At 38.9% G+C, this 72,089-nt stretch overlaps 2 protein-coding genes, 1 long non-coding RNA gene and 1 pseudogene across 3 annotated transcripts; 2 read left to right on the plus strand and 2 right to left on the minus strand.

Moving 5' to 3' along the window:
* Positions 1–27,606: 27,606 nt before the first annotated feature.
* LOC122029134 lies at positions 27,607–28,221 on the minus strand. The gene has a single exon (XM_042588084.1). It carries the CDS (start codon positions 28,219–28,221, stop codon positions 27,607–27,609), a length of 615 nt encoding a protein of 204 aa, XP_042444018.1.
* Positions 28,222–29,415: 1,194 nt separating this feature from the next.
* On the plus strand, positions 29,416–29,487 carry LOC122030722 (annotated as a pseudogene).
* Positions 29,488–33,621: 4,134 nt separating this feature from the next.
* On the plus strand, positions 33,622–39,930 carry LOC122030133 (U-box domain-containing protein 10-like). The gene is made up of 4 exons (XM_042589288.1): positions 33,622–34,199; positions 37,851–37,967; positions 38,089–38,511; positions 38,608–39,930. The coding sequence occupies exons 1-4, from the start codon at positions 33,843–33,845 to the stop codon at positions 39,682–39,684; spliced, it is 1,974 nt and encodes a 657-aa protein (XP_042445222.1). The 5' UTR covers positions 33,622–33,842; the 3' UTR covers positions 39,685–39,930.
* An 11,862-nt stretch (positions 39,931–51,792) lies between these two features.
* Positions 51,793–52,327, minus strand: LOC122030589. Its single transcript, XR_006125481.1, has 2 exons — positions 52,119–52,327; positions 51,793–51,873 (listed from the first exon to the last, which is right to left on the minus strand). It is a non-coding gene; the product is annotated as an uncharacterized LOC122030589 (long non-coding RNA).
* Between the last annotated feature and the right edge of the window lie 19,762 nt (positions 52,328–72,089).

Raw genomic sequence — 72,089 nt, forward strand, 5'->3', positions numbered from 1 at the left:
TCAGTGCATGAGCATACATTATATCATTCCAATCTAAAGCACTAATCATCCAATCTATGTCCTCCCTAATTCCTAGCACATCCATAGTAGTGGGATCCATATATTTAGTGTATAAGATTTTCCTGGCGATAAGAATATCGTATCTAGATTTTTGCTCATGATTTCTAAAAATAATATTGAACTCATTTTCGTCACCTTCGTCGCGTGCCACTCGCTTTCCTTTGCATTTTGAAGCAATAGTCTTCCCTTTGCCTTTGTCGCCTCCCGGTGCGTCTCCTCCACTAGATCCACCGCTTCCTCGACGAAGCCTCTTCAAGATCTACGACATGGTGTACGGCTTTGAGGTGTTCCTTGTGGAGGTGGATCTTGAGAATGGAAATAGTGAGGAGAAGGAAGGGAAAATGGGGAAGTTGCTTCTCTCTTTTTGGACTTGTGGCTTGAGGAGGTTTTAGATCTAAGTGTAGATCACTACTACAAAATGAGCCTAAGATATCACTTTGAGAGTAACACTTTAGAAAATGTTGTCATATGTCATATTTTAGAAAAAAACATGCAACACTTTCAAATAAGTGTTGCATTATAATTAAAATGCAACACATTTTTTAGAAGTGTTGCACTTGCATTAGAAAAGGCAATACGTTTTAGAAGAGTTGTAATATAAATACATAAGTTATAATTAAACCCTAAGTTTAATTTCTCCCCTCTCCCAATTTCTTTCCCTTTCCCTGATTCCTCTTCCTCTTTCCTGTTAGCTAGAGCCCTAGAGCCAATCATTTGATGATTGTATTATGGACTTGTTGTATCATATTCTATATAAATAAAGGCATTTGGTTTTTGGTTATTATACTTACTTGTATTGGTGCCAAATAAACTAAGTATAATAACGTCCTTGAGTAGAAGGTTCTTACTTATATCAATCGGTTAGCTGAACCGATAGTGAGATGATATAGGGAACACTACTCTTAATCATTCCTAGTCGAGTATTAACATTCAGGGACAATGTTAATGCAATAAGACTAGCATGTAGGTCAACTCGATGACTTGATCTCACAAGTCATGGATATAGAGATATCAAGTTGACACATGGGTATGCATTAGAGAATGTACACTGAATGACCCGCCATGAGAAAGTATCATGGATCGTTATATGAGTGTCATATACTTTCTCATGTGGCTATTAGTATGACTACTTGTCCTTGGACCTGAAGTCACCATGGATCCCTACATAAGGAGTTATGTACTTTGGTTTCGTCAAACGTCACCCGTAATTGGGTGGACTATAAAGGCAATTACTGGGTATGTAACGAATTATGCAGAGGGATGTGAGTGATGTAGATGGGATCTATCCCTCCTATATGACGGGAAAGACATCGGTATTCTTGATAGAGTGAGACCACGAAGTGCATGACCATGCCCAAATGAGTCAATATGAGATATTGAGCTCATTTATTTTAGTGAGTCTACTTGGAGTTCAAGATTTAGATTGATCAGAGGATGACACGGTCTATGCCTCACATTGATCAATCTAGATGTCTAGGATAGAAGGACACTTGTCATATATTGTGAGGAGTCACAATTAGTAGTCACAAGGTGATGTTGGATCTCAACATTCTTGTAACTTGGGTAGCAATGATGTATTGCTAGATGCCGCTCATTGCTTATGTTTTCTAAAGGAGTTTAGAAACATTGCCAACGTTACAAGAACCTATTGGATCACACACAAAGAACAAGTGGATGGAGATTAGGTTCATATGATGAACCAATTGGATTATGTTCATATGATGCACCAAAGATTAGATTCGGATTAATTCAAATTAGACTTATTGAGTTAGACTCAATTAGATTCAATTGTTGAATGAGTCTAATTTAAATTTGATTCATTGAGTCAATTTATATTAATGAATTGAGATTCATTAAATTAAAAAAATTGACTTGAATCAAAGGTTGGATTTAACTCAACAAGGAAGAAAATTGGTCAATTTTGACTTGACCAAATGGAAGTTGAAACATCAAGTTTGACTTGATGTATTACCACATCATGAAGGTTGACTCATCCTACATGGCATCACTAATCTTGCCACATCATCTCCACCTCATTATGGTGTGCCACCTCATGGAGTAACACATCCCATTCACTTAATGTGGCTGGCCACATTAAATGAGGGGGTTACAAGATATGGTCGGCCACACTAATGCTTGTGGAGGTTTTGTTTTGTGGTATTGATGTGTGTTCATTGTTGCATCTTCTTCCTTGGGTTCTTCCTCCTCCTTTGCTACTGTTGCCGTGGGTTTCAAGCAAGGAAGAAGAAAGGTGAGTGAATCTAATCCAAGAAGAAAGGTTAGTGAAAGTCACATAGAGTTTTTAGAGGAGTGTGTTCTCTTCTTTTCCTTTCTTCATCTTCCAATCCTATCCGAGAGCATCAAGAAGTGCTAGCACACTTGTGGTGTTCTCTTCTCCATCCTTGAGTGTTAGAGAACACATATTGTTCGTGTGGATACTTCTTCTTGAGATCCGGCGTACCTTGGACTTGCGGGATTGCGAAGGGCTTCACTTCAAAGGTATACCCTTTTTCCCTTGTAGATCTAAGTGTAGATTTAGGTAAACTCGTACTCGTAGTTTTTTGAAAAAAAAATTTTCTTTGCACAGATCCGTTGGCTAGGGAGTTTCGGGGTTTCCGGGACGCGAAAAAGCGGTTTTCGCGGCCCGAAAACCCCAACATTTCCCTGATTCATCACTGCCGCCTCCCTCTCGCATCACCCTCTCGTCGCCGGCCGAGTGAGAACCACCGCCGCCCCATCTCTTCCACTTCTGTAAAATACCGAAAAAATGGCGAATAAAGATAAGTGAATTTTTCGGAATTTCTGGAAATTTTTCTGGAATTTTTCGGAGCTCGTGCTGACGAGTTAACGGGGATAAAAACGGGGCCAGAAAGGTCTGTTTAGGCTACCCCATTTTAAGGAGGAAAAGTTTTATTTCCTTTACTATTTTTCCTTTTTTCTTATTTAATTTTTTTTTTCTCCCAGTTACTGTGTCGTTCCTTTTCCTCCTTGCCGAGCGACGGCGCCAATCGCCTCCGTTGCCACAGCCGACGCCGGTGGAAGAGAGCAACGCCAATCGCCTTTTTCCCCTGCCGTTGTTTCATCGCCGCAGACGTCTCAGCACCGCCGAGGTCGAGCCCTAAATTGGGGAAGGTCAGGAACGTGCCGACGCTTCTCTTCAACGCCGGCCATCTTTCCCCTTCTTCGCGAGACACCGCCGGCTACAGGAGTCTACCGCCGGCCTCTCCTCTTCCTCTCCCGAGCACCGGTCTCCGGCTAGTATCCCGTGCCTTAGCCGAGCAACATCACCGCCGACGCTCTCCTTTCCCTCTGTGCTGCCAGAGCCGACCATCACGGCCGATCTTCATGCCCTAGCACTGTCACTGGTTACCCTCTGAGGAGTGCCCTAGCGCCGGCTTACCTTTACTCCAGTGATCGTCGACCGAGCAAGGGTATTCGGTTGGTTCCGGCTACCATTGTGTTGGCAGCTTGTTGTTGACTCTGCCCGATCCATGGCTTCCTAGCTGTTGAAGAAGAAGAGGAGGTAAGAACAGGTTATTGTTGGTATTCAGCTTTGATGTCAATTGATGTGGAATAGGGATTTCAAGGAGTGACTTGTTTTGGAATCTTTGTAGGTGTTGTTAGCCATTGCAGCTCTAGCTGTGCTGTTCGTGGACGATCCTTGGCTTCGGCCAACCTTCCGATCTTAAGTCATCCTTTGATGGTGAGCTATCAGCAACCCACTTAAATTCGGGTAAGTTTTGAGGTTGATTCATGATGCTTAGTAGTTGATGGTAGTGAACTTGATTAGATAAGTGGATCATTAGTTTATGTGTTCTTGGATTAAATTGATGTGAAGGAAAGGGTTGGATCATATTAGAGGGATTAATAGTTGATATGTTGATCATAGATCCTTAGTTTTGTTGAATACCCTGTATTTGTAGGATTTGAGTTGGATGCGATCTCTTGGACTTGTTGAGGACGGTTGATACGACCTACGTATGAAGGCGGGTACCTCTTGACTTATCTTTTATGATATTGTCATTGGATATGCATAGTATTTTATAACTACTAGCCATGAACATGTTTGCCTTTGGTATGTCACTGTTTGATATCCATAGCATGTTAGATTTGTCGCCTGTGAAATATTCGTACTTATATCTCGTGATTTGTTACCATGAGTATCTTGTTGCCATGAGTACTTTATTACCATGAGTATCTTAGTTTCTAGAGTGACATACCATGCTTTACCGAGGTTAGGACTAGGCTCTGGATTTTTGTTTCTGGCATGTGTATCCAAATTATCTGATACTTAGGTTTTTATGCCACGCCTGGATTGTGTATTTCTATTAGTATATCATATATGATTCGTGTACCTAGACCTTGTGGCTTTGATCTGTGCATATTGTTGGTACATATGCTATGAAAGGGGGATAGGTTTAGGATCTGGGATGGTATACCATAGAGGACCTGTATACCCTAAATCCGTAGATTTGACCTACTGATACTGTGGTACCCATATTATGTATATATGGATTTTTCTATGTTGATCAGGATATTCCATACTTATTATGTTCAGAACATAGGTTTTTGATATTCTATCTGACCTGTGTACTCTAGATCTTGGTATGTGACCATCGATTTTATAGTACTCATTTTGTATATATGGATATGGTTATGTTGATCAGTTTTGCTATGCTTAGTGTCATGCATCATGATTGCATGCTGTGCGATTATCGGCTCCACTATGGTTGAGCCTATCGCCAGTTACATGTACTGCACACACCACCACTCATGGATTAGTGGTTTATCAGGCAGGTGTGTGTTTGGCTCCGTTGGTCGGTGACTCAGCGTGGTAGTCGCCAGGCGCTTGCTCTGTTTAGCTCCGGCATTTAGTGTAGCAGATGGTGGACTCTGGCTCCGTTGGTCGGTGACTCAGCGTGATAGCCAGATTTCCTTCCCGCCATCGTGTACCAGGAGATGAGAGCATTGAGATCCCCATTTATGATTTGGGGTCGGAGACAGCATTCCGTCCACTCGGTCACTGTTCAGGAGCAGTGATGTTAGAGTTCACGGTCATCACATGCATTGATTGCATTTATTTGCTTGTGTTTGCTGCACTTATATGCTGCATTTTGGTGGATGCATTTGTTTGACATGCATACAGGAGACATACTGCGTATCGGTTTGATGACCCTTTAGTTCAGGATAGGAGTTCCTGGTGAGTACAGCTTCCTTGGTTACTTTTCAGTTTTGTATATTTCCTATATATTATTCGGAAGCTGTATTCCATGTTTTTTGCTGTTAGATATATCTTACTAGGCATGTCTATTGGTATTCGCTGAGTTGTTGATACCAGGTTGTTTATGGTGTCGCTTGGAGTATCCTGTTTGCTGGTCCCCACGTCACCTCAGAAGATCTGTCTCCGCATTTTGTTTACTTTTATTTTGGTATATGAACTTGTGTATTTAGCTTGTGTTCCGGTTTTGTTTCTGGAGTGTATTTTTGTATTGGTTGATGGTTGTGTAAGCCTAGCCGGCTAGCAGTCAGTGTCTTGGTTTTCATTTGGTTTTATGTTATTTTCCGTTATGCTTTGGATTTTGTACAGCCGAGTGGGCTGCTACATATATAACTGTGTGGTTGTTTACTTATTTATTTGTTAGTATTCCGGCCGTGTTGGCCTAGGTATATGTGGCCCTGAGGGCTTTGTATAAATGTTTCAGATTGTCACCCGTACATGGGAGGTGCTGCCAAAATTTCTTCGGACAGGGACTTTCCCGGGGCGTGACAATTTAGTGGTATCAGAGCAGGTATACGATACTTGCTTTGTGTTCTGGATTTTCAAGATTTATCTGATACCAATTTATTTGGTATCAGAGCACGGTATACGGGTTTTATGTTCCGTGTTTTGGATTTCGTGTTTTAGTCTTCTTGATGTGACTTTTCGGGTTTTGGGACCTGGCAGCGGCAGGACATCTCCAAGCTATAGGAGGTATGTTGGTATACTGTTATCATACCTTTTTGTTAGTATATGCACCGTTGACTATTACAGTTTATGACATGTATTAGCACTCTTTACTAGTACCTGTCTAGTTGAGATAGCATATATTTTATGTATTAGGTAAAACCCTGATGATGATCGACCTTGATAGAGATTAAGGGTTACAGTTTCTGGTGATTTATCATATCATACATCAGTAGTTTTTAGCTTCTATTATTACTAGTTGGTTAGCAAATTGAGGCACATACCAGCCTCTGCTATTATTAGCTGGGTAGTGGATAGTATCTATATCTTTATGTTGACCTAGCCAGTAGTATACCATGTTATCTTAGTTAATTTCATCAGTAAATATTGGTTTACTCTTGTTAGATTGGTCAGTAGACGTCTGATTTACACTTGTTGATTTGGGTAGTCGTATATTGATATACCTTAGTTGCTTGTGGAGGATTAAGGTATTCTTGATTAGTTAGTAGATGACTGATTTAGTTTTGTTAGTTTGATCAGTAGAGGACAATCATACTCTATTTTTAGAGGTTCGAATCTTTTGATTATTCGTGCTTAGTTGGATATTATGAGCACATTGGAGTACATGACTGATACTGACGTGGGAAAAGACTGAATTAGCCGTATATCATTGTTGGTTTGGTCAGTCTTTAGAGGATTGATTTATCCTATTCCGTGGGTACTTTAAATTTAGACTGTAAGTACCTTGTAGGATAACTTAGAAGGTGGCGTAGGGTTTGTGTGGTAGATTGGATTTAAAATATGTTGATTATGCATATTTATGTGATGTGTAGATATGATTATTATGTGTTGTAGGAGTCCTGTGGTAGACTGGCCGATTGCATCATTGAGCTTATGCTGATTGTATTATGGAAGGTATCATGTTAATTAAACCGGTGTTATGGTAGATGCAGATGTGTTCGATGTAATATTCGAGGTATCTTATTGATTATATTTGATTTGAGGATGCACTTGTGTCTATTAGGCTTTGTTGGAAGTATTACGTTGATTATACTCTTGGCATAGGTGTATATATGCCATGTGAGGTTGTTTAAGGTGTATTGTCGATTATACCTATGTTGATATATGCACACAGGTTCGGTAGGTATTGTTGGAGGTATCACACTGATTTATACCTGTGCTATGAGTGTGTTTGGTATGTACTAATTGGATGATTATGTCGATCATACCTATATTGTGTGTGCACGTATGCCAAGTGTATTGTTGGTAGCATCATGATGATTCTGCCTATGTTGAATGTAGAATGTTAAGTGTCTACATTATGTTATTGGTTGTATTACTCTGTCAACTAATTCTCCTATTAGTGGGTGACCGATCCACTAGGATGATGATAGAGTTGAATATGGATTTGATTTGCTTACTGGGTGTTATACCCTAGGCTACCTACAGTGATCTGTCGTAGAGAGATATCGTGCAGTCTCTAGCTGGATAGTTAGGTGCCTTGGGCACTTATGTATTGGTTGTGATGGAGCGTTGCTCCCACACATGTTATAGATTGTTTGTGGTGGAGCGTTGCTCCCACATATTTTGGATTGTTTGTAGCGGAGCATTGCTCCCATATTTATTACAGATATCTATTTCAGATTATTTGTGGTTGAACGTTGCTCCCACATATGGAGGATTTCTTGTGGTAGAGCGTTGCTTCCATATATGTGGTATTTTGTGTGATGGAGCGTTGCTCTCACACTAGAGGATCTATTCTTAGGTGATTTATGTTGTTGGTGATTAGATTTCCGATTTATTATCAGAGATCTTGTGGTTAGGAATGTCTGTGATACAGATATTATGTGTCTCGGTTTTATTATTAGGGCTTGCGGAGCCTTAGATGTTTTCAGAGACTTGATAATTTTGGTATTCCCAGAATGTTTGGATCGGTGTCCATTGTCTTTGTTGACGATGTTGTGATCTGTTTCGGATCCGCGGTGAGTCACACACACTATTTCGCATAGTTCTAGAGATGTTTTGACGGAAACGTCCATATGTGAAGATCAGTAGTGCGTATTTTGGTTGTCTTCTGTGAGGAGTTTGAGACGCACGGTCACCAGTAGGGTTATACCGTGGATCCACAGGAGATATAGGTGGTTACCAGTTGGGAGTTGTCATAGCCTGTACATGAGACTCGCAACTTCCTTTTTGCCGAGCTAGTTATTACCGGAGGCTCGTTGGGGGTTTTCCACGTGTTGTTATGCCACTTACACGCCTGACCAGGAAAGGCGTGAAGTTCTTGGACTGAGGATTGCGAGACCAGCTTCCAGAAGCTGAAGCGGAGACTAGTGTACGCTCCGATTTTTGGTTTTACCTTCTGAAGATGACGGATTCGTGCTCTATACCGACGCATCTCTACAGGGTTTGGGCGCTGTTTTGATGCAGCACGATAGAGTAGTCTCCTATGCTTCTCGTCGGTTGAAGGAGCATGAGAAGAACTACCCTGTACATGATCTGAAGTTAGCTGCCATCATCTTTGCTTTGAAGATTTGGCGACATTATTTGTATGGTATTACATTTGAGATTCTCACTGACCATAAGAGTTTCAAATATCTGTTCACTTAAAAAGAAACTTAATCTCCGACTGAGGAGAAGGATGGAATTCCTGAAAGATTATGATTTGTACCATTACCTACCATTCGGGGAAAGCTAATGTGGTTGCCGACGCACTCAGCAGGAAGTCCTGATGGACTTTAGCTTGCCACCGAGTTTCAGTTACAGACTTGGTTCAGGGTTTCTCCGAGTTAGACCTTGAGGAGCAGGGACAGACAGAGCAGGGTATTCTAGTTACCATGGTTGCTCAGTCGTCGATCAGGACGAGGATCCGGGAGCCCAGGCTGGTGATCAGCATTTGCAGTTCGTTTGCAGTCAGATAGCTTCCGGACAGCAGACCGAGTTCACATGAGACGAGGAGGGTGTTATATACTTCCGAGGCAGATTATGCGTACCTCAGTCTCATCCGGTCTTACGGGAGCTACTTCAGGTGGCTCATCGCTCTCGATTTGCGATCCACCCAGGCGGGACCCGCATGTATCGAGATTTGAGACATTCCTACTTGTGGAACGGTATGAAGAAAGACATCGCGGAATTTGTAGCGAGATGTATTGTCAGTCAGCAGGTGAAGTCCGAGCATCAGAGACCTGCCGGTTTACTTCAGCGGATTCCTATTCCCGAGTGGAAATGAGAACACATTACCATGGACTTTGTGGTAGGTTTGCCGAGGACACAATGAAGCCATGACGCAATTTGGGTAATCATTGATCGATTAACCAAATCCGCGCACTCGTTAGCGATCCGGAAGACTGATTTCCTAGATCGATTGGTAGATCTGTTTTGCCGGGAGATTATCAGATTACATGGTGTCCCTTTGACTATTATTTCGGATAGAGACCCTCGGTTCATGTCTCGATTCTGACAGAGTCTGCAGCAGGCCTTGGGCACGCAGCTCTGTTTCAGTACAGCTTTCCATCCGCAGACAGCTGGACAGCCAAGGCAGACCATTCAGACTCTAGCGGACTTGCTGAGGTCATGTATATTGGATTTTTGGAGGCAGTTGGGAGGATCATTTGCCATTGGTAGAGTTCGCCTACAACAACGGTTTGCATTCGGCTATCCAGATGGCACCGTTTGAGGCGTTGTATGGTAGACCTTGTCGGACACCCATCCTTTGGGATGAGGTTGGAGAGGCCCAGTTGTTGGGAGCTCATAGGGTTTAGCAGGATGCAGAGTTGGTCCATACTATCAGACGGAGGATGTCAGAGGCGCAAGATCGCCAGAAGAGTTATGCTGATCGGAGATATAGACCACTAGAGTTCTCTATTGGCGACCATGTATTTCTGCGAGTTTCACCCACGAAAGGAGTGAAGAGATTTGGCTTCAGGGGTAAGCTAGCTCCGTGATATATTGGACCTTTCCAGATCATGGAGAGGATTGGAGCGGTAGCTTACAAGCTAGCACTACCAACGTATTTCACGTATCTATGCTGTGGAGATATGTACCAGACCCGACACATGTGTTGATAGATGTCTCAGTTTCCGTTCAGCCTGTTGTCACCTATGAGTAGATTCCGGTACGGATTTTAGACCGAAAAGGGGCGTTAGTTGTGGAACAAGACTATCCGACTTGATAGTCGGATGGCAGCATCATGCGGACGGGGAGGCTACTTGGGAGCTCGAGGATATTATCCGAGCTCGTTACCCACATTTTCACTTGAGGTGTGTGAGTTATGGTTCCGTTCAGCATTTATATTGTTTAGCTTTTGCTAGTACTTGCTGATAGTAGATAACGAAATTTGGGGACCAAATTTTTGTTAGTGGGGGAGAATGTAAAATACCGAAAAAATGGTGAATAAAGATAAGTGAATTTTTCGGAATTTCTAGAAATTTTTTCGAAATTTTTCGGAGCTCGTGCGGACGAGTTAACGGGGATAAAAACGGGACCAGAAAGGTCTGTTTAGGCTACCCCATTTTAACGAGGAAAAGTTTTATTTCTTTTACTATTTTTCCTTTTTTCTTATTTAATTTCTTTTTTCTCCCAGTTACTGTGCCGTTCCTTTTCTTTCCTCCCCGTGCACGCGCAGAGCCGATTCTCCTTCTTCTTTTCCTCCTTGCCGAGCGACGGCGCCGATCGCCTCCGTTGCCACAGCCGACACCGGTGGAAGAGAGCAACGCCGATCGCCTTGGGGAAGGTCAGGAACGTGCCGACGCTTCTCTTCGACGCCGGCCATCTTTCCCCTTCTTCGCGAGACACCGCCGGCTACAGGAGTCTACCGCCGGCCTCTCCTCTTCCACTCCCGAGCACCGGTCTCCGGCTAGTATCCCGTGCCTTAGCCGAGCAACATCACCGCCAACGCTCTCCTTTCCCTCTGTGCTGCCAGAGCCGGCTTACCTTTACTCCAGTGATCGTCGACCGAGCAAGGGTATTCGGTTGGTTCCGGCTACCATTGTGTTGGCAGCTTGTTGTTGACTCTGCCCGATCCATGGCTTCCTAGCTGTTGAAGAAGAAGAGGAGGTGAGAACAGGTTATTGTTGGTATTCAGCTTTGATGTCAATTGATGTGGAATAGGGATTTCAAGGAGTGACTTGTTTTGGAATCTTTGTAGGTGTTGTTAGCCATTGCAGCTCTAGCTGTGCTATTCGTGGACGATCCTTGGCTTCGGCCAACCTTCCGATCTTAAGTCATCCTTTGATGGTGAGCTATCAGCAACCCACTTGAATTCGGGTAAGTTTTGAGGTTGATTCATGATGCTTAGTAGTTGATGGTAGTGAACTTGATTCGATAAGTGGATCATTAGTTTATGTGTTCTTGGATTAAATTGATGTGAAGGAAAGGGTTGGATCAGATTAGAGGGATTAATAGTTGATATGTTGATCATTGATCCTTAGTTTTGTTGAATACCCTGTATTTGTAGGATTTGAGTTGGATGCGATCTCTTGGACTTGTTGAGGACGGTTGATACGACCTGCGTATGAAGGCGGGTACCTCTTGACTTATCTTTTATGATATTGTCATTGGATATGCATAGTATTTTATAACTACAAGCAATGAACATGTTTGCCTTTGGTATGTCACTGTTTGATATCCATAGCATGTTAGATTTGTCGCCTGTGAAATATTCGTACTTATATCTCGTGATTTGTTACCATGAGTATCTTGTTGCCATGAGTACTTTATTACCATGAGTATCTTAGTTTCTAGAGTGACATACCATGCTTTACCGAGGTTAGGACTAGGCTCTGGATTTTTGTTTCTGGCATGTGTATCCAAATTATCTGATACTTAGGTTTTTATGCCACACCTGGATTGTGTATTTCTATTAGTATATCATATATGATTCGTGTACCTAGACCTTGTGGCTTTGATCTGTGCATATTGTTGGTACATATGCTATGAAAGGGGGATAGGTTTAGGATCTGGGTTGGTATACCATAGAGGACCTGTATACCCTAGATCCGTGGATTTGACCTACTGATACTGTGGTACCCATATTATGTATATATGGATTTTTCTATGCTGATCAGGATATTCCATACTTATTATGTTCAGAACATAGGTTTTTGATATTCTATCTGACCTGTGTACTCTAGATCTTGGTATGTGACCATTGATTTTACAGTACTCATTTTGTATATATGGATATGGTTATGTTGATCAGTTTTGCTATGCTTAGTGTCATGCATCATGATTGCATGCTGTGCGATTGTCGGCTCCACTATGGTTGAGCCCATCGCCAGTTACATGTACTGCACACACCACCACTCATGGATTAGTGGTTTATCAGGCAGGTGTGTGGCGGTTCTGCTGTTTGGCTCCGTTGGTCAGGTGACTCAGCGTGGTAGCCGGCAGAGATACCTCCCCGTCATCGTGTACCGGGAGATGAGAGCATTGAGCTCCCCCATTTATGATTTGGGGTCAGAGGACAGGAGTACTCCGACAGCATTCCGTCCACTCGGTCACTGTTCAAGAGCAATGATGTTAGAGTGCACGGTCATCACATGCATTGATTGCATTTATTTGCTTGTGTTTGCTGCACTTATATGCTGCATTTTGGTGGATGCATTTGTTTGACATGCATATAGGAGACATACTGCGTATCGGTTTGATGACCCTTTAGTTCAGGATAGGAGTTCCTGGTGAGTACAGCTTCCTTGGTTACTTTTCAGTTTTGTATATTTCCTATATATTATTTGGAAGCTGTATTCCATGTTTATTGCTGTTAGATATATCTTACTAGGCATGTCTATTGGTATTCGCTGAGTTGTTGAACTCACCCCTGTGGACACTATCTTTTTCAGGTACCAGTTTGTTTATGGTGTCGCTTGGAGTATCCTGTCTGCTGGTCCCCACGTCACCTCAGAAGATCTGTCTCCGCATTTTGTTTACTTTTATTTTGGTATATGAACTTGTGTATTTAGCTTGTGTTCCGGTTTTATTTCTGGAGTGTATTTTTGTATTGGTTGATGGTTGTGTAAGCCTAGCCGGCTAGCAGTCAGTGTCTTGGTTTACATTTGGTTTTCTGTTATTTTCCGTTATGCTTTGGATTTCGGCCGTGGTGGCCGAGGTATATGTGGCCCTGAGGGCTTTGTATAAATGCTTCAGATTGTCACCTGTACAGGGGAGGTGCTGCCGAAATTTCTTCGGACAGGGACTTTCCCGGGGCGTGACAACTTCACTCCGAACCCTAGCCTCCCAATCCACCGGAGCCGACCACTCTCTCTCGCGGATCTACTGCACCTCTCGTCCGAGCGTCTCTGCCATCTCAACCACCACGGGCACAAAACATTGTCGTGCTCAGTTCTATGTCACCACCGTGAGCAGATCTCGACGCTCACCATCCCCCGAGCCCTTGTCGTTGCCACTGTTCCAGCCGAGTAGATGCCCCTTCTCCTGTTTGTACGACTACCACACTAGTCCATGTCCCGCCACCTACAACCGTAATCCTCTCCGTAGCCACCCCAGCCATTCCACAGTTGCTGCCAGCTCCGTTGATACTCCTACCAGCTATAGGGTTTTCCGCCTGAACACTAGAGCTATCATCAGAGAAGGAATTGCTGTTTTACCGTCGGTGAAGGTAAATTTGGGATTAGATCAAATTTGCTCAGTTTGTTAACATGAATCTGAACATTCATTTGGTTCATTGTTGGATCAATTAGGTATTTATTAGCATTAGTTTTCTTCAAAATGGTTTTGTTTGTTTTTCTCTCTTTTGATGGCTTCAGTGAGCTGTTTTTAATTGATTTTTTTTTTCATTCTGGTGGATTTCAACTTGTTTTGGAATATTAGGGTTTTTGTTCTTTTCTTAGTGTTATTAAAGTTGTCAATTATTTTTTACTCATAAAATGTTAAGTTTAATCCTTCTCTTGGAGATGCGTGGCTGAGTTTGTGCAATTGTATTGGAAGAAGGGTGATTTATTTGCTGCAAAGAATTACTTCATGCTTGCTTTAAGCAAGGTAATTTTCTTGTTTCACTCGCTTAGATCTTTATTCATTGTACTGATAGGATGCTAAGATGTTCTAATATGAGATTGTGATGTTGTTGTGTTGTGGCCCAGGATCCCAATAAAAGAATACTCTATCAACTATCCATGCTTGAAAGAAAAATGGCTCAAGGCAAGCACTTACATTTTTCTGGTTCTTAAGCTTCTTTTGCCATTTTAGGTTGGTGGATTTTATATTAGGAAGGAGAGCTGATTGCTATGATGAGAATTGATGAAACAATTGATCATGCTATTATTGGAATATTTTTCTAGTAATTTCATTATCGAATGTATGAGTAGCTTTATCTAAAGATGCATTTTATTAAAGAAATTCATTCATGGACTTAGAAATGTTTAAGTTTTACAAGATTCTAATGGTCCATTGGGTGCCTTAGGAATACAAAAGAAATTAAAAGGCAATTTGCATTTTAGATTAATACTAATCAAGTTGTAATTTTGAACCTTAGATGCTTAAAATGAAAGGTGGAAGATGCCTTGAAGCCTAGAACACCTATTGAACAAGTGTATCACTTGGTAATTCATTTCTTATGTCTCTATTGATGATATCAAGTTCTTTAAACTCTTGGGAAATTCTCTTTCTTTTTCTTATGAGTATTGAACATCAGGGATCTAAAATCGTAATATTTAGTTCATGTTAGCTAGAGCCCTAGAGCCAATCATTTGATGATTGTATGTTGGACTTGTTGTATCATATTCTATATAAATAAAGGTATTTGGTTTTTGGTTATTATACTTACTTGTATTCGTACCAAATAAACTAAGTTTAATAACGTCCTTGAGTAAAAGGTTCTTACCTATATCAATCGATTGGTTGAATCGATAGTGAGATGATATAGGGAACACTACTCTTAATCATTCCTAGTCGAGTATTAACATTCAGGGACAATGTTAATGCAATAAGACTAGCATGTAGGTCAACTCGATGACTTGATCTCACAAGTCATGGATATGGAGATATCAAGTTGACACATGGGTATGCATTGGAGATTGTATACTGAATGACCCGCCATGAGAAAATATCATGGATCATTATATGAGTGTCATATACTTTCTCATGTGGCTATTAGTATGACTACTAGTCCTTTGACCTGAATTCACAATGGTTCCCTACATAAGGAGTTATGTACTTTGATTTCGTCAAACGTCACCCGTAATTGGGTGGACTATAAAGGCGATTACTGGGTATGTAACAAATTATGCGGAGGGATGTGAGTGATGTAGATGGGATCTATCCCTCCTATATGATGGGAGAGACATCGGTATTCTTGATAGAGTGAGACCACAAAGTGCATGACCATGCCCAAATGAGTCAATATGAGATATTGAGCTCATTTGTTTTAGTGATGCTACTTGGAGTTCAAGATTTAGATTGATCAGAGAATGACACGGTCTATGCCTCACATTGATCAATCTAGATGTCTAGGATAGAAGGACACTTGTCATATATTGTGAGGAGTCACAATTAGTAGTCACAAGGTGATGTTGGATCTCAACATTCTTGTAACTTGGGTAGTAATGATGTATTGCTAGATACCGCTCATTACTTATGGTCCTAAATGGGTTTAGGGGCTTTGCCAACGTTACAAGAACCTATTGGGTCACACATAAAGAACAAGTGGATGGAGATTAGGTTCATATGATAAACCAAGAGGTTTAGATTCATGTGATGAATCAAATTGGATTAAGAGTAATCCTAATTGGGCTAATTGAGTTGGACTCAAGTTGATTCATGTGTTCAATGAGTCTAATTTAGATTATGACTCATTGAATCAATTTAATTAAATGAATTAGATTCATTATATTAAATTGGCTTGAATTAAATGGTTGGATTAGATCAACCATGAGAGAGATTAAGTCAAGTTTGACTTGACTTGAGAGGAAGAGGAAGAGTCAAGTTTGACTTGACTATTTGCCACATCATTAGTGATTTGGCATTAGGAGGACTAATGATGATGTTCCACATCATTAAAGTGTGTCACCTCATGGGGGTTACAAATCTATTTTCTTTAATGGCCACATTTAATGAGAATGGGGGTTACCTTTTTGGTTTTGAATGAGAATGAATTTTTCATTCACTCACATTCACATCGTCTTCTTCCTCAAGCTCTTTTTTTGCTCCTTCTCTTCTCTTGGTCGTGGGTTTCAAGCAAGCGAGAAGAAAAGAGAGTGAGTCTAATCCAAGAAGAAAGGTTAGTGAAAGTCACATAGAGATTTTTTAGAGGAGTGTGTTCTCTTCTTTTCCTTTCTTCTTCTTCCAATCCCATCCGAGAGCATCAAGAAGTGATAGCACACTTGTGGTGTTCTCTTCTCCATCCTTGTGTGTTAGAGAACACATCTTGTTCGTGTGGATACTTCTAGAGGATTGTCTACGTTGACAATCTTGAGATCCGACACTTCCTTGGACGAGCGGGATTCGAAAAGGGCACGCATCAAGGGTAATTTTCTAAACATATAGATCTAAGAGTAGATCTAGTTAGTAAACTCGTACATGTAAAATTTTGTTCTATACTCTTCGCACGGATCCGTTGGCTAGGAAGTTTCGGGGTTTCCGCGGCCCGAAAAACCCAACAGTGGTATCAGAGCCACGTGCGAAGACATGTACGAATTTATTTTGTATTTTTATGAAAAATATAGTTTCTGTGAATTTCTGTAATTTCATGAATTTTATAGTTTGAAAGGGTATTTTTCTCGTAGAAGCGGAGCACAAGTGTTTAGACACTTGTAGGCTTTGACTACAGAGAAGATTTTTCCGTAACGGCAATATTTCGACTCAAAACCTTTTGGGACAGCGGGCTAAGGCGCTGGAGGATCGCTTAGGAGCAACTCGCGATGGTTATATCGCGGATAGGGGTACTACCCCTAAGCCCGCAAGGGGATTTGCTCCGTGATTACGCCCGAAATCGCTAATCGGGACCGCCGGGAAAAATTTACTCATAAAATTGTAAAAATTATGAAAAATTACAGAAAATTATGAAAAAAAATATATAATTTAGAATTATATATTATTTTTGTGATAGTCATGGCCCAAAAAGACCCAATATGATTGGATTTATGTTGTAATTTATAATACGACCTGCGTGTCGTCATGTGTTTGTGTGTGCTGTATTTGATACGCGACCTGCGCGTCGTGCCTCCCTATTTATATTCTGGTTGTAAATTAGATTTAGACTCGAATGTAACTCGAGTTTCAAAATTGTAATGTAAATTTTGAAGCGGTGGAAGGTCCACTCAAGACGGAGTTACGAGGAAGGCGCGAGCAACACAAGGTGGTCAAAAGGAAGGCGCTTGAGAAGCTGTTGACCTTAGGTTGACCATCCGATCTTCTCATTGGCTTGAGAAGATTGTAGTAGGGTCATGACATAATCACAAAATTATTTAATTAATTGCTTATGTGTGTATGTGATGCATGCTAGTAAAATAGTAACTAATTAGTGCCTAACGATTAGATTAGATCTAAATCGTGCACAAGATGCACCCTTACGATTAGATTAGATCTACATCGTGTACAAGATGTACCCTATCGATTAGATTAGATCTATATCGAGTATATGATACAACATCGACATTTAGATTAGATCTAAATCACGACAACTCAAAATGCCTACCGTGTCATGATACCTACTACTACCTCGATCACATGTCGTTGTTGAATCTGCCAAAGCAGAGCAACACATATTATCTTGGTAGGGTACGGAGGGATAATCTTGGTCCCGCCTATCAACGCATGGGTGAGTACAACTCAATTAGATTGAGTAACTAGTTAACTCAATTGGATTGAGTACAACTATAGACATTCTTCCAACGGTTGAAAAGATAGGACATAGATCTCATTTATATTAATTCTTGGGCGTATTAGCAAAAGCTAACTCAAGTTTTAATATAACTGCCGATAATGATCCTATAAACAAGAGTTGCATAGAGATGTAATTGGTAAATCGTTACCTACCGATAATACTAAATCTTGGGCGTATTAGTCAAAGCTAACTCAAGGGTTAGTATGATGTGGAACTTGTCCCACATGAATTATAGAATTCAGTGGGAGCATCATTTAGTTAAAGACCTAATTAAATGATTTAAAAAGAATATGATATTTATTTTCTGCATTTTTCTGTTGTAGAATTGCCATGACGTCAAACACGAACATCTTCTCTCTGTGTTCTGTCCTTAAGAAGGACAAGCTCAACAGAGCAAATTTCCTGGACTGGTACAGGAATCTGAGAATAGTTCTCACTCAGGAACGTAAACTGTACGTTCTGGAGCAGCCCATTCCGGAGGCACCTCCTACCACTACCACGCGAGCTGACAAAGATGCTTATAAGAAACATCAAGATGACGCATTAGATGTGTCCTGTCTTATGCTCGCGACCATGAACTCTGAGCTTCAGAAGCAACATGAGTTGATGAGTGCTTATGATATGGTTGAACATCTTTGTCACCTATATCAAGGACAAGCAAGGCATTGGAAGAGGAACTTCAAAGAATACTTGGAAGATCTTAAGAAGAAGAGAAATAAGATTTTTACTTCAGGTATACATGTTATAGAAGTCAACCTCTCTATTTCTTCATCGTGGATATTAGATACCGGATGTGCTTCGCACATTTGTACTAATGTACAAGCGCTGAGAAATGGCAGGGCATTGACGAAGGGTGAGATAGAACTACGAGTAGGCAATGGAGCACGGGTTGCTGTTGTTGCTGTAGGAACTTATCATCTATCTCTGCCCTCTGGGCTTGTACAAGAATTAGATGATTGTTGTTATGTGCCTACATTAACTAAGAACATTATATCAATTTCTTGTTTGGACAAGAAAGGTTTCTCGTTTACAATAAAGAACAAATGTTGTTCCGTCTATTTAAACAATATGTTTTATTGTAGTGCACCTCTGATAAACGGACTCTATATTCTAGATCTTGAAAGCCCTATTTATAACATAAATACCAAGAGGTTCAAGTCAAATGACCTGAACTAAACCTATCTCTGGCACTGTCGCTTAAGTCATATAAATGACAAGCGCTTATCCCAGCTCTATAAGGATGGTTTGCTGGACTCATTTGATTTTGAATCTTATGAGACGTGCGAGTCATGCCTACTAGGTAAGATAACCAAGACACCCTTTAGTGGGCACAGCGAAAGAGCGACTGATTTGTTAGGACTTATACATAGTGATGTATGTGGCCTTTCCAATGTCGCGGCTAGAGGCGGTTATAGGTACTTCATCACATTTACTGATGACTTCAGTAGATATGGTTATGTGTACTTGATGACACATAAGTCTGAATCCTTTGAAAAGTTCAAAGAATTCAAGAATGAAGTACAGAACCAGCGTATTAAGATACTTCGATCAGATCGAGGTGGAGAATACCTTAGCCATGAGTTTCATGACTATCTAGCTGAGTGTGGGATTCTATCCCAACTCACTCCTCCTGGAACACCACAGTGGAATGGTGTATCCGAAAGGAGGAATCGTATCTTATTAGATATGGTACGGTCTATGATGAGTCACACAGATCTTCCGATATTCCTTTGGGGCTATGCTCTAGACAAGGCAGCTTTTATACTCAATCGAGTTCCATCCAAGGCCGTGATAAAGACACCATATAGGATATGGACTGGGAGAGATGTCCAAGTATCTTTCATGAGGATTTGGGGATGTGAGGCCTACATTAGATGTCAAGTCTCAAATAAATTATGACCCAAATCCGACAAGTGCTACTTTATAGGATATCCCAAGGAAACTAAGGGATGTTACTTCTACAATCTCAGTCAGCACAAGATAGTTGTGGCAAAGACTGGAGTCTTTCTAGAAAGGGACTTTGTTTCTAGAAAGACTAGTGGGAGTACATTCGATCTTGAAGATCAATAGCACTGAAGCCTCGATGGAAGTTGAACTGGAACCATAAAGTGTTGTGGATGATGTTGTTCCACAAGGAGTTGAGGAACAACAACCAGTTCTACGTCGTCAGCCTGAGAGATATTCATTTCTCTTGTCGACCATGATGACGTTGTGCTCATAGAGGATGAGCCTACCACCAGATTCCGAGAAATGGCTAGAAGCCATGAGATCCGAAATGGATTCCATGTACACCAACCAAGTATGGACTTTGGTTGATCCACGTAAAACCCATAGGGTGTAAGTGGGTCTTTAAGCGAAGCATGGACTTATCTATAAGGGTCGCATGGTAGCTAAAGGTTTCAAGCATTTATAGTATTGACTATAATGAAACATTTTCTCCAGATGGCGATGTTTAAGTCCATTCGGATCATGCTTGCTATTGCACCTTACGAGATCTGGATGGACGTCAAAACCGCGTTTCGAATGGAAACCTACTAGGATGTGTACATGACACGAGGGTTTTGTAGATCCACATCATACTAGCAGAGACTGCATAGGTCCATTTATGGATTAAAGCAAGCTTCTGGAATCTCGATTCGATGATGTAATCAAATGGTTTAGTTTCATCAAGAATGAAGATGAGCCTTGTGTCTACAAGAAGGTTGTAGATTGTCTTTCTCATATTGTATGTGGATGACATCCGCTCATTGGGAAAGACATCCCTTTGCTACATTCTGTCAAGCTTGGGATTTGTTTCTCAATAAAGGACTTAGGTGAGGCATCCGCATTTTATGGATACTGATCTATAGAGATAGATCTAAGAGATTGCTTGGCCTAAGTCGAGTACATATATTGACAAGGTACTCCTTCGATGGAGAACTCCAAGAAGGGATTTCCGATGTCACATGGCGTGAGTCTTTCAAGACTCAGGGCCCTCTTCTAGAGAGGAGAGAGACCGCATGGATCAGATCCCTTATGCTTCAGCGATCTATCATATACGCCATGCTATGTACTCGACCGATGTCTCGTATGCTTTGAGCAAGACGAGCATATACCAGATCCGGTGAAAGTCATCGGATAGCGGTCAAGAATATTCTTAAGTACTTAAGAAGGACTAAAGAATATTTCTTGATATATGGAGGCGATGATGAGCTACTGTAAAGGGTTACAGTGATGCTAGCTTCCAGACCGACCAGGATCGTAGTCAGGGTTCGTGTTTTGCATAAATGGTGGTGCTGTGAGCTGGAAGAGTTCGAAGCAGACATCAGAGGCAGCAAAGGAGGCAGTTTGGATTCGCAAGTTTGTCACTGAACTTGGGGTGGTTCCTAGCATTGCTGACCCTATTGAGCTCTATGGTGACAACAATGGAGCTATAGCACAGGCGAAGGAACCTCGCTCACACCAGCGGACCAAACACATACTACGGCGCTTCCATCTCATTCGAGAGATCATCGAGAGAGGAGATGTGAAGATTTGCAGAGTACCTACAGAGGCAAACATCGCAGATCCCTTGACCAAGACTTTGGCACAGAGGAAGCATGATGGTCACACTAGGTCATTGGGGCTTAGAGCCTACACTGATTGACACTAGTGCTAGTGGGAGATTGTTAGCTAGAGCTCTAGAGCCACTCATTTGATTATTGTATTTTGGACTTGTTGTATCATATTCTATATAAATAAAGGCATTTGGTTTTTGGTTATTATACTTACTTGTATTGGTGCCAAATAAATTAAATATAATAACGTCCTTGAGTAGAAGGTTCTTACCTATATCAATCGATTGGTTGAATTGATAGTGAGATGATATAGGGAACACTACTCTTAATCATTCCTAGTCGAGTATTAACATTCAGGGACAATGTTAATGTAATAAGACTAGCATGTAGGTCAACTCGATGACTTGATCTCACAAGTCAAGGATATGGAGATATCAAGTTGACACATGGGTATGCATTGGAGATTGTATACTGAATGACCCGCCATGAGAAAGTATCATGGATCGTTATATGAGTGTCATATACTTTCTCATGTGGCTTTTAGTATGACTACTAGTCCTTAGACCTGAAGTCACCATGGTTCCCTACATAAGGAGTTATGTACTTTGGTTTCGTCAAACGTCACCCGTAACTGGGTGGACTATAAAGGCGATTACTAGGTATGTAACAAATTATGCGGAGGGATGTGAGTGATGCAGATGAGATCTATCCCTCCAATATGACAGGAGAGACATCGGTATTCTTGATAGAGTGAGACCACGAAGTGCATGGTCATGCCCAAATGAGTCAATATGAGATATTGAGCTCATTTGTTTTAGTGAGTCTACTTGGAGTTCAAGATTTAGATTGATCAGAGGATGACACAGTCTATGCCTCACATTGATCAACCTAGATGTCTAGGATAGAAGGACACTTGTCATATATTGTGAGGAGTTACAATTAGTAGTCACAAGGTGATGTTGGATCTCAACATTCTTCTAACTTGGGTAGTAATGATGTATTGCTAGATACCACTCATTACTTATGGTCCTAAATGGGTTTAGGGGCATTGCCAACATTACAAGAACCTATTGGGTCACACACAAAGAACAAGTGGATGGAGATTAGGTTCATATGATGAACCAAGAGGATTAGATTCATATGATGAATCAAATTGGATTAAGGGTAATCCTAATTAGGCTAATTGAGTTGGACTCAAGCTGATTCATGTGTTCAATGAGTCTAATTTAGATTATGACTCATTGAATCAATTTAATTAAATGAATTAGATTCATTATATTAAATTGGCTTGAATTAAATGGTTGGATTAGATCAACCATGAGAGAGATTAAGTCAAGTTTGACTTGACTTGAGAGGAAGAGGAAGAGTCAAGTTTGACTTGACTATTTGCCACATCATTAGTGATTTGGCATTAGGAGGACTAATGATGATGTGCCACATCATCAAAGTGTGCGACCTCATGGGGGTTACAAATCTATTCTCTTTAATGGCCACATTTAATGAGAATGGGGGTTACCTTTTTGGTTTTGAATGAGAATGAATTTTTCATTCACTCACATTCACATCATCTTCTTCCTCAAGCTCTTTTTTTGCTCCTTCTCTTCTCTTGGTCGTGGGTTTCAAGCAAGGGAGAAGAAAGGAGAGTGAGTCTAATCCAAGAAGAAAGGTTAGTGAAAGTCACATAGAGATTTTTTAGAGGAGTGTGTTCTCTTCTTTTCCTTTTTTCTTCTTCCAATCCCATCTGAGAGCATCAAGGAGTGCTAGCACACTTGTGGTGTTCTCTTCTCCATCCTTGTGTGTTAGAGAACACATCTTGTTCGTGTGGATACTTCTAGAGGATTGTCTACGTTAACAATCTTGAAATCCGACACTTCCTTGGACGAGCGGGATTCGAAAAGGGCACGCATCAAGGGTAATTTTCTAAACATATAGATCTAAGAGTAGATCTAGTTAGTAAACTCATACATGTACAATTTTGTTCTATACTCTTCTCACGGATCCGTTGGTTAGGGAGTTACGGGGTTTCCGCGACGTGAAAAAGCGGTTTTCGAGGCCCGAAAAATCCAACAGTTCATACTTGCTTTTATATGTTACTGATGATTGACATTTTATGTTGAGAAAGGTTGAGTATGAAACACCAATGGAAATGGTTTTGGTAATGACTATTGAACCTGTATTTGGTGGGTAGAAGTTTATACCAGAAACAATGGATAAGGTTATTGCACCGACTATTCTATCTTAAATTTGTGATATTCCTTACCTTTTTTGTCCTTTTAAATTCTATTCATTTGTATCTCTCAATTTCCATTTTAGGTACACGCATTGAGGGAAAATTTCCAAACCTTGATGTAGAGGTGAGTAAGGTCTCCCTTTTCTTGTGCATTAGTGTAGTTCTCTTAGTATATTTATTAAATATCTTATTATCTTGGGAAACTCTGCCCCTTCCATCATCCCAACTTGGGGAAAGTGGGCATCTGTTCGATGATTCTTTTGTAACAGAAACCCATTGGAATCATTTTCATCCCTGTATTAGTTTTATGTCTTTCATACAACAACCTTAAGGCTCCAGGAAAGTTTGATTGTCTCTGGAAAATTAATCTAGTATGTTGCTGCCATATATTTGCAAATGTAGATAGTTCTTAAAGATTTGTAGAAGCAGATGTAGTTTATTTCCTTGGTTCTGGTGGCTTATTTACCATTAGAAAAGAAGGAAAAATATTATTGAGTATGCTATGCTTCTTGTTTCCAATTCTTGGGCATTTAAGATGTTTAGTTCCTTCATCTAATATTACAAGTAGAGGGAAGGCATTATGATGAATCATATGATGACATCGCGAAAAATATAGTAATTGAATTACTCGACTTTCTCTTTATATACATGTATATGTACTCACTGTTGGGATTGTTTTGCCATTAATTATTAATGTAAAAATCTATTGTTGATAATATTGTAGGAAGCTATGAAGAACTTTAAGCCTCCAGCTACGGAAAGTGGTGATGCAGATCCTTTTCTTACTATTATGGGCAAGGATTATGATGGGCGTCGTAGACTTTATGGAAGAGGAGTTACTAGCAAGATGTTGAAGAAGATCAGTGGTGCACAGACTTCGTCATATATGGTGTCTGAGGAGGTTTTTGAGTCTCTAAGAAGTACTGCTGAGATTGAACAAAGATATCATAGAGATAAGGCAGAATTAGAGCACTTGCAAAAATAAATTGAAGCTAATAATGAAAGGCAAAGGTTGGAACTGGAAGAGATGCGAAAGGACATTGACCTTCAATGGGACAAAATTGTTGAAGATATAGTCCAGAAGGTTCTTGCAAAACTACCTCCGGAAATTGCAAGAAAATATTTTTCCTAAGGTATGTTATAGTTTTATATGTATTTTCTTAAGATATGGTTACTTTTCGTCCATCTTGTGGATTGCCTATTCCTCTTCAAATCTTTCATTTACATGCCATGTTTGCCTGATAAGACACAGGCAGGTAGAAACTGATTGTTGTACTTGTAACTTCTCTGATGTTAGAAAATCCTGCGTTACTATATATTTAGAAATACATGAAAATTGATAGATTTTGGTCTGGAAGAATTGGCTGTGATTGTTTAGCATCATAATTTTCTATCTTCCAAATTATGTTGAAGGTGACATTCATGATCTCTAATATGCTTTTAGAGCTTGGAATTTGTTTATTTCAAGTATGCTCACAGTCATGGTCACGTTAAGGAACTTATGCATAGTTAACTTCAAGGAATTTATGTTAATTTACATGGTTGTAAAGGCAATTATCTTTCCTTATGAAATGCTGGAAACTCATTTCATGGCAATTCATGAATTACCAAGTCACTTACCATTTCTTGCAAAACTCTAGTGTATTTTATACCTCCGAAAATTGAAAGTAACCATTTTCTTGCAAAACTACCTTCGGAAATTGCAAGAAAATATTTTTCCTAAATTACTTACCTTTTTTTATTATAGGGCATAATTTGTTTGAAGCCATGATGCTTTTTTTCTTCCTGCATTAGTAAATTGATGAGTGATATACTTTATTATCTTATTCTATCTTAGCTACCATGCCCATCGGCTAATGTATTATCTTTGGTTCATGACGTTCTTATTATTGAATTGGTATTTTGTCATCATTGCAAGTTGCAACACATGAAATCTTCCATTGCAATTTACACAGATTTGTCAAGAAATGTAGGAAAAAGAAGATTCTTCCATGGTTTGTTTGTCAGGTTACGTTTTTCATGGTTCTCTCTTTTTGTTGCTTAATCTTCTATGTTTTTGAGACAAGCAAAGAGTTTGTGTTGTGATTCCACTGTTGAAACTTTAGTAGCATAGGCATACTCCTCCCTTGCTTGTGCTTGCAAATTTATATGGATTTGGTAATAATTAACTTGGCAGTACTTTTGGAGATTGCTACTTTTACATAAGGATGATAAATTTCTAATAATTTGTAGGAATGGTAACCTCAAAATTTGGAAAGTGACATACCTTGACAACTTTTGAAGTACTGAAAGAACTTTTTTTCTTGGTTGAGCTCCATTTAAGTTCTCCCTTTCCTTGTTCAGTTAAAAGGCTTTTCCTCTTCTTATATTCTTGAGTTGTTGATTTTTTTTTAAAAAAAAATTGTTGATAGCCTGTTATTGGTTTTAGTATGTGCAATACTAATGTCCGGTTTAATATTGAAACTGCACAAGTATGTTTATCTTTATTGGCAGAATTGAATTGTTTCTTTATATATTCTTTATGTTGTGTAGTGCGCTTTACTGATTAATGTGTGTTGTTGTTTTTTATTTTCATGACTGGCAGGATATCATTATATCTTTTTTTGTGAGCACGTTCAATGCATGGACAAATGACTTTTGGGGGATTAATGAAGTCAACCACATATTACCATCTGTTGGCTTTTTGTAAATGAACATATATAGTTGCCTTTTTTGGGGAATTCATGAAGCTAGGTATTAATTGATGACTTATGTATATTTTTAGATGCTAGTTGTTGGGTTTTTGTAAAATTCTTAATCAAAATATAGTGTGGTATAACTTTTGCAATACAATGATCATATTTTGAATAATATATTTGTACAAATGTGTTTGATTGGATAGTAAAATTACAATATCAATAATATATTGGTGAAAAAACAAGTGTTACTATTAATGGGTAAAAGTGCTACATTTTAAAAATAAAACACAAATCTAAATGTTGCATATGTATCAATAAGTGATGCGTATAAGAGGTGAAAATTTTAACAAAAAGTGATGCATTTGCTGAAGAAAGTGTTGTATTATTGGGTTAAAATAATTGTAAAAAGTGTTGCAATTGCTTAAGAGTAACAAAGAAAAAGTGTTGTCGTTGGAAGAAAAAAGTGTTGCATATAGACAAGCATTGCCTTTGATATATATCCCGACGGTTTAAGAAAGTGTTGCATAAAATGACAAAAGCGTTGCATTATATCTAACATGACAGGACTTGATAAGATAGAATGAAAAACATTACCTTAAGTATAATGCAACATTTATATGGTTAAAAACAACACTTTAGTGGTGATATCTTAGCCTCAATTTGTAGTAGTAATCTAGGCAAAAGTGAGCTCTAGAGGTGGGAAATCGGGGGGTGGTGAGGTGTAGTAGAGAGGAGAAGATTTTTGGGAGAGGGGGAGATGAAATAGGGTTTCTTGGAAGAGGGGGTGGCGTGCACGGGTTGAGCCACGACCGTGTCTTATAGACACGGACGGGTGAAACGGGACGTTGCATGGGCGTGCAAGGGTGCACGACCTCCTTCTTTCCTCCTCTTCTCTATATGAGCCGCACGGGCGTGCCAGTTGGCACGGCCAGGATCTTTCTCCTCTCTGGCAGGGCTGCATGATCGTGCCAATTGGCGCGGCCAGTGCCTCTCCCTTCTCTACACAAGTCACACGGCCATGCAGAGTTGCACGACCCATGGCTTTAGTCTCCACGTAGGCTCCACATGGCTCAAAGTGGTTCGTTCTTCGTCATTTCGACTCCTCCATCGCCTCCACACCCATGAAAAGCGCTCATGACCAGCTCGTGGAGGCTATACACATCCTGAAAATGAAATACCCAAAATAAAATACTAGACTAAAACTCACTAGAGAAATAGGACAACAAAAAGGAATGACGAACTGGGAAAAAGAACGAAAAAAAACACTTGGGTTACCTCCCAAGAAGTGTTTGTTTTAGGTCCTTAGCTCGACCCTGTTTCCGTTAATGCGGACTAAACCCGTGGAAGGATGGCTCCCCACCTAGGGTTAATGCTCTAGCCTGTGCCTTCAGTTTCACTTGTGCAGGACAAATGTATTTCATGTTGTTTGCTGGAGGAGAATTCTCATGGGAATTGCACTCCTCAACTTTGTGCATGTTGATCTTGATAGAATGTCCCTGAGGGGAGGAGTTACAGATGGAGGAATCTGATAAATCGAACTCGATCTTTTTTTTACCGATCTCTAAGGATAGCTTGTGACCTTTTACATCGATGATGGCTCCGGCTGTGGCAAGGAATGTTCTTCCAAGGATGATTGTTATCTTAGGGTCTTCCTCCATGTCTAAAATAATGAAATCTGTGGGAACTATACACCCACCCACTTCAACTCGCACGTCTTCCACTACTCCCATCGGATATCTACATGAATGGTCCGCTAATTGAAGTGTCATAGTGGTCAATTTTATGTTCTGGAGGCCCAGCTTCTTGCACAAGGAGTACGGAAGCAAGCTGACACTAGCCCCCAAGTCGTAGAAGGCTCTTGGTATGAGTTCAGGACCAATTTTGCACGGTATGGAGAAATTTCCTGGGTCCTGAAGCTTCGGTGGAGGATTCGCCATAAGGAGGGCGCTGCAATTCTCTATTAGTGCTACAGTCTCGAAGTCGCCCTTCTACCTTCTGCTAGATAATATTCCCTTCAAAAACTTCACGAACTTCGGTATTTGGTGCAGTGCACTATCAGTGGTACTCCTATGCAGATTTCTTTGATCTTCTTTAGAAACTAGTTGAACTCTTCGTCTTTCTGGGATGTTATAAGCTTCTGAGGAAAAGGGATCGCTTGATTTTGTGGGGCAGCTTGAAAAGTTTCTTCAACCTTCTTAGTAGCCTCTTCTCCATCCCTGTTTTGAGTCTGATTGGGTAGCAGGAGAGAGGACTCTTTCTCCACATCAAGCTCCTTCTGAGTGGTGATTTGAGGATCTCCCATAGTACGTCCGCTCCTCAGTTCAATGCGATTGCAATGTTCTACTGGATTTAAATCTGGTTTCCCTGGGAATGTGCCCTGTGCTCTCGAGACAGACTGAGCTATCTGAGCTATCTGGATGTCTTGCATTTTTTGATGTTTTATAGAGTTTTCCAACCTCTAAGTCAGTTTTTTGATCCCGTTTCTCATCTCCTTTTGCTCTGAGAGAACTTCCTCAAGAATCTTTTCAATCCTGGACAGTTTTGAGGGTTGTTGTTGTTGATAGGTCTATTACCCAGATTGATGGCTTTGTTGTCCAGGCTGATAATTCTGATGTGTTGGTCCTTGATCCTAATTATTTTAGTATGAGAAATTGGGGTGATTCCCCCATCCATGGTTGTATGTATTGGAGTACGGATTATTTTACCTCTAATTGTAGCTGGTTATTGCATTACACTGCTCAAGTTGGTTCATCTGTGCTTGTATTGGTCCAAAAGGGCAAGTGTCTTGAGAATGATCCGTACCTCCACAAGTGTCCCAAACACATGCTATTGCATTAGTTGTGTGGCCTCCCATTGCATCAAATTTCTTGGTCAGAGCGTCTAGCTTCGCAGACATCAGTGTAACTGCATCTATGTCGAATTTCCCTGACGCTTTAACTGGATTCCCTGTAAAAGAGCCGCAGGATCTTTCAGATGCCCATTGATGGTGGTTCTGCGCCACATTTTCTATGATCTCTTCGGTTTCATCGAGACTTTTGTTCATCATTGCTCCTCCTACTGCAGAATCAAGAGATACCTTCATGTGGTAATTTATCCCATTGTAGAAGGTGTGTAGGACCAACCATTTTTCAAGGCCATGATGGGGGCACTGTCTCAGCATATTCTTGAATCTGTCCTAAGTTTCAAATAATGATTCTGAGTCTATTTGTTTGAAGTTGGCGATCAGGTTCCTCATGTGAGCAGTTTTGCTGGGTGGGTAGAACTTATCCAGAAACTTCTGCTCAGACTGCTCCCAGGATGATATGCTGTTTGCTGGAAGTGAGTTCAGCCATTGCTTGGCTCTATCCTTCAAAGAAAACCCGAAGAGAAGTAGTCTGACTGATTATGGAGGAACCCCATTTACATTCATAGTGTCACAGATCTTATAGAACAACTCTAGGTGGTGGTTTGGGTCCTCATGTGGTCCTCCTCCGAATTGATTTTGCTGGACCAAATGGATTACTGCGGGCTTGATTTCAAAGTTGTTGGCTTCAATTGGTGGTCGGGTGATACTAGATTGAACCCCTCGCGCATACGGTGTCGCGTAATCTTTCAGCAATTTGTCGGCCATTTCTGAGGATTCTTCCGCTGCTTGGAATGCCTTCTGTAGATTTCTTCTCCTCCGAAATGTCTTGTCAATCTTTGGATCAAAGGGTAGTAGCTTTTCTGAAAGGTTAGCTCTACGCATGCAATAATAAGATATGACATATGATAGCGGAATAGAAAATAACAAAAGAGAAAAAATGAATGCAAAAACTAAGAAAGGAAGAGAAAGGGAAAGCCTAGTCTAATCCCATATGATTTTACTAATGTTATCAACGCAGTCCCCAGCAACGACACCAAAAACTTGTTACGCAACTGCAAGTGCACGATTTTGTCGTCAGTAATAAAAATATCGATCCCACAGGGACTGGTTATAAGCACTAGAAATCGATCACTAAGGGTTAGCTAGACCATCAATGGTTGTGAATAATCTAGGAAAGAAAGGTCGGGGAGAAAAGTCGAGAGCTGGTAAGTCGAAGTGTCTTGGTTATGAGGAGCTCTAGGAGGTCAGTTTCATTGTGGTGGTATTGATGTGTCACGCTCTATCCTACACTCGCTGTCCTTTATCATGCAATTACCGGAAGCTAAAGCGGCTATCCTAAGTACCGGAGTAAAAAAAGACCCTAAGAAGTCTTGTCACAGTTTACCCTGTCACTAGGGCACCTCGGTAAATCTTGAGGACACGACTCTAACCGGTAAGTTAGGGATAGCGGTTAATGATTAAGTTTGGTCTCTTGCTTCCTTGAGGAGAATTTGTCTCTCCCTTCAAGGAAGTACCCTAAACGTCCGTGAACGGGTTACCCCTGTCACTAGAGCCCCTCGGGTGTACGATCTAGGAATAATCCCTCTACGAGGTTAACAAGTTCTACGCAATCAAGTAATTGAAACAAAGCATAAAAGATCATCCAACAAGTGCAAGTACAATATGAGTTTCACATCAAACCGAACCACAATTACTCCCTAATCCTAGAACAAAGGATCTACTTCATAAGTGTCAGAGAAATACCCAAAGGCATAGCGTATACAAACATACAACTTTTAGATACGGAGAAAGAAGGAGAGAATATGCTTATCCTATGTCGATGAGTGGCCTTCGGGTCCAATCCTCTGCTTCCCTTATATAGGCTAGGGTTGGCTGGGCCACACGACCGTGCAGGGATTGCACGGTCGTTTTCATTTCATCCTCTGATGGCGTTGCACGGCCATGCAGGGTTGCACGGTCGTGTGGTGTCTAGCCTCGGTCCCTATTGCACGGTCATGCAAGGGTGCACGGCCGGGCACTTCCTGGTCTCGGTCTTAGGGTGGCAGGACCGTGCAGGGTTGCACGACCGTGTGTTGAACTGCCTCGGTCTCGGTTGCATGGCCGTGCAGGGGATTGCATGGCCATCCACTGCTCCCCCTCTATCTGATCACACGGTCGTGCCAAGAGTGCACGACCGTGTTCTTCGACTTGTTTCGGTGCGTTGGTAATCGTCGTTTGTGCTCCGAAAGTTGTTCCTGTCAACACAAAACCAAACAAAGAGTAGATATCCGAACAAAAGAATATATATAATGAATAGAAGATGAAAGAGGCAATTATGCAACGAGTATATATAAATAAATTACGTGAACGTGCGCTAAAGTGTGCGTAAATGATCATAATATATGCACACATCACCTTCAACCCTCTTTAAAAGGGCTACTCGACCAAGGCTTCAATGCAACTTATTCACAACTCTTCTACAAGCCTTTGCGTGATCATTCGACAATCCAACTGCTCTAACTTTGTCCTGCTGCTCTGCTACGACGCTTCTGTGCTCGACTACTGCTAAGAAGTTGTCTAACACCAAGCTCGATTCGACAATCTATAAGTGTTGGGCAACAAAGTTTTCTTTGTGTATTTAATCACTGCATAAAGGAAAGTGTAGCTTGTTACCTTCTCCTATCTTTACTATTGTACTCGATTCTCTCTTTCGGTAGTTTCAGAAGAAGATTATAGTAGATTACCTATCGATATGGTCCGACGGATCATGAGTCTTGGAGTAGGAGTCGCTGAAGGCTCCGAACTAAGTAACCGACTGAGTTTTCTATTTCGCCGTCATACTTAGTGTTTTTGCTATGTACTTGTTTTCAAAACTGAAAAATAGAATTTTTAAAATCATGTGATTTATCCCCTCTCCCCCCCCCCCTCTCACGTGCTCAGCAATCCTATACTCTATTATCTCTAATTTTGACCACACCCTTCGTTAAATCCACTTGCAGCACCATGCGTCGCTGTCATCAAATCCCTCCTCTCTCCTTCCTCATCTTCAAGCCCTAAAGCAAAGAAACGCAAGGATGTCGTTGTTCGCCAGCGCAATCTCAATCTTATCCTCTATGAACACTACCGTTGTTGATCCCAGCAGCAACGTCGTCACTCTCAACGTTGCTGACTAGATCTTCTAGACCACCACATAAACAAGGGCAGATCCTCTAGACCGCTTTTTGCGGTCCAGGGGATGGCTCCTAAACATGTATTGGTGGAATATATGGTCCCCACTTATAAAATAGGTGGGGACCATTCATCTCCACTAATGCATTATTAGAGACCATCCTTGGTTCGCAAAAAGTGGTCCAGAGGATCCAGGCTCCGCATAGACCCTCTCGTTGGCTCTGGTTCACTCCTCTCCTCGTTTGCCTCCTCGGCCTAAGGTAGCATTGCTTCTTCCATCCCTTTCATTGACCATGACCCAGAGCTCTTCGCCTGCCGCATCTCCCTCCTCTACATGGTCGCCTTCCCTCTTATTATATAAGGTTGCTCACTTTCGACCCCCATGCGCATGGTTGAGGGCAATGTAGGACAAGGATGGATAGAAGAGTTCTGTCCATTTTTGAATGGATAAAATTTTAATCACAAATAGATCAACGGATGAATTTATAAATCTATCCGTCTGTTATTTTAGATAAAATAAATAATATAAAAGAAATAAAATTAATCCACTTACACGAAGGAAACAGTCGAAATGTTTAGTTTCTGAATCTATCCTCCGAAATAAATAGGATAAATCCTACACATTGATAATTTATATAAAAGTATTTTAGATAAAAAAATTGTAGATGAAGTACTTATTTTAATATATATTTTTTTAAAAAAAACATTCTTTAATGATGTAGATAATTAAACAGCAATCCTTTTAAATTTCTACCATCATAGTTTGTTTTTAATGAAATCATGATGAAATAAGCTAAACATTCCCCTAATTCCTCACCCTTGGCCTTCCTGATTGATTATTAATAAGTTGATTTTTCTATTCAACTTTGGTATTGCCAGCCACAACCAACCAGGTGAAGCGGTCCAGTGGGTGGGCAAGCTGTACCCAACTGATTCTTTCTCCTAAAAGCCAAGAAAAACAAAAATAAAAAATAAATAAAAACTCCAAAAGTAAACCGCTCCCTCACGTTAGTCCCCCTCAAATATACCCACATAATCGATGCGGGTGCTCAATCAAACAAAGTGTTCGAACAACTTGCTATCGGGAAAAATATAAATGATCCGTCACCCACATCTTTAACCGATGGGAATGGGGGGTATGTTGGAGGGTAATTTGTCTACGGGATTTCAGGATTAGACGCGACTCTGTTTCTTCTGGTCGTAGGTGGCGTCCCCGTCGTACATGTTGCCCTATTTTAATTCGCCTTCCAACTGTGCGCCAACCATGTTTTGGACGACTACCGCTGCTTTGCTTTTAATTGTCGATAAAATTTTCAACCTGTTAAAAATTGATCATTCCACTTTTTAAATGTTTGTTAAGACTTACAACCTTCGATTATTTGTTTTTTTTCCCCGTTTGCGTCAGTTTTGTCGCTTTGTTTAATCGTCTTCGCGCTGTGTCCGCTCTCTCCCGCGAATCTCTCCGCCTCTTCCCATCTATTTTATCGATATGCCGTTGGAATCTGCGCCTCACTTCCCCCGTTTTGCGCCCCACAGCCGCAGAGGGATCCGGCTGCCGCCGACTCAATGGCCTCACCACTGGGCCTGGGCGCCACGGCGGAGGCAATGCTGGTCCTCGTCAGGGAAATAGCCACCATGGGTGCCGACCTCGCCTCCGCCGCTTCTCCTGGCTCCCTTGGCGCCGACTGCCTCCGACTCTCCCGGAAGATCTCGCTTCTCTGCCACTTCTTCGAGGAGATCCGGGACTTTGCCGTCCGATCCGGCGACGCAGCCCAGCTGCCGCCCGCTTCCTATGAGGCCTCTTCCTCAGCGCCGCGGCAGCTGGACTCATTTTCGTGCTTGGCTGATCTCTTAATGGCCCTCGAGGCGGCTAAAAGGTGTCTTCTGATCTGGCAGCGAGCGAAGCATGACAGTGCCTCCTTTGTTAGTCCTTCCTACCTCTATTGATTCTTTTAGTAAGCCAATATTAACATGTAGGTTAATCTGTGAAGTAATGGATAAACTTAATGTGTCCGGCTTTGATATATCATCACTACAACCATACTCTTTTTTCTATGTTATTGTGATTTAGTAGGAAATTTACATAAAATCCCACTGAATTAGAGGATGCATAGCTTGCTTAACGAGAACGTTTTTTTTATAAAGTTGATCATCACAGGGTACGTACATTATTGTAAGCATCAGTCTTCTAATATCTATCTATCATCAATTGCAACATAATGACACAAACTTTCATATTTTTCCTTCTTGATAACACCAATCTTACAATATTCTGACCACTTTCATCAACAAATGCAGTTTTGTCTTATGAGGCAAACTGTGCATCAATTGATAAAGAATTAGAGGGAAGCATTTTGTCCTCCAAAGATCAAATTACTTCATGAATTGCTCTCAAATATCAAGAGATATATCAAAGTTGACCCAAATTGTGTTGTATATGAAATAATTGACAAATTCACATAATTATTTTTCTTAATCGCTCAAGCATTTGATGACACAACCACCTACCATGCTAGAAACACAAGCACACATTTCTCTAGGTTAGGGTGATTGATGTAACAACCACAACTTCAAATAATATGCCAAAATCCCATGTTTTTTGATTAGAAAGCGCCACAAGTTTCTAGTTGAATATTTTATCTGTCTATTGCCCACACTCATTCATATTGGAGCTGAGAGACTTGCTTGATGCACTATGCAGTTTGATGCACAACACAGTATTTTAGGGATGAAACTCCTTAATGGGCTTGTTGGGGTGCAAGGGAATCATACCATTGGTGGGATATGCTCCTGAATCCCAAACAACTTCAACTTTAATTGACTCAAGCATATCTATGTTTACCTACCAGGTGTTCATGCATCCTGATTTGGTGCCAAGTCATTCCTATAAGATGCTAGTCTGACTGTCCTGGTGCTGTGCTGAACCTAACAGGCTTACCATCCTATGAGATGATTATCTGACCTTATTTGATGCTAACTGAACTGAGATGGTGCTATGATGACACTTTCCATCAAATCAAATGTTCAGTTGACTGAATTGGTGTTGTTTCAAATTTCCATTTTCTCTATGGAATCAAATTGGCGTTCTCTATAGAAGTTTCAGACAGATCTCATATATAGCATATGACTTGTTAATTTCAGTATCTGATATGTGTCAACCCTAGGTTCCTTAGTCTATAAAAAGAGAGATAAAATCATGTTGTGATTAATTGTAGAAAAGCTATGTTGTTATGTAAATTTTCTGTTCATAATAAGAAGTATTTCAATAGAAAAGCTTGCCAAACCCAACAAAAATTCAGTGTTCCTCACTTATTCATTCTTATTATCTTTATTGCTTTTTTCTTTAATTTTTTTTTCCTTCTTCGTGTTCTCTACATTTCTCACTTCCATATCATTGTGTTTCCAACAAGCAATTATAAAGAAGTATCACATGCCATGCACTTGCCTCCGTTCCTTTCTCCACACGTCCCCATGCAATTATACTCACCTTTTCATTCTGTAACAGAATCTATATATTTTAAATCTCAGAGTGGCATTCTCCTCTTATATTTCCTGAATATTTCTGTCTGGATTTTTTTCAGAAAATTATTTCAAATTGCAGTATTCTCTCTGTAGTATTATTATGGAATGTCAAGGTTTATTCATCCAGCTGATTGGACAGCAAGTTTCATTTACTGATCTTCGGATTCTCATGAATAGGAATTCTTGCATCAACCTTCTTGAATATTGTCAGTAATTAACACCCTCTATTATTACAATTTTATAGAATCATACATAGATCATTAACTTTGAGATTTCCTTTGTGTATTTCTTTTATGTTACACAGAGAACTATACTTAAAATATACAGATGAACTTTAGCAAAGATAAAAAATTATGTTATCTACCTATTTTTATATGTATCTTTGATGTGATTACGTTTTCTCTAAACTTTATCTAGTATCATGTGTTCTTAGTAAGTGTTGGTCCTACCAAAAGACAACCATTGGGATCGTATAAGGTAGATGCTCAAAATTTTCACTTTTTAATCTCCCTGCGCACTGCTAGAATTATTTGAAATAAAAGATGTTTTTGAAAAGGTATTCAAAACATGGAGAAGAACGAAGAAAGAAAGAGAGCTCCAGGAGCTCTTAAGATTTTCATGGGGAACTTTCTTTATATTTAGAATTTGGAGGGGATTGAGACGCTTAAATATGAATTCTTATATAAATTTATGTTTAGTAAAAGGTGGATTTAGTGGAGATATCGTATGCTTTGCATTTGATAGAATCTAGTGCAAAGCATAAGACAGTTCTAGGTCACGTACAACTCACATGAGTTGTGTGATGCACCAAAGTGTATGGCACAACTGTGTGATCATATTCTTGTGTGCATGCACGTCTAGCATGACATGTCACCCACATGTTGCACACCAGCATATGTGCCAAATAATATTTACCTGTTGCATGTGAGATGATGGTGCTTTGTTAATGTACTTTTCACTTCACATATATAGACCTTTGCAAGTCATGTGAAGGTATGTTTTTATTTTATTGCCACATAGAAAGCCAAACTCTGCCTCATGAACCAAGCTTGGATATATGTAACCCAAGAGGCACAATAAGGGTTGAACTCATTTGCATAGGTCTAGGAGTGGGTTGGTGATAATCACTTTAGATGCAAGTGCAAGTTCACAGCAAGCTGTAAGTCTCCTCTCCCCCTCTAAGAAACACCCCTTTTCGTCCCTCTAGAAGAAGCTCAAATCACCAGATTTACATAATTTAGTGGGTGGATTCCATCAACCTTTTCTTTGAGTGAGATGGACCATGGACTCTTAGTAATGCAAGTCATAGAAGAGTGAGTGTTCTCGTTTTATCCTAGAGGAAATTTGTTAGACCACTATGCCACACCATTCTTGGGGGTGAATTGAGCCTTAAAGTCAACAAATTGTTTATTACTACATGCTTCAAAATTGTTTATTGCTATAAGTCAACAAATTATCACTCCAATCTGTCAGCCACCAAATTTATTACAGTTTCTATTGGTGCATGAAAATACGGAATCACTGGCGCTAAAAGATTGTGTTAGAATCTTTTGACTATTGTCATAGGAGCTATAAATCCATTAAAATTGTGTTAATTTCTTGTCATTTTCTTGTATGTATTCATTTTTCTATTGACTCGGAGTTTGAAGTCCTTCATTCCGCACACAAGATAGTGTTGGAATTGCTCTTACTATAGAAGATGAAGATTCCACTATGGGGCTTTACATTTAGGGTGATTCATATTCCAAAAGCACTAATTCCAATCTACAAAGGGTGGTTTGAGGCAATAAATTCTGACCTCTACCTTATTATGATTGATCCTACCAAATGTTTTTTATAATATTGATACCAATAAGAAATGATAGATATTCCTCAACCTAAAATATTTTCTTTGTAGTTCGAATAACAACTTAAGTTTCCGGTAGACTTGTTGACTGCTTATGAACTTCTGTGCTATATTTTTCTTTCACATTGTTCCATTTTTAACATAGTGAAATCTGTCAACTGTTTGCAGTCATTAATTTAATGGAAACCTTTGGTGTATTACTATAGGATGCGAAAGAAAATAATATCACTATCCAATTCCAGTATGTAACATGGCAGCTTGAGAAAGTTATTGGAAACTTATCGTATGAATACTTTCAAATTTCAGAAGAAGTCCAAGAACAGGTAATATGCAATGAATTCTTCTTTCCAGTCAATATTTGTTTAGGGAACATGGGAATCAGATTCAGTGTAATGTGTTATACTAGGTAATCTCTTATCTCTATGGTGAAATATTTCTTTGTAGGTTGAGTTAATTTGTGTCCAGCTAAGGAGAGCAACTGAGAAAATAGGAGCTTCAAATTTAAGAGTATTTTTGGAGATTTATGATATGTTATCACAAACCCATTGCAAGGAACTCAAACAGAAGAGGACTAGCAGCTTGCCAGTATTTCATATTGAAAATATGGTGAATGGTGATCAGAATTTTGAAGATATAGCTGAGTTAATCAAACAACTTAATGGAATGCCTAACCATCAGATGGACAAAGAACTGCCAAATATACCTGACTCTCCATCATATGCTTTTAATGGTGATAATCAAATCAGCTTAACCTCACTTGACATAGAGGAAACTAAGAAACCTCAGTCTTTGCTGATTCCTGAAGATTTCAGATGCCCAATATCCCTGGAATTAATGAAGGATCCTGTTATTGTTTCCACAGGACAGGTAATTAAGAAAATAAAATTATAGGTTGAAGTTTTAGGTTATACTAGATTATATAGGGTTGTTTAGATGTTTAATTTCTTCTGTTCAAACTTGCAGACCTATGAACGGATCTATATCCAAAAATGGATTGACTGTGGTCACAAAACATGTCCAAAGACTCAGCAAAAGCTTCAAAACCTTACATTAACACCAAACTATGTTTTGAGAAGTCTAATTATGCAGTGGTGTGAAACACACAAGGTTGAGCAGCCATGCAAAACTGTGAGTGGATGGATAAGGAAGAGTGATGGCACTTTCCATGAATTTACAGGGGACAGAGCTGCTATCGGGCTTCTGGTGCATAATCTCTCAAGTAGGACATTAGAGGATCAAAAATCAGCTGCTGCTGAACTAAGATCCCTTGCAAAAAGGAGTACAGACAACCGAATTCTAATAGCAGAAGCAGGAGCTATTCCAGTGCTTGTTAAACTTTTATCAGTTAATGACCATAAAATCCAAGAGCATTCAGTGACGGCGCTACTTAACCTTTCTATTTATGATCACAACAAAGAATTAATAGTGATGGCTGGTGCTATTGTTCCAATTTTTCAAGTTCTTAAATGTGGAAGCATGGAAGCAAGAGAAAATGCCGCAGCAGCCATTTTTAGCTTATCACTCATTAATGAAAACAAAATTACTATTGGAAGTATACCTGGAGCTTTTGATGCACTGATTGAGTTGCTCTACAGTGGAAGCAACAGGGGAAAGAAGGATGCTGCAACAGCTTTGTTTAACTTGTGTATTTATCAAGGAAACAAAGCTCGAGCTGTTCGCGCTGGAATCTTGTCACCCTTGCTTAAGATGCTCCAGGATCCATTGAGCAATAGCATGGTAGACGAAGCATTGACAATATTGTCTGTTCTTGTCAGTCATCAAGAATGTAAAGTGGCTATAGCCAAGGCAAACATTATTCCTCTTCTCATTGACCTTATAAGGACTGGCCTGCCTCGCAACAAGGAGAATGCAGCAGCTATATTACTAGCACTTTGCAAGAAAGATAATGAAAATTTGTCATATATAGGGAGGTTAGGTGCCGTTATACCTTTGACTGAACTAGCAAAGAATGGTACTGACCGGGCAAAGCGCAAGGCTACTTCTCTACTGGAGCATCTTAGTAAGCTGCAGGTGCTTTAGTTGACATTCCTTTTCTTAAAATAATGTATGCTGGGATGATACTGAGTTATGTGCAAAACTTGTAGATGTCAAATTTTATATGCATCACTTGTCAATTGATTTATTCTTTGCATAGTGTGCAAGAGTTTCTTCAGTAGTGTGATCAATCTCCAAATTAATGTGTAAAACAGAAAGTTGGTGTGGTTGCTATCTGTATTGATTTTGGATGCCTCTGTATATTCATTATCAATCTTTCACTTTATTGTACTAGTTACTCCATTTTAGGACTGTTAATTTATCTCTTTATGTGACAACTAAATAGAAGGTTGATTAAAAGATTTTTAGACATTGATAGATCATAGTTTAAGTGACATGGAGTAGGGTAATGAGATTATATATATATATATATATATATACTCACTCATTTATGGGTAATCCTTGGGCACCTGCTGAGTGGTAAATTGATTTAGTAGTTTTTTTAGGATTTAGGATTTTGTCCAAATATGGTTTTCAATTCTCACGTAAAAGGAGGTGAGAATTATATATATATATATAAAATTAAGAGTAGGTACTCATAGGTTGCTCATAGATGAGTAAGTAGGGTAATAAGACTTTCTCTCTGTATATAACTTTCAAAGGTGTAGCCGTAATTCTTAAACTTATTTGATCTTTTTTGCAAAAGTGCAATTAGAAAAAGGTAACGTCGATTGATCAAAGGTTTAAAGTTATGGAATTCTCAATGGGTGGATGTAACTTTTAGATTTCCTAAAGACACTTAATTTTCAATTTATCCCTCTCGCCAATAGCCGATCAAATTTCACTTTTTCTAAAGCATCTGAACCTTATTATCCAAGCCACCCAAACGTCATGTTGAGCTTCGTGCTTATCTTACGTCTTCCTGTTTTTCATGCGTCTATTTCCTCACAAAACATATTTCGGCAGGATTTCAATAGAGTAAAAAGGTGAAGAAACTTTTTGAAGATGGGTTGTTCTCTAAAGAAGATTGATTAAGGTTTCAACATAGCAGCTCATTCGACAATTTCTCATTTATTCTCTTCAAGATTTTCTCATATATGTATTATATAGGCTACAATATTTGTTTATTTGTAACAAGATTTTCTCTACTATGTAAAAATACAGTCTGCAATATCGAGTATTTGTTTTAGGATTTTTTTTTGTTGTCCATTGCTGTGTAGCTCTAGTTTTTGAAAAGAACAATTTGACGATGTGAATACAATCACCTGAATGTTAATGATTTGTTTTTTGATATGAGATGTTTATGTGTTGTGCAAATGAAAAAATATATATTTAGAGGTGTCTTCAATGTACACTTACTACTTGATATTGAACTTTTAAACCTAGAAGATGTATAGTAGTTCTAACCCATAACACAGTGGTGCTGAACATTATATTCCAGGTCAAAAATTCTAAAAAAAAATAAATTAAACTTAAAGTTAAAAATTAAATTAAACCTAAACTTAAAATTAAAATTAAATTAAACTTAAAATTAAAATTAAATTAAACGTAAACATAAAATAAAAAATTAAATTAAACTTAAAATTAAAAAAAATAAACTAAACTTTAAAATTAAATTAATCTTAAAATTAAAAATTAATTTAAACTTAAACTTAAAAATTAAATTAAATTTAAACTTAAAATTAATTAAAATTAAACATAAACTTAAATTAAACTTAAACTTAAATATTAAATTAAGCTTAAACAAAATTAACTTAAATTAAACTTAAACTTAAACTTAAATTAAATTAAATTTAAAATTAAAAATCAAATTAAACTTAAAACTTAAATTTAAAATTAACTTAATTAAAAATTAACTTAACTAAAACTTAACTTAATTTAAATTAAAAATTAAATTAACTAAAACTTAAGTTAATCTCCCATGCCACCGGATCCATGCGAAGTTTATAAAACAAAATTTCATGTACGAGTTTACTAAAGCCTAGATCTACACTAGGAGAAGGATTTTACCCTCGATGCGATGCCCTTCACAATCCCGCTCGTCCAACGATTCGCCGGATCTCGAGATCGTTAAGTGTACGATCCTCTAGAAGTATCCATACGAACAAACTAGGTGGAGAAGACCAAACAAAGGTGCGCTAGCACCTTAGATGGTGTTCGGCCAAGGAAGGAGAGCGAGAAGAAAATTGAGAGCAAGAGGAAGAAGATGGAATGAATGCCTTGAATGAAAATCAAATTTTCATTCCATACAATAAGTGGTTGGCCACCTCTTGGAGTTGTAACCTCCATTCTCTTTAATGTGGCCATTAAAGAGGAGATTTGTAACCTCCATGAGGTGGCACAAACATGTGCTAAACATGATGATGTGACACATCATCATTAATCCTCCTAATGTCAACTCACAAATGAGGTGGCAAATAGTCAAGTCAAACTTGACTTTTCATCTTCCTCTTAAGTCAAGTCAAACTTGACCAAATCTTTCTCATGGTTGATCTAATCTAACCATTTGATTCAAACCAACTTAATATAATGAATCTAATTCATTTAATTAAATTGATTCAATGAGTCATAATCTAAATTAGACTCATTGAACACATGAATCAACTTGAGTCCAACTCAATTAGTTCAATTAGGATTACTCTTAATCCAATTTGATTCATCACATAAATCTAATCCTCTTAGTTCATCATATGAACCTAATCTCTATCTAATTGTCTTTTGTGTGTGACCCTATAGGTTCTTATAACGTTGGCAATGCTCCTAAACCAATTTAGAAGCATAAGTAATGAGCGGTATCTAGCAACACATCATTACTACCCAAGTTATAAGAATGTTGAGATCCAACATTACCTTGTGACTACTAATTGTGACTCCTCACAATATGTGACATTGTCCTTCTATCCTAGACATCTAGATTGATCAATATGAGGCATAGACCGTGTCATCCTCTAATCAATCTAAATCTTGAACTCCAAGTAGACTCACTCAATCAAATGAGCTCAATATCTCATATTGACTCATTTGGGCATGACCATGCACTTCGTGGTCTCACTCTATTAAGAATACCGATGTCGCTCCCGTCATATAGGAGGGATAGATCCCATCTACATCACTCACATCTCTCTGCATAATTCGTTACATACCCAGTAATCACCTTTATAGTCCACCCAGTTACGGGTGACGTTTGACGAAACCAAAGTACATAACTCCTTATGTAGGGAATCATGGTGACTTCAGGTCCAAGGACTAGTAGTTATACTAATAGCCACATGAGAAAGTATATGATACTCATATAACAATCCATGATACTTTCTCATGGCGGGTCATTCAGTATACATTTTCCAATACATACCCATGTGTCAACTTAATATCTCTATATCCATGACTTGTGAGATCAAGTCATCGAGTTGACCTACATGCTAGTCTTATTGCATTAACATTGTCCCTGAATGTTAATACTCGACTAGAAATGATTAAGAGTAGTGTTCTCTATATCATCTCACTATCGATTCAACTAATCGATTGATATAGGTAAGAACCTTCTACTCAAGGACGCTATTATACTTAGTTATTTGGCACCAATCCAAGTAAGTATAATAATCAAAATAAATGCCTTTATTAATATACAAGAATATGATACAATGAGTCCATATAACAATCATCAAATGATTGGCTCTAGGGTTTTAACTAACAGGATAGTGGTTGCTCCAAATGTAAAATACCATAACAAAATAATAATAAAATAATAGAGTTTAATGGACGAATAACTTTAACGGAATTTTTTAAAAATTTTAGAAATTTTTTAGAAATTTTTCGGATCTCATATGACGAGTTTAAGGGGACAAATTTATAGGCTTGGGGAAAGCCTGTTTGGAATACCACTCAAGTGGGAGTTAATTGAGAAATTAACTTAGGTTTTAATTAAATAAACCTAAGTTATATATTTATAAAACCAAATTATTTTCACCCGAATCACCCGTGCCCTAAGCCTCTCGACGCCTCTCCCTTCTCCCCTCTCGCGTGACGCCGAGCCACCGCCGCCCCAACTCGTCGCCGACCCCTTCCTCTTCCCCAAGCTCTTCTGCTTCCCCAACCCAACGCCGCCCTCCTGACGCCTCGTTTCCTCTCCTTCCTCGCATACAAAACCAAGGAAAGCCCCGAGCCGCTTCCCTTCTCCTCTGCTTACCAAAGCTTGATCCACCGCCGACCGGGAGTCGTAGCTTTTCTTCTTCCCTCACATCTCCTCCTCCGTCCGAGCCATCCCACACAGGGGCATCATCGGTCAAGATTTTATCTCCTCTACCCCTACCTTAATCTCCCAATCTTGTGACAGGTAAACACTGATGTTATGCCCTAGATCTCGATCCACTGTCGACCGAGATATCTCTTTTCCACTGCTATAGATTCCTGACCGATATCCCCAATCGCTCACTGGGAGCAAAGCCGCATCTGGTTCCGATTCGGTGGCAATCATTTGCGCTGCTGCCATAGAAGCCACAAGGTTCCAGCAGCAATTGATTTCCAGCCACTACATCCATGTTAGCCGGAAGTCTGCATAGCTAGAACCTTGGTCATCACAGATAGTTAGGGAGGAGGAGGTAAGGTGCACAAATTATTCTAGAATTAGGTTGTGGAATTGGTGTGTTGATTTCTTGATCTCCTTCTTGATCCGAACAGTGAGGTGGTTTCCAGCAACTACTCTTCCGATAGTAACCATCCCTATGTGTGGATCAACAAGAGTGGCTGTGAGATTGAGGTAAGGCGTAGAGAATTGGACCTTTGTTGTAGATTATGGATTGAGTTGGGTATTGTAGTTGGTTGTTCATGTGTGAAAAAGTTTATGTCGATTGAGGATTATTAGAGTGGTTAGATGATTATATCGATTAGGATTTTTCCTGAGGGTTTGCATCTTTAGGTCTAGCTACTTGTTGCTTATCTGATTAGGTAAATTGTATAATATATGATTTGCAGGACGTTGATTCGAGACAAGCGTGACGTGGGGCTGGTTTATCATGATCGACAAATAAAGGCGGGTACCTTTGACTTATCTTTTTGATACTGTCATTTTGATATACTTAGTAGGTTATAACTAGTAGTAATAGTTATATTTTTTTATATGCCTTGGTATGCCACTACTTAATACCCGTAGTATGCCCATATTGTGATCTGTTATGCATTGATATTTATATCCTCTTGATTTTTGCCATGTGTACTTATGTAGTGACATACAATGCATTATTGGTTACAGGTCTAGCTACTAGTTATACTTGGCATGCATACCTAGTTTGTTACTTGGCATGTGTACTTAGGTTTATTACTTGTCATGTGTACCTAGTTTATTATTTGGCATGTGTACTTAGGTTTATTACTTGGCATGTGTACCTAGATCATTGTTATGGACTCGATTTTCTTGTTGGTACACATTAGAGGAGGTTGGTATTTTCAGGAGTTACATGCTTTATTGTCATGCACCATTTTACATGATTGCATGCTGAGCGATTGTCGGCTTCATTGTTGTTGAGCACATCGCTAGTTACATGATTTGCGCACACAACCACTCATGGGTTAGTGGTATATCAGACAGGGTGTGTGTAATTTTCTCTGTCAGGGCTCCACTGGTCCGCTCATGGGTAGTGTGATTACAGCGTGGTAGTGGGCAGAGATCCCTCATCTTGACTATGACACAGGGAGATGAGAGCCTTGACTCCCCTACTATGTTTGGGGTAGAAGGATAGGTGTACTCTGATAGCATCTTGTCCATTCGGTCACTTAGGAGTAGTGATGGCAGAGTGCACGGTTGTCATAGCCCTACCACTCGGTCTCACCATCGCGTGTCAGATGACTGACTGGCGTCAGGGGTGACCATGTCATTTGCATCATATGCATGGATTGCATTTATTACTTGTGATTGTTGTATTTTGGATGCTGCATTTTTATGGTTGCATATGATTAACATGCATACAGGATACATTATGTATTTGGTTTGATGACCCTGTATCTGTTGGAGAGGTTCACACCTTTATGTCAGGATAGGAGACCCTAGTGAATATAGATTTTCCCTTTTTTTTTTCAATTTTGCATTACCTGTTATTGTTCAAGAGACTATACTCCATGATTATTACTGGTAGATATATCTTACTATTCATGTCTGCACGATACCTGCTGCGTATGTTATACTCACTACCCCCTATTTTTCCTGTTGTTTTCAGATTAGCACATAGATATGTCATGTCGCTTGGAGTATCCTGTCTGCCGGTCCCACGTCACATAAGAGGACGGTTTTACCTTGCTCTTGTTTTTCTTTCATATAGTCTTTATGATTTTGGCATGGTATTGGTGTTTAGCCATGTGGCTATTTAATTGTATTTGTTTTTTTTAAGGTTGTGTAAGCCTAGACGGCTAATAGTCTCTGTTTTTGGTTTATGGGTCTTTCCTTTTGTTTTCCGCTGTAGTTTAGTACAACCATGTGGGTTGTTTAATATATATAATTACATGGTTGTAATTATTTTGTTCCAGCCGAGTGGGTTGAGTATATAACTGCGTGGTTGTGTATATTCTAGCCGTATCGGCTGATGTATGTATTCTTGTGGTTGTATTCATGTTTTAGATTGTCATTAGTATAAGGAAGATTCTGCAGGATTTTCCTCTGGCAGGGACTCCTCTGAGGTGCTGCGTATGTATTCTGCAGTATCAGAGTTACAGGTTTACGATGCCTATTTTCTTGTATTTTTGATTTCATGTTTTGGTTTTCTCAATATGACTTTTTGGATTTTGGGACTAGGCAGCAATAGGACATCTCCAAGCTATAGGAGGTATGTTTGTTATTGTTATCATATACTTCTTTTAGTACATATATAGTTGTCTATGATAGTTGGTTATGATATGTGTTAGTACTCTTTTAGTACCTATCTAATTGGTTGTAGCATATATTGCATGTGATGGGTCAACCACTGATTACGAATGACTCTATTGGAAATTAAGGATAACAGTCTTAGGGGATTCATCATATCATACTACTAGTAATAATCATGTTAACTCAGTCTGAAGAGGATTAATTTATATTCTCTTTGGTTCTGCCTTAGTTGCTTTTGTCGAGGATTAATGTACTCTTATTGGACTAGTTAGTAGATGACCGATATATTTTTGTTGGTTCGATTAGTAGGGGACTGACTTACTCTATTTTTATAGAGATTTTGAATTTTTGGGTTACTCATGCTTGGTTAGAGATTTTTAGGCACATTTGGGTACATGACTTGTACCAATTTAGAGAGGACTGAATCAGTCATATACCTTTATCGGCTTGGTCAACCTATAGAGGATCGACGTATCCTATTCCATGTGGATTTTAACCCTGGATCGTCTGTACCTGGTAGGATGACTTAGAAGGTACATTCAGATAGGATACTCCTACTGATGTGGAAAGGTGTAAAGCTACTTGCTTAACATTTAGGAGATACAACCATTTCATGGGCGTATGAATTGGTGAGTACATTCGGATATATAATTTGTACTGGCGTAAGCAAAATTGAAGTTAGCTACTTATCTTTACGTGACAAGGCATCACGTGAAGGAAGAAGCAGATAATGATATTGACATCAAGGCATCTTTGGTGATTACGTTGAGGTGTTTTGAGAGCAAGTACTTCACTACCTCTTTCAGTAGCATGATGGATTATAAGGTGATGATAAAAAAAACTCACCTAACGTTGTTCCATGGGAGATCCTGACTCATGGACCAATCATGGATATCCTTGATGGTATATAGAGATTTATGACCAGCGGTGATACAAAGGTAGTGTTAGTTGATTAACACCTAGGAAGTTTCACTTTCACTGAGTGAAAATATCATATGATGATTTATGAGGAGTAGAACGTCGATTGACAGTTATGTTGGTTCGCTATTTGTTGATAGTACTCCTCTACCCTTGTGGGTATTGCTTGCCACCTGAGGTTATTGAACCTCAGGTGGAGCAATCGTAGTATGATGTGTTTCAAGATAATGGTTAGTCGACTCAATTATCATTGTCTCCATAAGTAGTTCAAGACCTTGATCACTCAATCATTTACTAAAGGTCTTGAAGTCTATATGTTAGATCAGGATATTCGATATTTTATCGACATTTGTCGGAAGATATTTACGGGTATGATTTTAAGATTTGTGGTGATATTCTTTGATGGGTAGACTCTTAGTCAGGAGGTTGAGTGACCCTTGAAATTAGAATTGTGATTATTTAATTATGGATATTTGAGTATCTAAAGGATGAGATTTGACATACTCCTTAGACATTGTTTGGATAAGATTAGTAGAGTTTGTATACTCATATCTTTTGGATATTAGGGTACTCGATATAATGAAAATTGGTCACTGAGGAGTTATTATGGTTGATTGTTGTTGAGGATGGCTTGAGGTTGAGGATATTGTGAGATCAGATATTGTGATATGTCGATTTCTAATGATTTATTAAATTAAATGTTGAGTTATGTGGTTGTCTGATTATCTATTAGTGGATATTTGTTTTGATGATCTATTATTTGAGTTTGTCGTTGATGGTGACATAGTGAGTGTGATGTGTGATATTTATGGATTTGGTGATATGTAGTTGGTGATTAGATTACAAATTCGTGGCTCGTAACCTTATGGTTGAGTATGCCTTATATACGAACATTATAAGTTTTTGGTAATGCCACTTGGGCTTACCAATGCTCCAGCGGTATTTATGGATTTGATGAACCGCGTCTTCCTAGAGTATCTAGACCGGTTCGTTATCATCTTCATTGACGACAATTTGATCTACTCGTGTTCCAAGGAGGAACATGCACAACATCTTCGCATAGTCTTGGAGACCCTTCGACGACATCGACTATATGTGAAATTCAGTAAGTGTGTTTTTTGGCTATCCTTAGTCGATTTTTTGGGACACGTGATTTCTAGCCGAGGTATTTTCGTAGACCCTCACAAGATCGAGGCTGTCACCAGCTGGGAGTAGCCGAAATCAGTTCATTGAGGGTTTCTCTCTCATTGCTATGCCGCTGACACGCTTGACCAAGAAAGGCGTGAAGTTCACGTGGTCAAAGCCTGCGAGACCAGCTTCCAGGAGCTGAAGCAGAGATTAGTATCAACACCAATTCTGGTTTTGCCCTCTGGAGAGGACGGATTTATGCTCTACACTGACGCTTCTCTATAGGGTTTTGGCATTTTTTTTGATGCAGCATGACAGGGTAGTCTCTTATGCTTCTCGTCAGTTAAAGGAGCATGAGAAGAACTACACAGTACATGATCTAGAGCTGATCGCAATTATCTTTTCTTTGAAGATTTGACGACATCATCTATATGGTATTACATTTGAGATTCTCACTGATCATAAGAGTTTCAAATATCTTTTTACTAAGAAGGAACTCAATCTCTGATAGAGATGAATAGAATTCCTGAAGGATTATGACTGTATTATTCGCTACCACCCGGGGAAAGCTAATGTGGTTGCCGATGCACTTAGCCGGAAGTCCAGAGGAACTTTAGCTCCCGAGTTTTGGTCGCGGACTTGATTCAGGGCTTCTCCGAGTTGGGGCTTGAGGAGCAGGGATAGATAGAGCAGGGTATTCTAGTTACCATGGTTGCTCAGCCATTGATCAGGACGAGGATCGAGAGGCCCAGGCCGGTGATCAACGCTTATAGTTCATTGGCAGCCAGATAGCTTCCGGACAACAGACAGAGTTCACCCGAGATGACGAGGGTGTTATTTATTTGCGAGGCAGGTTATGTATACCTCAATCTCACCTGATCTTGGAGGAGCTACTTCAAGAGGATCATCGCTCCCGATTTGCTATCCACCTAGGCGGGACTCGCATGTATCGAGATTTGAGGCGTTCCTTTTGGTGGAACGACATGAAGAAAGACATCACGGAGTTCATAGCTAGATGTCTAGTCTGTCATGTAACACCCGTAGGGTCTCTAGCAAATTTTATATATATTTTTCATGATTAGAAAGGGCTTTATGTGGTTTTCTTTTAAAAGTGAAAAAAAAGAAACAGAACCAAAAAGAGGCATGACCAGGGTTTGAACCTTGAACCTCTTAGCAAGTGACAAGTATTATGTGGTATGTGATAACCGGTAGCCCTAGCAAGGGAGTGCTGTTAGAAAGAAAGGGGGAATTGTAGTTAAGAGGAAGGGACACCTTTCTCCTCTTTAGAATGAAAAGTTTGGTTTCTCTTCTTTCACTAAGAATAAATGAGAAAGTGATTAAGTGAGGAAACAAGAGGATGACAAGTTGTTTTCTTCCTCCTCTTTTTATTTAGAATAAGAAAGAATAAGAGGCAAGGGAATGCAAACTTTGCTTTCTCCTCTCACCTTCTTCCTCCTTATTCTTCCTCCGCCGAACCTAGTTCTTTCTCTTCTTCTTCTTTCTTTTTTTTTTCGGAAACAAGCCTAGGGCTCATCCTTAGGAAGACTTCACAAGGAGGAGTCCTCAAGGCCTAAGTCTTCATACAAACAAAATATACAAGGGGGAGTCCTAGAAGCGGAGGATCTTCCTTGTTTTCTCTCCACAAGGGTATTCTTTTGCGATAGACCAAGCGAGAGGAAGTAAGTATCTCCCTCACCTGCAGTACAAGTAGCTTTCGAGGTTTTCATGTTTTAAAGTTGCTAAAAACCTAGAACCATGCTCTTAGGGTTTCGGCCAAGAAGGAATAAAATGGTTTGAGAAAGTTTTTAAAACATAAACTATGATTGCTTATGATTCCTTATGGTATGTGATCCACTATATGATGTTAGTTAAGGTTTTCATGTTTTAAAGTTGCTAAAAACCTAGAACCATGCTCTTAGGGTTTCAGTCAAGAAGGAATAAAAGGATTGAGAAAGTTTTAAAACATAGACTATGCTTGCTTATGATTCCTTATGGTATGTGATTCACTATATGATGTTAGTTAAGGTTTTCATGTTTTAAAGTTGCTAAAAACCTAGAACCATGCTCTTAGGATTTCGGCCAAGAAGGAATAAAAAGGATTGTGAAAGTTTTCACTACAACAAAAACCCTCATAGACATCGGTTTTCCACCGGTGTCTATTACATTTTCGACCAATGTCTATGAAGTCGATGTAAAAGGTCTGTCATTTTAGACATCGGGTTAAAACCGGTGTAGTATCACTTAACAAATTAGGTGTAGTATCACTTAACGACACCGTTTCATCAACGGTGTAAAATCGATGTAATATTATATGTTAATAACACCAGTTTTGACAGCGGTATACGATCGATGTAATATTAGTTAATAACATCGGTTTTGCAGCGGTGGAAAACCGATGTAATATCGATATTTTTCACAAATTTGATTTCCGAAACAATGAAAAACCGACAGTAACAAAACAAACACAAATATTCACAAATTACACAAATATTCTTCATTCAACAGTATCCATAAAATACACAAATATTCATAAATTATATAAATAATCTTCTTACAACAGTATCCATAAAATACACAAACATTCTTTTTACATCAAAAGCTAATAGATATCAGAATCATTAAGGTAGAACATTCTTTTAACAACACATCAAGGTAGAACCACACTTCAAATGTAATCTAGCATGCATTCAGCCCACTCGAACCGCACTTCATCAATTTCAACTCTGGAGTACTTGAGATTTGTAAACAGTAAAAACACATAAATAATATATTAGTAAACCAAGACCAAAAATCATAGTTGAAAAAGTAGTAAGAGCACCAAGTAATAAGATGACTAATCTGAATGCTTAAAAAGAGACACATTCATCATTTATCTCAACCACATCATATAGTGATAGATTTATCATTCCTGGGAACTTAATATATTCCAAACTAGAAATTATTGCAACAAAGTTTTCTCATAGTTGTGATTTAATTAATCAGTACTTGATGGAGGTTCAATTTTTTCATATTCCGAATATCATTCTGAAACATGAGTAAAAGAGGGTGGAATTGGAATAACACTTGTTTAATTATGCACAAACAGCTAAGAATTTTGAATTTAAGTAATAGCAATAAAGTTAAACTAGATAACTTGGACAACGTATGATTTGAACACATTAGACACAATTCAAAGAAATGTCAATCAATCAAAAAAAATTAAAGAAATCAGTCACAGGACAACATCGAGACTGAGGCAAAATGATTAGCTTGCCTTTTGTGCTTCAGTCAAGGTGCGACCAAATCGAGGAGGAGCAGGCCTCTTAGTTAGTCATTTTACATCTACCTCTGCTCCCCTGTTAGAGTGTAAAGAAATGCAACAGGGAGAATAAGAATCAGATAAAAGATAAAGAACGTATTAGGAAAAGTGCAAACATTGTGTCTACAAACTCCCTAATATTCTGAACATTTAAATGTTCCTCTCTTCAAGAAGAAAAGTACATGGATATATTACTGGATGGAAAGCCCTAACAAATATTTTCACCATTTCATATTTAGGTATTTCTGCCAGACTTCACAACACGACCCCAGTAGATCATACCTGTTTACTACAAAATAAACAGAGTCTGGCTTTGCTTGGATAGCTATTTTGGTAAAACCCAGCTTATCAGCAGGCCACAGCTCATCCCCAAAGAAGTTGCTTGTGTACAATACTTGGTCTCCAACCCTAAGTCCTGCCTTTGCTGCATTTCCACCAGAATCTACTGCCTAGAAAATAATCAATCATGGTACATTAGTCAACCAAAAAAGATTAACCAAATGCCTATTGATATTATATCACTTGATTGTCGTTCTGTTTTATTATGTAGCATTAGAAGTGACAATAGTCTTGAATAGAATTCAATGCAAAAATAAGATTAACATATCATCATGATGAAAATGAGAGCATTATGGTAACGTCAAGCTACTGGCTAATTTTACCTAGAAATGAAATCTATGCGAGAAACAGATACAAAATTTAAACAGAAACAATCAGGGTGAAAAAAAGACATCCACTCTGCATCTTGTCGATGGAGCCAGAAGCCCCCTCTCTCTTTGCAGTGTTGGTACTACTGTCTTTTATTTCAGGAACACATTTGTTGAAGTGAGAACTATAAACCGATTAGCTGCTTGTGAGAATGCATGGTATTTTGAGTAACATAAAAAAACTGGTTAACAGATGTTAGTGAGTCATTTGGGATCAAAACTCTGAAACTTGTTGGACAAAAATCTGATCAACATCAAAGATACAATGTTGTCTCCTGATGAACAAATGCAAGGAATTAATCATACACTAACAAGTCAGTGTGAGCATGATTTAATAGTTCAATTAAAATAAAATCAGTACCTATTTGCTTGATCAGAAGAACTGCTTGCTGCCTCACAAGGAGGGATATTAGATCATTTATCAAATGTTACTGCACATCTACAATACCATGAAAAAGATAACAGAGCGTGACTCAGCATCCAAAAAACTTGTCAGGTTTTAACGATCTAGTATGAAAATAAAAAAAGTTCCGACTAAGTATAAAGTTATAATCACATCTTGTGGAGTTTGAAAGTATAAAGATAAATTTAACATGGACCTGATGCATCGCAACATAAGAAAAACCTTTTTTAGGAAAACCCTGCAGCCAACAAATAATTCTGGCACTTCTTCAAAGGGTGCCTGCAAGTAGACACAGGTCAGTAGAAACTAAGAAAACATTGTTGTAGTAAAAAAGAGAGTTTAGACTAAAAATAAGTAGATAAATGGTACCTTAAAAAAGAGTGTATCAGCTGCAAAAAACAATAAAAATTTGTCAAATTACTAGACATAACAGTAAAAGTTATAAATGATTGAGCAACTGGTATCTGTGTTACTTTCAAACAGAACAAAACAATTTATAATCAGTTCCCTGTAATTTGATAAGAAGATAAATTGACAAATATATATTGCATCACAAGAGTTTTAAGATGACTTATTGAAGTTCAATCTTGCCCATTACTAGTTACTAGTAGCATCACAAATGTAAATCTGGTAGGTAATGACATACCATTCAACGGTTGACCAATAGAATGCGCAACTTGGTTCAATTTTTCCTTTACAGTCTGCAATGCAATAAAAAATATTTTCCTATAAGTACTAAAAGACATCCTAGATAAAACCATGGCCAAAGAACATGAGAAAAATGCATCTCGATAGAAAGAGATGTCTAAAAATTTGTAGTATTGTAATATGACCAGAAATATGGTGCATAAATTTGCAGTCATACCTCGAATTCTGCATGACTAATAGCCTTATAGGGTAGCTGAAATTCAGACATGAGTGACCTCTACGAGCAATAGAACATAATTTTGGTAAATGAAATTAGATAAGAGCTCCAAACCTCATACAAGGTATCCAGAATATACCTATGACTCGGGGCTTTCTAGTCGGAATCGATAGCGGAAAAGAGAAGTCTCCATGGAAAGAAACCATTTCCTTAATTCATCCCTAGGAGGTGAAGGAGATAACACTCAGGAAAGATAGTGTGATATCAAAATAAAACATGACCATAAAAATCAAAACCTACATTCTACAATATGCAAGACGAAGAACGAAGTGTGAAATGATATCTTTGTTCATGACCTTCGATGGATCTTGATGCCTCATATGTGCCCTCCATAGTTCAGTTACCTAATTTTCCCAAAATAAAACATATATTTAAAAGTAAAATGAAGGATCCAAACAAAATCACACGCAATACCAATTTCTCCATCTCTTCGGGCCTTTTTCCTCGAGGCAAACCATCTGAAATACCTTGCAGGACTTCATGAAAACAATCGAATATAAGTTACCAACAAAGCCAAACAGATGCAGGATACGGAAGTTGATCAAGGAAGGGGAGGTATACAACGAACCACAAACCCTAGAAATGGGAAAAGATGAGGTTTTGCAAGGTACCTCGGAGGCGATCAATGGCGTAGAGTTCAAAATCTTAATAATGGAGGACTTCGTCGAGTTCATCAAATACAAAATCCTAAGTAAACTTAATCTGTTAGAAAATGGAAGGCATAATAACCTTTTGAAACATTGGTAAACTCTAAACTCAAATTATCACTCTTCAAATATCAAACAATGTATATGTTAGTTTTTAACCTTGTCGTTCTCATATCCAATGCAGTGTGGTGACATCTCGTAGTGAAAGATAAAAAAAACAAGTATATACGAGGTTTATGAGATTTATATTCCAAACCAAGTTTCTGTTGGAATTATTTCCAACTATGAATTTATTTTAATGTGCTTTGTGGTTGTCAAATGTCATCTTTAAGACAGAATTATCAATCAAATAACAAGTGGAACACATTTTAATTAAGGGCAAGGTTTGTTCTATTTCATTCAGATTTCCCCATGAGTGGTTTAGCATTTGAACCACAAGTACTCATAACATAGATATAGGTATGCAAGACTTTGTAATAAGTCTAAAACTCAAAATTCTACATAGCACGTTTCCAGGTTAAATCCAGAATTTATACCATGTAGCTTGGCACATTACTTCACTGATAATATCTAAAGCCCAATGTGGGACTTCCAGTCAAAAGCCTAGAGAACTTTAGATCCTTAAGGGAAAAAAAAGTTCAAAACCATGCCAAGCTATTAACCTGTAAATCATTAGTGGAAGCTCTTGACTGTGCTCATTACTTTTGCTACAAGAAAGTAGGAAAGGAAAATGTACATTAGCTAATCTCACATGAATGATAGTATCAGCACCAAAGTTGATCCTCCACTGGAGCATCTCAGACCACATATGAGTAGCTTTTTCAATATTGAACCCTCGTGCCTTTAGAAATCTGGAAATGATAAGTCAAAGGTTCAAAAGAAAATGTGTAGCATGATAAATCATAATCTTACACTAAAATTAGATGCATTTGATAGATTATTCTGACATCCTTAAGTGTGTTCAATCCTTGAGAAGCAATAAGAGTTGATGAGTAGGTGGTTAATAGATTCCAATGAAAAACCACATGTAATTAAGTCATGATCAATTGGTCTAGATGCTTTAAGGCCTGAGTGTGAACTTGTCCAAGTAGGATTAACCAACTATTGAGAGGAATGAAAAATTTTATTATGTCACACAGTCCTCCTCCTCAAGCTATAATATAAATGGTATCTATATCCAGCTTATTATGTAAATTAAACAAGATCTCACAGAAGAAAAAGATAAAATGAACTGAGACATGATAACAATGAAAATGAAAATGCCAAAACTAGCACAACAACCTTGCATTGATGATTGGTTGAGGGTTATGGCGATCTTCTTCCTTTTACTTCCCTTCAAATTTAATGAATTGTGGATTTTGAAGTTTGTGAGGATGAAATGATAATAGCCCTAGTGGGATAAGGCTTGATTGTTGTTGTTGTTGTTGTTGAGGATGAAATCATAACTTGTGAGATGTTGCCAAATGAAATAAATAAATCAGGATTCCAACATCTAAGACTTAATATTGAGAGAAAATGAGCAAATGTGGAGAGACAACGACAACAAATGGTTTTCATAGACTAAAAAGAGTTTATGATAATAACCAAGAACACAATCACACTTGGACCAAATCTGGCTTCAAATGTTGTGAGCTTACTTCGAACCATATTAAATTGATTTTGTTCCTTTTACTGTGATTGTGTTATTCAACCTTAAGAGATGAAGATCCCACAACATGGACATGTGGTGGAGGTAATTCTACATTTTTAAAGCACAAGATAATATCTACATGGTCTGAGACAATAAGTTGTAGCAAGTGGTGAACAGGTGGTATTAGAGGAATGTGATCCCAACAAAGTTGTTAGATCTTAGAGTATTACATCTAGAATTTCATTCTATGTCGAGCAATCAAACATGATATCCCATGATGTGGACCATATTCCAATTAGCCAACCAGGCACATGTGACTTTATTTCCACCTTAGCCAATTGGCCAAGGACCTCTGGTTCAAGAGTCGACCTTCGACCAGGTCAACATGTCGGCATCTCATAAAGACAAATGGGTATTACCCAGAGCTCCCTGAACTCTCCCATCCAAATGTGCAGAAGTTCCCTAAGTTATCCTTCAACTACTCAAAGCTTCTTGAGCTCTTCTCCAATTACTCAGCAGAGCCAAACAGACACAGGATAGGGAAGTTGATCAAGGAAGGGGAGGTATACAACGAACCACAAACCCTAGAAATGGGAAAAGATGAGGTTTTGCAAGGTACCTCGGAGGCGATCTATGGCGTAGAGTTCAAAATCTTCCATCCGGACCTCGAGGGAGTATACAACGAACTACAAACCCTAGAAATGGGAAAAGATGAGGTTTTGCAAGGTACCTCGGAGGAGATCTATGGCGTAGAGTTCAAAATCTTCCAGCCGGACCTCGAGGGAGTATACAACGAACCACAAACCCTAGAAATGGGAAAATATGAGGTTTTGCAAGGTACCTCAGAGGCGATCTATGCCGTAGAGTTCAAAATCTTCCAGTCGGACCTCGAGCGCAGGCGCGGAGCGGTAGAAAGAGAGTTTAGCCGACGTTGTCGAGGCGGCAGCATGAGTCGATTCCCTCTGTGATCGAACAATCTCCATTCCCTACATCTCTGAATGCTCTAGCAGCTGAGGACTCGAGGGTTATTCGTGTGAGGGTTTGGCCGGATTTGTGGGCAAGCTAGAAAAGGCAGAAAGTCGTGTGTTGAAATGAGGCTAAGAGATGGCTGAGAGAGATGAGGAAGGGGAAGAGGGAGATGAGGCTGAGAGAGATGGCTGGATGCCCAGCGGCGAGGAGGAAAGTGGTGGTGGAGTCGTGACGGTATACGGACGGCGCGATATAGGTTTAGGTTTGGAGGGAAGAATGAAATGTTGCAAATTTTGGTTAAGTATTGGTGGAAAAATTAAAATATTTTATTTTGGTTCATTAACACCGGGTTTTAAAAACTGCTGTTAAAATCAGTGTCTATTAACGAAAAAAAGGCGCTCATAGACATCACCTAAAAAATCGATGTCTATGAACTAAAATCTGTGCTCATAGACACCGATTTTTGGAAAAACCGGTGTAAAATACTCAAAGACATCGGTTTTTATTTAAAACTGTTGTTGTTCCACTGATGTCTATGAGGGTTTTTGTTGTAGTGTTTAAAACCTAAACTATGCTTGCTTATGATTCCTTATGGTATGTGATCCACTATATAATGTTAGTTAAGGTTTTCATGTTTTAAAGTTGCTAAAAACCTAGAACCATGCTCTTAGGGTTTCGGCCAAGAAGGAATAAAAAGGATTGAGAAAGTTTTAAAACCTAAACTATGCTTTCTTATGATTCCTTATGGTATGTGATCCACTATATGATGTTAGTTAAGGTTTTCATATTTTAAAGTTGCTAAAAACCTAGAACCATGCTCTTAGGGTTTCGGCCAAGAAGGAATAAAAAAGATTGAGAAAGTTTTAAAACCTAAACTATGCTTGCTTATGATTCCTTATGGTATGTGATCCACTATATGATGTTAGTTAAGGTTTTCATGTTTTAAAGTTGCTAAAAACCTAGAACCATACTCTTAAGGTTTCGGCCAAGAAGGAATAAAAAGGACTTGAGAAAGTTTTAAAACCTAAACTATGCTTGCTTATGATTCCTTATGGTATGTGATCCACTGTATGATGTTAGTTAAGGTTTTCATGTTTTAAAGTTGCTTAAAATTTAAGATCATGTCCATGCAAGTTTCGGCCAAGATGTGAATTAGGATTGTGGAAAGTTCAAAACCCTAACTACACATGATAATGACTCTATATGTTATGCTATGTGATATGTGAACTTTATGTCACCACGTTATGCTTATGAAAAGATTATGTATGATGAAATGCCTAAGAGATGCTTCCCTTTAAGTTGGGACTAAGAGCACTCTTCATGATATGACAAGAACATGATATGACAAGAACATGCTATGCTTCATGATATGACAAGAACATGATATGCTATTTTACTTTTGTATTGGCTTGTACCGGACCCTAAGAATGGTCCATGGGATGGGCTCCTAAGTTGCCCCTAGGTCGATGGTCAAGGAAACGGGCTTAGTTCCTAGTAGGTTCGAGATTATCTACCTCGGATTTCTTTAGTATGCGCGCAATTCATGTATGTGGTACAATGTCGGGCCCTCATGTTGAAATTTATGTTTAAGTACCTATATGATATATGCTTTCAAAAAAGCATCTTGCATATGCTTATTTCATGCTATATGAATTTTGGATATATATGTTTTCAAAAGAACATCTTGCACATACTTATTTCATGCTATATGAATTTTGGATATATATGTTTTCAAAAGAACATCTTGCATACACTTATTTCATGCTATATGAGTTTTATGCTTTCATATGCTATGTTGATGCTCTCTTGAGATATGTCTATGATGCCTAGATGAACATGCTACTACCTTACGCTTATGCTCTCATATGCTATGTTTATGATTTGCCCAAATGAATATGACTCTACCTTATGCTAGCATGCAAATGTTAAATCTAGATGTTGGTTAAGAGAACATGTCACTACTCCATGTTTAGTTCATGATTCATGGCTTTTGTGAGTAGGAAAGGATCTTACTAAGCCTATGTGCTTTTAGTTTTAATTTCCTTGTACTGCAGAAAAGGGTAAGGGATGGCTAAACTAAAGGGAGCAGCAGGAAGGGCGAAGATGTGTGTGGCAGTGGCATGGCGGAAGAGATCTGTGTTGTTTGTCAAGACTTATATATATGCTTTAAGCTTTTGCATGTAAACTAGTTTCATTTCTTGCTACTTGATGCTTTGGATAGTTCCTACTTGATATTGACTTGAACTTGTTTGGATGGTTTATACTTTAGGTGAACTTATACCATCTCTTGTTTCCATAGTTATCATGAACTTTAGGAAAACAATATATATATGTGTTTAGTTTCTTCTTATTTAGTGAGCTTTATACTCTAATTAAAAACAAGCATGTATCATGTTTCAAGTAATAGATAGTAAAGAAATTTTATCTGCACGAATGCTAGTATGCTCACATGTCATGATTGTTTAGATGCATATGATAACAAATATTATTCATGTCAAATTTTCTTCCGCTGCCATGATTTCATATGCATGTATGGATGTAGTGAATCGTAATGCCGTCCCTTCTGAAGGGCGGGCGTTACATGTCAGCAGGTGAAGGCTGAGCACCAGAGACCTGCTGGTTTACTTCAGAAGATTCCTATTCCGGAGTGGAAATGGGAGCACATCACCATGGATTTTGTGGTGGGATTACCTAGGACACGACGAGACCATGACGCGATTTGGATAATGGTTGACCGATTAACCAAATCCGCACACTTCTTAGTGATTCGGAAGACTAATTCTCTGGATCGATTGGCAGAGTTGTATTGTCGGGAGATCATCAGATTGCATGGTGTTCCTTTGAGCATTATATCGGATAGAGACCCACGGTTCACGTCCCAATTCTGGCATAGTCTGCAGTAGGCCTTGAGCACACAACTCCATTTCAGTACAACATTCTATCAGTAAACATATGGGCAGTTAGAGCGGACTATTCAGACATTAGAGGACTTGCTGAGGTCTTGCGTTATGGATTTCGGAGGCAGCTCGGAGGACCACTTACCATTAGTAGAGTTTGCCTACAACAACAGCTATCATTCAGCTGTCCAGATGGCACCGTTTGAAGCGTTGTATGGTAGGCCTTGTCGGATACCCATCCTCTGGGAGGAGGTTGGGAGGCCCAGCTACTAGGACCTTAGAGAGCTCAGCAGAAGGCAGAGTTGGTCCGTACTATCAGACGGAGAATGTCCGAGGTGCAGGACAGTCAGAAGAGTTATGCTGATCAGAGACGCAGACCCCTGGAGTTTTCTTCAAGCGACCATGTATTTTTGAGAGTCTCGCCCACGAAAGGGGTGAAGACATTTGGCCTCCGAGGTAAGCTAGCTCCACGATACATTGGGCGTTTCCAGATCTTGGAGAGGGTTGGAGCGGTAGCTTATTGTATAGCGCTACCATCATCTCTGGCAGGCATTCACGATGTATTTCATGTGTCCATGCTGAGGAGATATATACTCGACCCAACATATATTCTGTAAGATATATTAGTTCTCATTCAGTCTAACGTTACCTACGAGGAGGTTCCGGTACGAATTCTGGACCACAGAGAGCATCAGCTGCGGAATAAGACTATCCGGCTGGCTAAAGTCGAATGACAATATCATTCTGACAAGGAGGCTACCTGGGAGCTCGAGGATACGATCCAAGCTCTATACCCCCATCTTTTTACTTGAGGTATGCGGGTTAGAGTTCTGTTCAACATTTATTTGATTGCCTATTACTAGTACTTACTGATGGTAAATAGCGTAAATTTGGGGACCAAATTTTTATTAGTAGGGGGAAAATGAAAAACACCATAACAAAATAATAATAAAATAATAGGATTTAATGGACGAACGGAATTTTTAGAAATTTTTTGGAAATTTTTCGGAGCTCATATGACGAGTTTAAGGGGACGAATTTCTAGGGAGTTAATTGAGGAATTAACTTAGGTTTTAATTAAATAAACCTAAGTTATATATTTATAAAACCAAATTATTTTCTCCCGAATCACCCATACCCTAAGCCTCCCGACGCCTCTCCCTTCTCCCCTCTCGCGCGACGCCGAGCCACCGTTGCCCCAACTCGTCGTCGACCCCTTCCTCTTCCCTGAGCTCTTCTGCTTCCCAACTCGACGCTGCCCTCCCGACGCCTCATTTCCTTTCTTTCCTCACGTACAAAACCAAGGAAAGCCCCGAGCCGCATCCCTTCTCCTCCGCTTACCGAAGCTTGATCCACCGCCGGCCAGGAGTCGTAGCTTTTCTTCTTCCCTCACATCAACTCCTCCTCCGTTCGAGCCATCCCACACAGGGGCGTCATCGGTCAAGATTTTATCTCCTCTACCCCTACCTTAATCTCCTGATCTCGTGACAGGTAAACACTGATGTCATGCCCTAGATCTCGATCCACTGCTGGTCGAGATCTCTCTTTTCCACTTCGATTGATGTCGACCACCTGATTTCCTCCCCCATATGCCACTCACTGGGAGCACTTGATCCCATCTCGGTGCTTACTGATCTGACGTTGGTAATCATTTGCGTTGCTGCCATAGAAGCCACAAGGTTCCAGTAGTAATTGTTTTCCAACCATACATCCATTTTAGCCGGAAGTCTGCATCGTCGGAACCTTGGTCATCACAGACAGTTAGGGAGGAGGAGGTAAGGTGCACAAATTATTCTAAAATTAGGTTGTGGAATTGGTGTGTTGATTTCTTGATCTCCTTCTTGATCCAAACAGTGAGGTGGTTTCCAACAACTACTCTTCCGGTAGTAACCATCCCTAGTTGTGGATCAACAAGAGTGGCTGTGAGATTGAGGTAAGGTGTAGAGAATTGGGCCTTTGTTGTAGATTATGGATTGAGTTGTATATTATAGTTGGTTGTTCATGTGTGAAAAAGTTTATGTGGATTGAGGATTATTAGAGTGGTTAGATGATTATATCGATTAGGATTTTTCCTGAGGGTTTGTATCTTTAGGTCTAGCTACTTGTTGCTTATCTGATTAGGTAAATTGTATAATATATGATTTGCAAGACGTCGATTCGAGATGAGCGTCTCTACGTGGGGTTGGTTTATCATGATCGAAAAATAAAGGCGGGTACCTTTGACTTATCTTTTTGATACTGTCATTCTGATATGCTTAGTAGGTTATAACTAGTAGTAATAATTATGTTTTTTTTATATGCCTTCGTATGCCACTACTTGATACCCGTAGTATGTCCATATTGTGATCTGTTATGCATTGATGTTTACATCCTCTTTATTCTTGCCATGTGTACTTATGTAGTGACATACAATGTATTACCTGTTATAGGTCTAGCTACTAGTTATACTTAGCACGTATACCTAGTTTGTTACTTGGCATGTGTACTTAGGTTTATTACTTGGCATGTGTACCTAGTTTATTATTTGGCATGTGTACTTAGGTTTATTACTTGGCATGTGTACCTATATCATTGTTATGGACTCGGTTTTCTTGTTGGTACACATTTTGAGGAGGTTGGTATTTTCAGGAGTTAAATGCTTTAGTGTCATGCACCATTTTGTATGATTGCATGCTGAGCGATTGTCGGCTCCATTGTTGTTGAGCACATCGCCAGTTACATGATCTACGCATACAACCACTCATGGGTTAGTGGTATATCAGGCAGGGTGTGTGCAGTTTGCTCTGTCAGAGCTCCGCTGGTCCGCTCATGGGTAGTGTGATTAAAGTGTGGTAGCGAACAGGGATCCCTCCTCTTGACTATGACACAGGGAGATTAGAGCCTTGCCTCCCCCATTATGTTTGGGGTAGGAGGATAGGTGTACTCCGACAGCATCTTGTCCATTCAGTCACTCAGGAGTAGTGATGGCAGAGTGCACAATTGTATAGCCCTACCCACTCGGTCTCACCATCGCGTGTGAGATGGTCGACTGGCATCAGGGGTGACCATGTCATTTGCATCATATGCATGGATTGCATTCATTTCTTGTGATTGCTGCATTTTGGATGCTGCATTTTTATGGTTGCATATGATTGACATGCATACAAGATATATTATGTATTTGGTCTGATGACCCTGCATCTGTTGGAGAAGTTCACACCTTTATGTCAGGATAGGAGGCTCTGGTGAGTACAGCTTCTCCCCTTTTTCAGTTTTGTATTACTTGTTATTGTTTAATATACTATACTCCATGATTATTACTGGTAGATATATCTTACTATTTATGTATGCACGATACCCGCTGAGTATGTTATACTCACTACCCCTTATTTTTCCTGTTGTTTTTAGGTTAGCACATAGATATGTCGTGTCACTTGGAGTATCCTGTCTGCCGGTCCCATGTCACATCAGAGGATGGTTTTACCTTGCTCCTGTTTTTCTTTCATATATTCTTTATGGTTTTGGCATGGTATTGGTGTTTAGCCACGTGGCTATTTAATTGTATTTGTTTTGTTATGGTTGTGTAAGTCTAGCCGACTAACAGTCTTCGTTTTTGGTTTATAGGTCTTTCCTTTTGTTTTTCGCTGTGTTTTAGTACAACCGTGTGTGCTGTTTAATATATATAACTACGTGATTGTGATTATTTTATTCCAGCCGAGTGGGATGAGAATATAACTACGTGGTTATGTATATTCCCGCCGTGTGGGCTGATGTATGTATTCTTGAGGTTGTATTCATGTTTCAGATTGTTATCAGTACATGGGAGATGCTGCTAGATTTTCTTCTGGTAGGGACTCGTCTGGGGCGTGACACCAAACACATGATTGGAGATCACACCAAATTCACTCAATTAACCTACAAAATCTTAGAAACAGTTATTTTTGGAAACAACGGCAAACTGAAGGTAATTAAGATAGGTAATATTGAACTCAAAACTGATTCCATTGTTAAGAAAGTATTACTTGTTGAAAAATTGAAATACAACCTTCTTAGTGTAAGTTAATTGTGTGATTCTGTATATAAGGTTAGGTTTCTTTCCTTTGAATGTTTAATTAAGCACTTAGATAACCCTACTATAAGCCTAAAAGGGTTTAGAAAAGACAATATCTATGGAATTAACCTAATCTCTTCCTCACTTAAGTGTCACTTAACACAAAAAGAGGAAACCTGATTATAACATAGAAGAATGTCACACACAAACTTTAGAAACCTAAGTAAATTAAATGTATTAGTTAGAGGCCTAGCAAAATTACCTAACATAGACTAAACAATCTGTAATGCTTGTCAACAAGGAAAACAAACAAAATCTACTCACAAATTAATTAATCAACTTCAAACAGATTCAATACTAGAACTATTGCACTTAGATTTATTTGATTCTCATAGGGTCAAATCAATAAATGGAAAGTCTATATTGCCTAGTAATAATAGATGACCACTCTAGATTCACCTGGGTAAAATTCTTAAAAACTAAAGATGAAACATTTGAAATCTTTACTAATTTTTGCAAACAAATTGAAAATGAAAAAGACCTAAAAATTAAAAGAATTAGAAGTGACAATGGAGATGAATTTAAAAATCATAACTTTAATCAATTTTACCTTGAAAATGGTTACCATTATGAATTTTATGTCCTCAAACACCTCAACAAAATGAAATAGTAGAAAGAAAGAACAGACCCTATTTGAAGCCTCTAGGACAATGCTAAATGAGTATAACCTACCAAAATACTTTTGGGCAGAAGTTGTTAGCACAACCTGCTATGTACAAAACCAAACCACAATAAATAAAACTCATAATAAATCTTTATTTGAAATATATTATAATAAACAACCTAATATTAAATACTTTAAAGTATTTGGATGCCCAACCTACATACTAAATACAAGAGAACTGATGTGCGTAGATTATATACACTTTTATGCATGTCTTGACGCACATCTACTGGTATTTCATTAGGATATTCTATGTTTATTGCACCCTATTTCATTGTAATGTCATACTTTTATTATATTTTGTTCGGAGACCTGCTCTTTGCTTGTTTTGATTGATAGGACATGATTTGGAGTAAAAATGGAGCTTAAATGAAGTCTAGAGCTTCCAGTGTGTCATGGGCATGCAAAAACTAATGCTATGTTTACTCTCAAGCGCGAATAAAGAAAGGAAAGGAATCTATGATGGAAAATTATTCTCGGAGGAAGAGAAGAGAAAGGGTAAAGAAATCCTTTCCTTTGTATTCTTGTTTATCTTCATTGAGGAAGATGGATACATGTGACGTAATTTTATAAATAAAAAATGGTACATGCATCATTTTTTGATACATGGTGTAATTTTGTAAGTTAAAAAGGATACATGCGTCGTTATTTTTTGGTATATGGTGTAATTTTGTGAATAAAAAGGGGTACATGCGTTATTTTTTTTCCCATCTGTTGCTTTCCGTCCAATTTTGAGGTGATCGATTTTGTCTCCAAAACCATCCATGGATGGATTGTGTTTCTCTTCCATCTGAAAATTTCAATGAAGTAAACGGTGGAAACTTTTCCACTGTAGAAACTTTTCCTTAGTTTTGTTTTCCGCTCTCCGAAGTAAACAGAGCATAAGTCCTTGGAGGTTTTGGCCGTGTGGAGACCACATGGCCATGTGGAGGCCATGTGGGGGGCGTGTTGAGGCCGTGTGAATGTCACACGGCCGTGTTAAGGCCATGTGGAATTTTTTTAGCACTACAGACTAAAAGTAAAATGACCATAACTTTGTGCTTGGTTGGAGTTTTAGGCTGTTCTTTATACCAATTTGTAGATAACTTCAAGCTCTACAACTTTGATGAAGACTTCAACCAGAGAAAACCTCATATTGATGGTGTAAAAGATGATGCAATGAAACATAGCCATTTAGAGCTATGACAAGGGCCATGACAAGGGGTGTGCAAGGGCCATGCAAGGGGCGTGTGTGTATCACATGGACATGCCAATATGCAAGCCTTCCAGAGCCAAAGCAGTACATGGTCATGTCCCAGACATGACCGTGCAAGCCTTCCAGAAGCTAAACAAGGCCTGGCCATGTCCCAAACACGACCGTGCATGAATTCCAGAACCAGAGGCAGCACCGGCCGTGTAGATCTACATGGCCGTGTAAGGAGGGCAGTGACAGAGCATGTCACGGCCTTGTGCACTACATGGTCATGTGAGATGGGCAATGAAGGGAATGATCTAGGCCGTGTCTCACACACGGCCTAGTCTTGGGGTCGTGTGGCACCCAAAATTTTTGCTCTATATAAGGGTTTCTTTCACCATTTGAAAGGGGAGTTCTCCCTCTTGGGAGAGGACGAGATTTGGATGATTCCTCACCTTCTTGGAGGGATTTTTTGGAGATCTAAGGGCAGATCTTCAACGAATCGACTCTGGGAATGAGAATTGGATCTGAAGATCGTTCTTCATCGTAGATAAGCTTTTCTTCCCTTTCTCTTCTTGGATTTTGGGATCAAGATGCTTGTAATCGCCTTGTATTTGGGTTTCTTTTCCTATTCTATGGATTAGATCTCTTTGTTTTAGGATGGAGGGAGTATTTGTAATGTGATTTGATGTAAACTCTTGTGGATTTGCCAATTTCCTATTTCTATGATGTTGTCTTGTTTGTATCTATTTGATCTTGTGTGGATTGATGTGATTGGACTTAATTACCATACTTGATTGAATGTTTGAGTGTCTTGTGGATCTTGTAGAGGTAATCCCTCATTCGATTATCCGAGGGACGTACGTGACAGACAAGCCCATGCAAGGACGATTGAGGGAAAATCTTGAAGGGGAAATAAGGATATTCAAGGGGGTAGGATAGATTGTATGCATTAATCTTTTATATCTTAATATGGGTTGAGAAGTAATGCATTTCTATGTTGATTATCTGAGGGACGCATGTGACAGGCAAGCCCGTGTAAGGACATCATAGGAATCATTCCTAATTGATCACATTTAAATATAGATTTTAGTCCTAAGCCGATTGTCTATTGCAAGAGAGAATCAACAACCTTCTACAAATGATGAACAATTGAGGAATAAGATTTGGTAGATCATTTACATTGAATAACAATATAAAGAAATCAAAACTTCTAGAACATCCTTTATCATAGCCCTTATCCCTGTTTTTATGCTTTTACTTCTAGGTTTTACTTTCTATAGTTGCACCTAGCTTTTATAAATCAATTGATTAGTTGTTTAGCTAATTCGTGTTGAGATATCTTTAGTGGTTATAACCAGTCATTGTGAATACGATATCTTTCTTTATTACTGACGACGTATCCGTACACTTGCGGAACGTTAACAAGTTTTTGGCGCTGTTGTCGGGGGCTGCGCTTATAACATTAGAGATTATCAATTGAGTTAGACTAAATATAACTTTTCTTTTATTTTCATTAGCATAGTTGTAACTAATCTTTAGAATTCTTTTTCTTGCATATCTTTCTACTTCTTGACAATCTATTTTGTTGTAATTCTAATTCTAATTCTGCATTCTTAATTTCTAGCATTCTAGTCTAGCTTTTCTCTGTTTTCCTTTTGATTTAATTTTTTTCTCTACTTTTTCTTTTGTAAACATATCTTGTAATATTGTTCTTGTATATGAGAAGATCAAACTTCGTAAAGGCATCAAGAATAACAAGAACTTATAAACACATTAGTTGATTAGCATATGAATTATTCTAGACATTTTTCTTTTTCTTTTTTTATTTCCTTTCTTGTTTTTATTATGCATTTTCTTTCTTGTCTTTAATTTTACATTTTCAGTTTTTCTTATAATTTTTTTTAGATATCTTGAGCACTAATATGTCAAGCATGTCTTTAAGAGAATATTTCACACCCATGAATGCACGAGCAAGATCTCTCATTTATAAAAATCATGACTCAGAAGATGATGAATTTGAGTTCCTTTATGGAGTGTGTGGTAGCACATCTCATCCAGTTACTATTTGTCACTTCTTCCAAAAATCTGCTAATACTCCGGGACTTCAGTATTTGATTCAACCTCAACATCAAGATACATATGAGCAAGCTCCTGATACTTATGGCTATGACTGGAGAGATCATCAAATTCAGAACCTTCAACCCTAGCTAATTTCGGAGCAGAGTGAGCAGTTATTATTCCAGCAGCAAATCTCTGACCCGCCTCAACATTACAATCAATTTTGGATGGATCATCAAAATTTTGATTACAACTGTATACAAAATGTTGAGCATTCTTCCCATGTGTATCAGAGTTTGTCAGGATGATTTTTTGTAACGACCCAATTTTCCCTATTTCAAGTTCCAAATGTCCATAAAAATATTTAGAAATGCTTTTAAAATATTTTAGAGATTTTTAGAAATTTTTAGAGTATTTTTACGTAATTTTTGGAGGTCGTTTAGTATGTTTACAAAAAAGAAAGAAATTTTGACAAAAACCGTTGAAGGCGAGGTTCGAACCTACGACCTCGAGTCGGACTGACCCAACCAAATCCGTCCCAACCAGCTGAGCTACACGGACTTTGTCAATCCAATATGGAGAAAATTGATATTAAAGCATAGTTGTGATTAAACCCGAATATAAGAAAGGAAATTAGGTTTTCATTTTCGAAAAACCAAAACAATTTCTCTCAAAAATCCCTCTCCTTCTCCCTCGCGACGGCGCCTCCTCTTCCTCGGGCGAAAACCGCAGGCACACCTAGGCGATTCTGGCGGCCGGCCAAAGCTTCCCGAGGGGCTCTCTTCAACTCCGTAAGGTCGCCTTGTCAGGGGAAGCACGCGAGCACAAAGGAAGCACCGCGAGCTCGGGTTCCTCCGAACCCTAGAATCTCTTCCACCCTTCGGTTGTAAGTCCAAGAACCGACGGTAAGTACTACTCACCTGTGGTAGGAGTTGCTCCGAATTTACTTTGGTGTTTCCTTGTTTTCTTGAATTTTGCCGTGAAGAATTTTGGTTTTTGGTTTGCTGCCGTGAACCCTAAAGGAAGAAGAGAAGAGTTAGTTCAGTTTAGGCATGAAGGACATATTTGATTTAGGTTTTAGTTTCTTTTTTGATTCGGATTAACCTGCACATCCTTTGCCGCCGTGAGTTTAAAAGAAGAACATGTATGGTAAGGTTCAAGCATGCGGGTTTTTTTTTTCCTTGCTCTGATTGTTAAGCCGAACATCTTTTTTTTTGAAGCTTACTGTCAGTTTGTTTGTGCTATACAATGGGCAGGAACAACCTTGTTGTGAAGTATTCAGCTAGACCTTTTAATGGCTAATTTAAATGTGTAGCAGTCTCTTTATGGTGCAGTTTAGTGTTTCAGTTTGAAATTATTCTGTTAATTTCGAGCACGAACAAAACAACTCAGATTTCCTTTACATATCCATGAGCAAGAACAGCCACAATTCCCTGTCAGCTTTAGAATTTCTGTACAGATCTTGCTTTCATAGAGAGGCTCGGCTTGCATTCCTGTATAGATGTATTAGATTAGAGTTATGAGCAAAACTTAGTATTATTAGAATTTTCTTTGGGAACATGTTTATGCTCGCCGGAATCTAGTGACAGATTTGTAAATGCTGAAATATAGTGTTCAGATTTATGTAGGCTAAAATTTAGCTTTGTAATGCCCCGCCCCTCCTGTTAAGGCGACGGGGGTTACTTGGACACATACATGCTTAATACAACGGAAGTCTTACTTAGAGAATTTAAAAACTTTTCTTACTTTAACATTACCATAGACATAAAAGAACCACATAGCATACCCATCATAAATTTTAAGTCTCAATACCCAAACACATACTTAATGTCATGGAGTCATAAAGTAAAAAATATCAACATGGCATATTTCTTATTAAACAAAATCAGGTCTTTTCCTTTAGCCAATCCACTACCACACACATCCTTCTAGCCCCTCCTGCTGCTCCCCTAGTACATCCATTCCTTGCCTTTATCTGTGGTACAAGAAAGTAAGCTGTGAGCACTCATGGCTCAGTAAGTTCCTTTCCTACTCACAAAAACCGTAAAGCATATTAAAATCACAAGTCAAGAGGCACAAAGAAATATTTATCATATCAAGCAGCATATCATGGCATATCGTAACATGACATAAAGTAACATGGCATAATATAACATGATCATCAAATGATCCTGACATAGCATAACATCATCATAAATATCATGACATAATCATAGAGTATAACAAGGTAAATTCCTAAACGTACCTCATGCAACATATGCAACATGTCTTTTGAAAACTTATAATATACATACTTAAACATAATCTCAACATGATTAGGGCCCCAACTTGTACCACATACATAAATGCGCGCGTCCTATGTAGGTCCAAGGTAGCAAGTCTTGAATCCTACAAGACATACATACTAGGCTCGTTTCTTAGTCCATCGACCTAGGGGCACTTAGGAGCCCATCCCTAACGAGGCCCGTTTCTTAGTCCATCGACCCCGGGGTGCTTATGGAGCCCACCCTTGGTACAAGCCATACATAAAGTAAAATAGCATGTCATACATATCATAGTTCTTATCCTTTCATGCATATCATGTTTCTTAACATATCATAAAACATGCATATTTGGGCACACAGCACATGCATGAATCATAGCGTACATCATAAACATATCACTTATCATATCATAAAACATGCATATTTGGGCACACAGCACATGCATGGATCATAAGCTTGCATAATGAACATGTCATTTTATCATATCATAAAGCATGCATAATTGGGCACATAGCACATACATGGATCATAAGCATACATAAAAGAGCATATCACTTATCATAAGAAGACATAACCATTCATGGAATCATTAAATAACATTTCTTGATTCATTACATAGCATGTGAGGTACATCTAGGTTACTAAACTCATATGGCCGAAAGTCATGAGTAGGTCATGATCTCTAGACAACATACTAACATAAAAATCTCATGATATCTTCACATACTAGCATAAGAAAGGTCATAAGCATGTTAACCTAAATTTTAAGCCCTCCTAGGTTTCTAATTCTTTCATGGCCGAAACCTTCATGAAGAGCAATCAAGTTCTAAGCAACATGCAAACATGTAAACCCTAAACACGTATCATATCATATTTCATAAGGAACAACTTAAGCATGTTTAGTTTGGGTTCTAAGTTCCTTAAGCTTCTAACCTTATCATGGCCGAACCCTAGCATGTCTCATTCTAGGTTACAAGTAGCATGAAAGTGTTGAACCTTAAGCCAATATCTTATACATTTTCATGAGGAACATCATAAGCACATTTGTTTTAAATTCCAAACTTCCTAAACCCATTAACTCAAGGTGGCCGAAACATATCAATCATGGAACTAGGTTTTTAGTGGCATAAGAGCATGAAAACCACAACTACATTTCATAGCATACATCACAAGAACATCATAAGCATATACAAGTTGGGTTCTAAATTTCTCTAGGCCTTTAAACTAGTAGTGGTCGAAACATATCAAGCATGAAACTAAGTTTCTAGGGCACAAGAGCATGGAAACCACAACTACATTTCATAGCATTTATCACAAGAACATCATGAGCATATCTAAGTTGGGTTCTAAGTTTTCCTAGGCCTTTAACCCAAGGGTGGCCGAAACATGTGAGCTTGGTTTGGTTTTTCATATGGCCTAAAAGCATGGAAACCCTACACAATTTTCATGGCAACATTACAAGGAACAACATGGTAAACTTAGTTTAAAATCTAAGCATCCTAGCTTAAAAACTTAGTGTGGCCGAAAGTTACAAGTAATCAATCTTCTATGTAACAAGCAACCATAAGAACATCAACTAGTTTCATATCATTTTATCAAGAAGGTCATGAGCCTCCTAGACTTGGTTTAAACTTTCCTATACTTCAATTTCATCATAACCGAATCTTCATAAGCATGTAATAGGATTCATAATCAACATACAATCATGGCATAACATTATAGCTTCATATCTTGTCTTAGGAAAAATCTTAGCATGCTTAGTTTTTAGGTTTAAAACTCTCCAAGGCCTTTAGTTCTTCCATGGATGAACATTCATGAGCAT

Source organism: Zingiber officinale, chromosome 10B (assembly GCF_018446385.1).
Source record: "Zingiber officinale cultivar Zhangliang chromosome 10B, Zo_v1.1, whole genome shotgun sequence".
Classification (NCBI taxonomy): Eukaryota; Viridiplantae; Streptophyta; class Magnoliopsida; order Zingiberales; family Zingiberaceae; genus Zingiber; species Zingiber officinale.

Bases quoted from the DNA above. Each gene is read 5' to 3' on its own strand.
- LOC122029134 (XM_042588084.1), bottom strand. From the start codon at position 28,221: ATGGCGAATCCTCCACCGAAGCTTCAGGACCCAGGAAATTTCTCCATA.
- LOC122030133 (XM_042589288.1), top strand. From the start codon at position 33,843: ATGGCCTCACCACTGGGCCTGGGCGCCACGGCGGAGGCAATGCTGGTC. The intron at 37,968-38,088 runs GTAATATGCAAT...ATTTCTTTGTAG, and splicing joins CAGAAGAAGTCCAAGAACAG to GTTGAGTTAATTTGTGTCCA. The intron at 38,512-38,607 runs GTAATTAAGAAA...TCAAACTTGCAG, and splicing joins TTATTGTTTCCACAGGACAG to ACCTATGAACGGATCTATAT.